This window comes from Lytechinus pictus, chromosome 3 (assembly GCF_037042905.1).
Source record: "Lytechinus pictus isolate F3 Inbred chromosome 3, Lp3.0, whole genome shotgun sequence".
NCBI lineage: Eukaryota > Metazoa > Echinodermata > Echinoidea > Temnopleuroida > Toxopneustidae > Lytechinus > Lytechinus pictus.
The window spans coordinates 46,237,999-46,305,426 of record NC_087247.1 but is presented as its reverse complement, the minus strand read 5'-3'; the positions used below and the strand labels follow the sequence as shown (position 1 = coordinate 46,305,426).

Below are 67,428 nucleotides of genomic sequence, written 5' to 3'. Positions count from 1 at the left end.
AATGTCAATACCCCAAGATGCCAAATTTCAAAATAATACCTTCGTTATATATATTTTTTTTAATGATTTTTTTATGGCAGCCATCTTCGATTTCAAGATGGCTGCCATTTTGCAGCTGAGGTATCACGGGCCTAAAACATTTCCCATAGACTCGTGTGTTAAAGAGGCGCTCTAAAAAAAAAATAAGGATGAAATTCGAGAATTGAATGTTTACTACCTGTCCAGTGGATAGGATACATGTCTGACATTCCATATCTGACCAGAAAAGGGTACCTCGACCAGCTCATTTTAAAAATAAATCGGCATTTATTAAGACTACACATGACAGGATCAAATTCATCACTTGAGACAGTAAAATGGCAATACTTCTTCCGCCAGTATAAAAATAGTTCCAAAGTGGTGATATATCTTCCCAATTTGAAAAAAGGAAGTTCAGTAAAGTTACCCTCCCTAGAATCAGTGTTAGATTATCAATCATATTCATTCAATTTTGTCAATAAGCAATATCAAAATTAAAAATTGAGAATTAAATGGGTTAATATCTTTGGCCCGTATAACCCTGACTCAGGGGATCAGATCGCTGAGGGCCAGCAATATTTGAAATAAGCTCCCCACACTACTTCTATATGTAAAAGTGCAATACCGCAGATCATATAAAACTCAACGAAATAATTGCAATATTTTTATGGCAGCCAGCTTCGAATTCAAGATGACGGCCATTTTTCCGCCGACTAATTGTCAGATTTTGCTTGGAGCCAGCAATTTTTTTAATGAACTCACCCAGATACCGATATACTACAAATTTCAGTGGCACATATTATGTAAAATTCAAGGAAATCGAGTTCAATGATTTTTCATGCGGCCATCTTGGATTTCAAATGGCGGCTGACCCGATGGTCAAATCGCTCGAGGCCGGCAATATATGAAATCAGCGCCCAAAATTAAGCCTATATGCCAAATTTCAATACCGCAGTTCATATAAAACTCAAGAAAATGATTGCAATATTGTATCATGGCAGCCATCTTGAATTTCAAGATGGCGGCCATTTTGCCGCCGACCAAATGGTCAAATTGCTGGGGGCTGGCAATATTTGAAATCAGTGCCTAGAAATACCCCATCATACCAAATTTCAGTGTCACATGTCATGTAAAACTCAAGAAAATGACATTAATGATTTCTCATGGCGGCCATCTTGGATTTCAAAATGGCGGCCGACCCGATGGTCATATCACTTGGGATCGGCAATATTTGAAATCAGCACGCCGAATTAAGCCTATATGCCAAATTTCAGTGTCACATATCATGTAAAACTCAAAAAAATGACATTTAATGATTTTTCATGGCGGCCATCTTGGATTTTTAAATGGCGGCCATTTAGCCGCCGACCAAGTGGTCAAATTGCTGGGGGCAGGCAATATTTGAAATCAGTGCCTAAAAATAGCCCAACATACCAAATTTCAGTGTCACACGTCATGTAAAACTCAAGAAAATGACATTAATGATTTTTCATGGCGGCCATCTTGGATTTCAAAATGGCGGCCGACCCAATGGTCAAATCACTTGGGGCCGGCAATATTTGAAATCAGCACCCCAAATTAAGCCTTTATGCCAAATTTCAATACCGCAGTTCATATAAAACTCGAGAAAATGATTGCAATAATATATCATGGCGGCCATCTTGGATTTCAAGATGGCGGCCATTTTGCCGCCGACCAAATGGTCAAATTGCTGGAGGCCGGCAATATTTGAAATCAGTGCCTCATAATACCCCTATATGCCAAATTTCAGTGTCACATGCCATGTAAAACTAAAAAAAATGACATTTTATGATTTTGCATGGCGGCCATCTTGGATTTCAAAATGGCGGCCGACCCGATGGTCAAATCGCTTGGGGCCGGCAATTTTTTAAATCAGCGCCCAAAAATACCCCTGTATACCAAATTTCACACTTTCTGCCAGATCCGAGCATCTTGGCCATTTTTTGTCACATAACCGCTCCACTAATTGTCGTCTTCTCCGCTTGATACAATCGCATTCTGCATTGAGGGTGGAATGACCTATACAAGATCATAGAGGGCGACAGTCAAACCGAATCTTTCGACCATATCGAGTTTGCAAAATGACCTATACACCTTCGATTTAGATCCAAAGGCCCGTATTCTGAAGTCATGCAGGTTTAACTTAAACTCAGGTTTAAAGTTGTGGTTTAAGTATGGAGAGCCAATTGTTACATAAATCAATAATGGTGGAGATATCACATTTCAGCTCATTTGGCTCTCAAATCACTCATAATTGTCTAGGAAATATAAATAGATGATTGTCTTCACCATCGATGAATCAGGAAAGAGCACAGTCAACATAAGAAACATACAACTTAATAAAAATTTTGACACTCTTGGCTTCCCATAATTTTAGCACAGAGTTGGACCATGGTCTAAGTTAAACCCGACTTCAAAATACGGGCCAGAGTTTTTGTTATTTTCTATTTCGTACTTTCTTAAGAGCAGAGGAAAAATTGGATTTAATTTTCTTAACAATGAACTAGTAAAAATGGGAAGAGGAAAACGGGGATGAAAAGAGGTAAAAAAAAGATAAATGAAAACCATTTCAAGAATTAAGGGGGAAGCATGTTTTTTTTTATAGAATATCAGGATTTTTTAAAATACTAATTATATTGACTTACCGCAAATGTTCCAGCCTTTCTTTTCCATGTGTTCTTAAAACGCTTTCTCCAGGATTTCCAAACGGGGGCCGCCAATCGGTGTAGCTCTTCTTTCGGTAGATAGTTGATGTCGGAATCTTTCGAACCAAAATGGCGATAGCATGAAAGGGAATGAGTGTGAATGCTCAATTGCTTCATTTTTAGGAGTGGAGTCTTAAATGGTATCGAAACAAGCGAAATGCAAATTCTCTCTTAGAATTGACAGTCAGACACAAACATGTTCATCAATAATCGTTTGAGATCAAGGCCTACATTTTTTGATAAGTTGACACATGTGCAATTACGTTTAAATGAAAATATTGAATCACCTGTAACAAAGCGTTATATTATTTTATCCAACCCACGCCCCCACCGCACAAAAAGAGAGCACATCATTTTGCTATAAAATGCAAAGGACAGATCAATTCGATATTTTTTTAGATCACCGTATCGGTGCTAGTGCCTTTAACATAGGCCTATCCTAATTAAAAGTTTAGGCCTGTAATATATTCCTGTATAGATCTAGGCCTCCTTGAGGGAGTAAGCTTTCGAAGTACATGGACGATTTTCCTTATACCACGCTAAAATTATTATTTTAAAGGAGAACAGATCCGGACTTGGATTGACTAGTAAGTAGTAGCACTAGCGTACCTAAGGGGAGTCACAACTCATGCAGGGGACATATCCCTGCCCCCCTGACGAGAACGTGAAGACTTTTTTTTTTTTTTTTTGCTTGTCAAATTTTTTTTGGGTAAGAAATCCTTTATTTGTGGTTGAAGACCTTTTTTTTTTTTTGCTTGTCAAAAAATTTGCCCCCCTTCTGGACAATCCTAGGTACGCCAATGACTAGTAGTGAGGACTGACAAACAACTCAAAGTACGGTACGTTGCACTCTTTTTCTATATATATATTGTGTCCAAAATTGTCGCATTTCCTACGAGATGGGGCGCCCCCGATCAGTCACTATTTGTGTGACAGACTAAATTCTTACAGATCTATAGAACTGGATATATGTATAAGCCCAATTAATGTCAATTTTTAATTTGGATTAGGCCTAGATGAGTCTTGGGCCTATACCGTAAAAAGTATGCATATAACAATTTTAATTATAGACTACCGTAGGACAAAACAGATGAGATCTGACGAATACAAAAATTGCGGCGATGGAGCGAAGTGACCAAGCTTATTTTAGGAAATTTTCAAATTAAAGCCTTTAAAGGGTTGGACTCACTGCCATAATTAATTGAACGTTAGACTTAGACTGTCTAGACTACATGTATGGAAATTTAGAACTTGCCATACCGTAGTTTAGGCATGCCATAGATCTTACTTTGCATTTGTTATCAAATATGCATAGCCTAGGGCGAGGCCTAACAAGTCTTTATAAAACACGTTGGGCCTAACCTTAGCTTTAGATTCTACATCTTATTCTTAGCTTGAACTAGATACTTACCAATTTTCCGGATCCCTCCTTTTCGCTGAGTTCCATGCTTGTGGAACGACTGATGACAGCCTTTGGTTTCATCATCGACACCAAAGTGATCATCATCTCTGCTTCCAATAGCTTCCCCATATTGTTCTTCTTTGACACAGACACCATCCATGATCGTTGTGTGCTGAATTAATGCGATGGATCTGTTGACTGCATGAGCAGATAGATATGATGTGATGTAGCCGGGGCTCGGGGGGCTACCTATAATTTCCACAAATAATATTCCAAGTGATAAAGATCTAGATCTAGATCTAATTCATCTAAATTTAAGCTTGATTAAAAAAATGACAGGATGATAAATCAGCTACGCTACCGATTTTGTTTGTTGTTTTTCATGCGCGTCATCACTCCACTAGGGCGTGGCGCGTTCGGGAGGATATCTGCGCGCTAGCTGAACTTGGGTACGGGTTGAGAGCAGACCATTCATCAATATTTTTCGTCTGACAAGTTGTCAAATTTTACAATTTACCATGACTTTGATTGGCTGAGAAGTAATGTTACTATTGAAATTGTCGGATAAAATGGGACTTGTCGGATAAAACGTCCGACAAATCATTTGATGAAACACTCCCCTGGGGAGCGTTTCATCAACAATTTCGTCCGACAAGTTGTCGGATCTGACAACTTTCCTTGATTTTGATTGACTGAGAAGCACTGTTACTATGGTAACTGTCGGATAAAACAAAACTCGTCGGATAAAACACCCGACAAGTCCTTGAAATCATGAAACGATCACATGGGGAGCGTTTCATCAACATCATTCTATCAGACAAGTTGTCAGATCTGACAACTTTCCTTCATTATGAATGGCTGAGAAGCACTTAAATTACTCTGGTAACTGTCGGATAAAACAGGACTTGTCGGATTTATGTCCGACAAGCCGACAAATTCGCTCCTATGTCTGGGGCATCGTGGCCTTATGCTGCTCTAACCGGATTTACGCCACTGACGAGCTCGTTATCATTTTAGTAGTAGTAATATATTTTTTACCTTATGCGCTGACGGCATAATATGCATGCCGCATGTCGATTATTTTGTTCAATAATATTAGCAATTTCATTTGAATTCACCGACATAATAAATTATGCCAATGGAGTGGCTGGCAAGGGGCGTCCCTCGGCCGCCCCTATATACTTCAAGAAGTGAAAAAAGAAGAGAGTGCGTAGGGAAAAAGAGAGAAAATGACTCAAGTAATTGCTCCCTATATATCAAATAACTAGGCGCCCCTGATTTTTTTTTGTGTGTGAAACCATGTCATGTATTATTTTGAATTCATGATGTTCATTTCGTCCACCATTTTGTTAAAAAAAATTATGTTTACTTTATTAGGTATATCCATTTTACTCTCAATATTATAAGAATTTTATAAAAATAAGTGAGGTAATAATGTATTTTTTAATGAGGGCACCGTTAAAATGGAAATAAAAACCAAACTTGACTACTATTCTGATGTTGACTGACTACCCCCCCCCCCCTCCCTCGCGGTCCCCTTCCTGTCGAGTGATTTGCGATTGCCACGCATCCCCTTCCTCCTCCCACGTGGTCTCCACCAAGAGAACAGCTACCGGAGTACTGATAGTGTATACAGGGGGAGGCGAGGTAAGTTGTGACACTTATTGCATTTTGCATGTTAGAATTGATATGACAAAATGATCTTGTAGAAATAAGTACCTTGCCTTTAAATCTAATTCTTAGGAAATATTTTTCACCTATAAATAACTTTCTACCCCCACACTGAAAGTCAATGTCACGTTTGAAAAAAAGATGTCAAATGGCTCAACTTGCCCCATCTGTAGGGTAAGTTGTGCCACCTTCTGGGGTAAGTTGAGTCACAAAAACTCATGTACAAAATGTATGCGGGAAGAACCAGCATGTCAAATTTTTATTTAAAGTCTTTTCACTTGTTAATTCTCTATAAATACTAACATCCTCTAAAAGTAAAAGAACTGTCATGTGAATTTACTCCTTTCTGCCTGCATATCAATGGCTTTTTAAAGTTTGTTTGTTTTTTAATTATACGTACATTACCATAAGAATTACCATGGCTCAACTTGCCCCATGGCATGTTGGCTGGCTCAAATTACCCCAGTCCGAAATTAATGCGATATTTTCACATCCACACATTTCTTATGCATCCATCATGTAAAAGACTATGACAAGACTGAAAATCCATACCTGGGCTAACAATTTTGTTCGTATTTCTTTATTATATTTAAATGTGTGAGGGTAAAAAGCACTAATCTATTTCACACCCTTTTTTACTTGTTTGGCTGAAATTTGTATTTTTCCCTCTAAAAAGTACTTTTTTTCAAAGTTGAAAACAATGTGGTGGGGATAAAGGTTATGTAATGGGCCATCAATACAGGACACCACCACAATATCTGACTCATTCATTATTGGCCTGGGGGGTAGTGGCTCAACTTGCCCCTATGCGGGCCCTATGCTCAACAGACCACGCCTTCCCATTTTTATGGTGTTACTGGCCTTCCATAACAATAAAACCCTCTCGCCATCGACACCGCGCGCACACTGAACTCGACACGCCGCATATCGATCGATCGATCGCGCGTGTCAAACTTTGACCTTTTGCTGTGTGCACGTGCGTATACGTACACGTGTACGTATGTGCCTTGCGGTAGCTTATGCACACGCTGGCTTGTTGGGGAGAACCGTTGTTGCCTGGCTTGATCTTTCGCTCTTTTCCACACATTTTTGGAAAGTTTTGACTTAAATATATATATCTATAACCTTAGCTCTCCGTGAAAAAAAGAGGAAATGATGTCCAGGCTGTTATATCGTGTTGCTGCGCGTCAGGTGAGTTGATTTTTTTAAAATCTGATTTCCTCAGCTCAGCCCCAGGCCAGGGCTCAGTCAGAGTTTTGACAAACCAAAATCATCCCGGCACGGCCGCGCAGCTCAGGGCCAGGCGATCCCCCATGCATTAGTCAGCCATCAAGACTTCCATACATATGTCTAGGCCTAATATGTCCCCTCCACTAAAATAAAAAAAAAGAATATGGAGAAGGTTTATCAAGAATTATCTAACATATGGCAGTTATCCTATTGCTGGACACCTTTATTTCAGTGCTTTAAAGATGACAACTAGAGCTGAAAATGAAATACAATCAAGAAAAACTCTCAAAATTATGAAAATTATTAATATGATAAAAATAAAATTATTTTATGTTTTCCAACCGTTTTCTTTGCATTGCACTTGCCATGCTTGCGTGCGTGACAAATCACATCACAACTCCAGATGGGTAAAAATATTCTTGATTACCGCTATACCGGTGCCGGTATGTAAGAAAGAATTCAAATTGGTGTGATTTTTCTTCATAGTACACTCGGCAAAAAAAGTTCTTGGACACTTATAAAAGTTAAAATATTCCATATCGATATTTGATTAAAGGCAAATTATTGTATGTCAACATGACCAGACAACATTCCTCTTCCAGTATGACATGACATTTTCATGTGAACAGTCATGCATGGGTGGTTAAATGCTTTAAACAATAGCAATGTCAGTAAAAGAAAACTGCAAGAAATGGACTATTCAAATGCTAATGATCTTCATGGCCATCCTGTTAGTACTGTAGGCATACATTCAACAATTTCAACAGACTGTGGTTATCATTTGAATTGAATGCTTAGTTAGGGATGCATCATGAGATGCATAATGAGATGGATCATTTGGACACTCACTTTCAAGAAGACGCTTTCCAACCAAGAGCGTGCAAGAGCAATAGGAATGTTGCAGTCTGGGCAGTCATTTAGACAAGTGGCTCGATATTTCCAAGTTTCACCAACAACAATTTCAAATTTGAACCAGCGGTATTTGGCTACTGATGAAATTAGAGACCGCCCTAGGAGTGGTCGACCTAGGGCCACCACCCCTGCAGAAGATAGGAGGATAATGATAATTTTCTTTTGCTTATGCCAAGATACTGAAATTTGAAATTTTTTTCATTGACTAACTTTGACTTAATATTCCAGTGGAATATTGATGCATCCAAGGTGGATAACTTTCTCTTCACTTTTAGATTGGTATTTGACTTTAAGTTTGCTTTTATCGTTTAATGGATATTTATGCCGTGACACAAACTTTCACAACTGAAAGAATGACTGATCGTTTTCCTGCCATTTTCTTTTACTGACATTGCTATTGTTTAATGCCTGTAACCAGCCATGCATGACTGTTCACATGAAAATGTCATGTCATACTGGAAGAGGAATATTGTCTGGTCATGATGACATACAATAAATTGCCTTTAATCAAATATCTATATATGGAATATTTTAACTTTTATAAGTGTCCAAGAACTTTTTTTGCCGAGTGTATATCAATCATATCATGATCAGTAAATTCTAAGTTTTTGTTTGCTTTTTTATATCGAATCTGAGCAGATGTAATAAATTTGTGTTTGCTAACTATTTTTTTTTTCTTTTTAACTGCATGTTCCATGGCACTTTCCAATACTAGTATTATGCTTGTTATTTCTATCGATGCGCTGTCTATCGTCGACGGCTCTCTTATCACGGTAAACCTCATGCACGGGGTACCTTGAGAATTAGCTGTCGACGATCTGATCGAAGGAGCGGACGAGATTGAAATTCGGCAAATCAGGCCCATATTTCCATCAGAAAATACATCAAATGCAGGATCAATTGTTAATGCAAAACTATGTTACATGATATCTTAAGCATTTTCTGTCATTTTAGAAATAAATAAGGTAAAAGTTGGATTTTTTTGCCTTGTTTTTGTAATCTTGTTCTACATGTATGTATTAATCTGAAATTGAACTGCGGAATTCTTACGCTTACGTTCTGCAGCGAGAGGTTCAAATCCAAGTTCCAACCGGAAGAAAGAAGAAAAAGACAGCTTGCGAGGGTGCAGCCGTCATTAACGTTAGGGGGTTTGCAATACATAACAAAAAACCCGGTGGGGATCTTTGATTTTGTAGCTACTATAAACCTAAGATTGTTATTCCGTTTTGGCCTGAAATTCACCAAAACGGAAAAAAACAACAACTTACAGTGACTTACTTCGGCTGTTCCGCAACTCCCACTTCCCTGGTTTATCCGAACGTAATACATAAACATATGGCCATTGAGTCCCTGTACAGATCACTTGCTCACTGCAACCATCCTGCCTGTGGGGAATCTACAGGTAGGACTATGGTATGTCAATGCAGTACACAACACACACTTTAGAAAATCATTAAAATATCACTTTTGTGACCAAAAATACTAATTTCCATACAGTTACAATTTATTTTTCATTAGTAACTTGGGAATAATGTTTGTATTCACCAGAGCGCTCAAAAACTTGAATTGTGGGCATATTTTTGTGTACGCGCTACATTGGTAGAAAGAAATATGGCAATAAAATTCTAATTTTTCAGTTTCTATTTTCAATTTAGAAAAAATAATTAAAGGAATAAAATTTACTTAAGAGCCAAGTTATATGATGATTAGCTGTAATGGAATCTGACCGTGTCAAACAATCAAGCATTTGCTCCAAAGAAAAAGAGAAAATAAGCCAAACATTGCCAACCTTATTTTGCCACACATGGAGTACTAACTGAGACCTTGTTCATTGAATGAGTGGTGCAGATCAAGTTAGAATTTTGTCTCTGTAATTGGTGAGTGGAGCCAACGGAGTTCAGCGGAACAACCAACAGAGACCAAAGCATTCGGTCTACCGGTAGTAATGGTGGAGCAAACAACCACCACTTACATGTAACTACATGTATAGCGTCCATGCCAAAAGGGTGCGATTTTGCACCCTCCTTGATTACTCCTCAATTTTGCATTTTGAGGGGGTAAACAGGAAGAAATAAGAAAGATAAATTTATATTAGATATATTTAGCTTACCACCTTTCTGCAAAATAGCAAATTTTGATGACAAACAGATCAGGATCAGCCAGATTCTTTGATCGCTGTCAGCGCAGCTACAGCTGAGCGTACGAATGTGCCAGCCAATCCGCTGGTGCGTTTTTTCGCTCAGCTGTGGCTAACGGTGATCGAAGAAGAACCTGGCTGATCCTGATCTGTTTGTCATCAAAATTCGCTATTTTCCAGCTTACTTTTCAGAAAGGTGGTAGAGTCTAAGCTAATTAAATTTGATATGAATTTATCTTTATCATTTATTCCTTTCCCCCCCCCATCAAAAAGCTTAGTTTAGGCGTAATCGAGGAGGGTGCAAAAGCGTATCCTTTCTCCATACATGTAGATGCTGTAGTTATAGTAAGTGGCGGTTGTTTGCTCCACCATTACGAGCCCAATGGCCGTCATCCGTCTGTGTAGGAGGAGGACAAAAAAAAATCAGAAAATGTTGAAAAACTCCTCCGAAACAGCGAATATCAGTCTAGTTAATGGGCATATCGATGGTGGTGAGTACGAGTATAAAGCTACATGTAGGGCCCATCAGATGTCTGTGCACCTAGAACTTTAACTTAAGATTAAACATAATTTTCTCTTTATTCCACAAAAATGTTCCTTAGTTACATCTGCTTAATATGAGTACCGTAGGTGTTAGTCATAAGTGTGCCCAATATGACACTAATCTGGTGGATGTCATAACTTAAATTGTCATAAATTTTGTCTCTTCTCTAACATTAAATATAGATCTATAGTGTACAAAATGAACATGATTTCGTAAAAGCGCAAAATCCCTAAACAATCAAAAGAAAGAAATTTATGGCAAGGTTTCTATAAATTTTATCATGTCTTTTTGTGCAGACACAAAATTTGCTCTTGCGACATGTGCTCCTGATCTGAATATCTCAGACTCTGTGCATGTGGTTAGAGCACTCATTCATTTAACAAGGTTATGATATTACCTTGTTCTCTGTTAGGACTTTATTGTGTAGGGAAATAAGGTTGGCAACGTTTAGTTTATTTTCTCTTGTTTTGGGGGAAAAATGCTTGATTTTTTTATACTGTCAGTGTCAGTACAACTATTCATCATATAACTTGGTTTTGAAGTAAATTTAATTCTTGTAATTTTTTTCTAAATTAAAAATAGAGATTTTTTAATAACAATTTTCTTGCCATTTTACTTTCCGCCATTAGAGGGCCTACAGAAAAAATGCTTGAAATGACAGTTTTGAGCGCTCTTGTACCAAGTTACTAATGAAAAATAAATCACAACTAATATGGGAATGAGTATTTTTGGTTACAAAAGGGATATATTAAAGAATTTTTTAAATGTATATTGTGTACTGCATTGTAATAGAGTTTTTGGTTCAGAATAATGTAAAGATGGATGTATTAGGATTATGGTTTATATAGTTTTGGATTTTAGATTTTATGTTTGGTTTAATGTGCAGATTTTCCAATTAGAGCAATTGTCGCCGAAGCAATGTCATTGAACCCCTTTTGAACCATTACATGTATGTCTCGATACCATGCCGAGTTGCCGACTGTATGTCAAGCAAACAATTATATTGTTTAGAAAATAGATTGTTGCATTTAAGTTTCACTTATTATCCACGACTATTTTCAAAAACATCTTTCATGCTACAAGTAGTTAGGCCATATATACCAATTCCTCTTTTTTTTTCGCTCTGTGTTTTTTCTCCACTACTACAAAAAAAATCCTCAGCTTTTTGTGCATTAATATACACACAGTCGTGCAGTGTCAGCCTCACCCCCCAATTTTCCCGGTCTTCCTATTGGTTAGATGGCCCCCACTCAGAACTAACAGTGATTTTGACTAGTTTGTTGGTGAAAAGATGGATAGGAACTTACAGAGATCTGACAGAAAAAAGACAATCTTTAGAATACCAAATTATGACAGTCATAGCAGTGTCACATCGTGGGGAGAAATGACAGAAGTTATGACAGTGTTCCAGAAGGTTTATTTCCAATTGTCTAATGCGAATTCGTCCAATTGCCAACTCGTTAACTATCATTTGGTCTACCATCAGTTCGCCCACTCACCACATGGTCTACTTTCATTTAGTCTAATGCCATTCCGTCTAATAATCAGTTGGTCCAATAGCCATTTAGTCCATATACCATTTGGTCTAATTAAACTTAAGACTTAATTATTAATTGTGCAAAAATGAATGAAAAGAAAACGGGTATTAGACCAACTGGTTATAAGACGAAACGGTAATAGACGAACTGGTGATAAGACTGCTGATTGGACCAAATGAAATGGTTGTTAGACGAAATGTTGATGGGCGGAATGGCATTAGACTAAATGAAGGTAGACCATGTGGTGAGTGGACGAATTGGCAATTTACCATTCCAGATACCACCCCAGTTTAGCACACAACTGAAAACTTGTGAGTAAAATGTACACAATTTTAGTACGAGTAAAATAAAACAAAGGAATGTAAAGCACTCCTCAATAAGCCAGTTCGTAGTTCCTTTCTGCTATGATCAAAAGATTCTACGCATGATCAGAGGAAGGTCATTTGTACTAAAGTGACATGGTGGTTTAAAATCTAATGAGATAAGCACCAACTTTGATGTCTTGATTATTCATATATTCTTTTGAATTGTGGTTTGCATTTACATCCACAAAAAACAACAATGGGTCCACGAACGACTGGTATTTCACAATTTGCCAAGTACATTATGCAACATGCGACAGTTATGATATGCATTCAAAGTAGGAATGCAACAAATACCTTAATAAAGTGTTCATTGGTGTGCCATTCTAGTCACCTGGTCTATTCAATTTCTTCATCCTGCTATGTAAGGCAAGCTTACGTAATATCTTGCTTTGAAATCTGCCTATCATGATGAAAGAAATGAAAGGTCATTTGACGAAAATTGTCTATGGAGTAACTACGAACTGGTCTATTCTGTGGATGTTCATTTTCATGTTCAGACAGGAGATCTGAAAAGGCTGACCCTAATGCTTATACTTACTCTAACCTTCCACTCACAGCATTTTCTCTTTGAATAGACCAGTTCGTAGTTACTCATGGACAATTTTCGGTCAAATGACCTTTCATTTCTTTCATTATGATAGGCAGATTTCAAAGCAAAATATTACGTAAGCTTGCCTTACATAGCAGGATGAAGAAATTGAATAGACCAGGTGACTAGAATAGCACACCAAAAGTCACCAATGGACACTTAATGAAGTTGCATTCCTACTTTGAATGTGCATATCATAGCATGTTGCACAATGTACTTGGCAAACACTGTGAAAACCAGTCGTTCGTGGACGCGTTGTTGTTTTTTGTGTATGTAAATGAAAACCACAATTCAAAAGAATATATGAATAATCAAGACATCAAAGTTGGTGCTTATCTCATTAGATTTTAAACCACCATGTCACTTTAGTACAAATGACCTTCCTCTGATCATGTGTAGAATCTTTTGATCATGCGCAGAAAGGAACTACGAACTGGCTTATTTTATGCCATTTTTTTTCATGTGTTTTATTCAGTTGAGTACTGCCACCAAACCCTTTCCAGCAGGAGTAGCTGAGAGTAGTCCTGCCTCAGCATGGGGAGGCAACCTGAAGCTCAAGGATACAGATCCAGAAGTACTAGACATCATTGCAGAGGAGAAGGATAGGCAACTCAGAGGACTTGAACTCGTAGCCTCAGAGGTAGGAACTTAATCAGGTCTTGAATTTTAAATTTGAACAAATCTGTAAGGTCTCCCCAGCATAAGTTGATGTGAATAAAAAGAGAAAACCTAATGTCAACATAACATGAGCATATGTAACTAGAAATTCATTATGAAAATAGAATATGACCCCATTCTCATCTATATGTACTTTCTTAGACCAGTTTTAGTGGAAAACAGTTTAACTTGTAATGGGAACCTTCAAAGCGATTTGGGAATTTACTTTAAGTGGTCTTCCAAACCAGTTTGGAAAACCAACTCACAATGTGGTTTTCAAGACTGCTTTGCCTTGTTAAACTGGTTTAAGCATACATGTAGGTGAAGACACAACTTCTCTTTTGGAAGTGATCATTATGAGCACAGAAGTACAAGAGTGTGTGCATGTTGGGCATGCTACTCAGTACACACTGTGTGTAGAATGCCTATGCTGCGGTTTCAAACAAGTTGTGCATTTGTTTACCGGTATTTGTTTTTTGTCTCGCCTGCATAGCAGCCGCTTTTCCGATGGCGGATGGTTAAGTTTTTGAAATGACATAACATTTAAGTATAATGGATCTAGTTCATGAAACTTGGACATACATGAAAGGATAATCAAGTATTACTGAACATCCTGCCTTGGTTTCAAGTCACATTGACCAAGGTCAAAAGTCATTTAGGATCAATGAACTTAAACCATGTTGGGGGAATCAATATCGAAATCTTAACCTAAGGTTAAGTTTTTGAAATGTCATCATATATGGACCCAGTTCATGAAATTTACACATAAGGGTAATGAAGTATTACTGAACATCCTCTGCGAAATTCCGGTCACACGACCAAGGTCAAAGGTCATTTAGGGTCAATGAACTTTGGTCATGTTGGGGGTATTTGTTGAATTGGCATCATAACTTAGAAAGTTTATGGATCTAGTTCATGAAAATTTGACATAAGGGTAATCAAGTATAAGTGATTGTTTGACACACATCTTAGATCACATGATCATGGTCATTTGGGTCAGTGTTCATAGTATTTTACTTTTATTGAATGCTTTCTTTTGTTTAGATCACATGATCATGATCAAAGGTCATTTTGGGTCAATGGACAATTGGACATAGTATTTTACTATCATATGAATGCTTTCTTTTGTAAATAATTATTCAATAGCTGTTTTCAAAGTCAGCTCTGCTGCTATATCGAATCGTGTAATGCAGTCGAGACTGCCAGAGGCGTTCCACTTGTTTAATGATTGGTATGCAAACGAGAGAACCATTAATTTACAGACACGCTCACTACATGTAAATCTTTCTACAGTATCGTATAGATTGCTCGTCTACGTTCGCTCCCATCATTTCATATATTGTCAATTTAAGTATTGATCAGGCTGAAGTTCCCACTTGTTTGAAGGTTGCTTATATTACTCCACTTCTGAAAAAAAAGTTCTCTTGATCCAGAGGTATTGCAAAATTACCGTCTGTTTCTAATTTGCCACTCTTATTCAAAATTCTTGAAAGGGTTGTTTTTTCAAGACTTACTGATTATTTTTCAGATAACAATTTATTTGATCCCTTTCAATCTGCATATCATCGTAACCACAGTGTGGAAACTCTCCTGGGCAATGTACCCAACTCCATCCTTCAAGGAATGGACAAAGGAAATATCACTGCCATGTTCTTACTCGACTTGTCTTCCGCTTTTGATACGGTCAATCATACTGTTCTGCTTAATACACTCAGTTCCTTTGGTGTTAGGGGTTAGGCATATGAATGGTTTCAGTCAGATTGTTTGTATTAATGACTGCAAATCTACCAGTATGTCACTTACGGTGTACCGCAGGGTTCCGTGGTAGGGCCCACTTTATTTTGGATTTACTTGATTAGTTTGGGACATATCTTACAGCGCCATAATATCAACTATCACATCTATGTCGATGACATCCAACTCTATCTCTCCTTCAAACCAAACCAGGCTGATGCAATAAATGCAATCACCCTACTGGAGAATTGTCTATCTGTGATTCATTCCTGGTTGGATCATCATTCATTAAAATTGAATCCCTCCAAGCTGAGTTCCTTCTACATGTATTCGGTTCACGGGCTCAACTTAGAAAGGTCAAGTTGTCATCCGTCTCTTTTTCGGTATGTACCGTAAATGTGTCCCAGACGTGTCGTAACCTACACATGTAGGGGTCATGTTAGATTGTGAAATGTTTATGTCAAACCAAATAACCAACATTCATCAGGAAATACTTATCTAAATCTGCAACTGAAAAATTAGTTCATGCACTGATCTCTTCACGACTTGATTTCGGGAATGCCTTGCTTTACAATTTACCCAACACCCAGTTGTCCAAACTCCAGAAGCCCCAAAACGCTGCAGCACGCATAGTCACCCTTTCCAAAAAACATGTTCATATCACACCCATTCTGAAATCTCTACATTGGTTAAAGGTCAGCGATCGCATCATCTTCAAAATCCTACTCCTTGTATTCCATGTAATTAATGGTTCTGCTCCACAATACAATACTAATTCAATTAACAAATACACTCCTGTCAGGTCCCTTCGTTCATCCAACTCTGGTTTCTTAGTTGTTCCCAAATCTGCTAAGACATGGGGGGCACGGGCTTTTTCTCATGCTGGCCCTGTTCAGTGGAATGACCTTCCCCTGGTTATCCGTGACTGCACTTCCATTGACACATTTAAACGCTACCTTAAGACGCGTCTGTTCAATGCTTCCTATTCTTAATTGTTCTTTAATTTATCTCTGTATTTGTACTATTCTCTCCCTCTCTCTTTCTTTTACTGTGCCTTGGGCACTCTGCTGAGTGGATTTGGCACATTACAAATCACATTTATTATAGTATTGGATATACTGTACTTTTTTGTCTTGCTTGAACTTGTCTTACCTAGAAAAAGTTTGGCAGTGACCTCTCACCTCTACTAGTCCATGCATGTAGTAATCACTTTTCCTTTTGGTCTGTTACTGTCTGTTAGTCTGTTAGTTCAACTTGCTCTCATTTCTGTATTTGTGCATCAATTATGTTCATACTTAGTGCATATGATCCTTTGGTACATGAACTACCACATACTGTAGTAGCCCATGATAATGATGGGGTCAAAGGTCATCTATGGGTCAAAAGGTCAAATGTTACGAGGTCATGCTCATTCTTTTTTGTTCAACTTCCTCTCATTTCTTTATTTCTGCATCAATTTTGATCACACTTGGCCCAAAGGATCCTTGGGTAATACCACATACATGTGTATTGTTGAGGATGATGGGTCAAATGTCATCTAGGGGTCAAAAGGTTTAGTTTTTGTCGAACTTGCTATTATTTCTTCATCAGTTATGTTCATACATGTACTTCGTAGTTTGTACAAATGATCCTTGCATGATACCACATTTTGAGCCCATGTGATTGATGGGGTCAAAGGTCATCTAGGGGTTGAAAGGTCAAGTTTTTGTTCAACTTGCTCTCATTTCTTTATATCTGCATCAATTGTTATACTTGTACATGGTACAAATAAATATTGGGTAATAACACATGTTCTTGAGGATGAGTTGGTCAAAGGTCATCTAGAGGTCAAAAGATCATATTGCATATTTCATTAATTGTGAAATTAGGTGAGATTCATTCGTGAACCACCTTGTGTTTTTTGGCGTTGCTCTTATTAAGCAATGCATAGTTAATTCAATGTGTCTAATAATGTAAGATCATACATGTCTGTGTAACTAACAGCCTATCCATTTTATCCAATGGATGGCCAATGGCCTGTTTAGTGCTTTATGGGGCCTCCAATACATGTACCCGGGGGGGGGGGGGGGGCACTTCCATTGACAAGTGGATGCCATGCGCGACCATTGGGTCTCGAAAAGCACCCTAAACAGTACACACGTTCATGTATTTTCCATATTCTGAAAATGCACGGGTCCTTAACAAGTATTGGCATGTGAAACCCTACCCGTAACAAGTATTGGAAACAAAACGATACTCTTGCCAAGTATTCCCTCAATTGACCCCCTAAACAAGTACAGCGATATTTTTATTGTTATGTCATGGACGTCAGTCGTCGGTTTGCTTTACCTACAGTACATTGTACATCATTGGGTTTAGCACAGCCCCACCTCCTACATCTCGCGCAAATCGTACCCCAAACACGAGATGTGGACTATTGGGGCAAAAAGTACATCCTTTATAAAACATTTTTGTCTTAAATTTTTACACCCTTGCAAATTTGACCTTATATGTAGCTTTCCTTGGGAAAATAGATACCCTTTTTTCATTATTTTAGTGTTTTTGACACCCTTATTACGTACATAACGTGCCCTATCTTGAAAAAGACATCCTTTTTACATGTTTTTTGGTCGCGCATGATATCCGCTCGCCAATGTAAGTGGCCCCCCCCCCTGGGACATGTACATGTATGAACATAATCTAATTTGCAAATGGAGGTCCGTGACTATTTAATTGTAAATTTAATATTACTATTAAATTGTTATTTTAATTCTTATTCTTATTATTAGTATTATTAGTACATGTAGTAGTAGTTGTAGACTTGTAGTACATGTAGTATCATTGTTATTTAAAATTTTTGTACTTGTTGTTTATTAAAATAAGCATTTACATGAAGTCTATGTATTGAAAACTAATTTTGACATAAGTGTTTTAGGCCTATAAATGTGTTCATGCACGTGTATACATTGTGATGTACACCTCTAGCCACTGTGACCTGAGATTCTTTCTTTACAATTCATATTTTTGTGACCATAATCATGACACTCATTGTTTGGCAAAGATTGAACGTCCATTGACAGCTCACCAAAATAATGAAAACCTTGAACCAGGCCCCCCCCCCCCTGACATCAACGAGTATAGTTTGCATCATGCTGCATGCTTGATGCAATATCAGCTGATCAAACATACATGTAGCCATGTAGGGCCTCCATGGCTTGCTTATACATTTACACTGTAGTCCTGCTGCTGACATGTATGTAGATTTTGGGCTTATCTGGTTTAAAGGTCCATGCTTACGGGCAGGCTTGCAGTTTCATAAGCATGCAGGCATTCCTACTCAGACCCAACCTGGATAAAGACAAAAAAGTATATATTATAGGTAGGTCCAGGAGTTGGGAGCAGTAGATACAAACCCAATATACCAACATGTACATTGTAGGCCTCCCTATTCCATGCATGTAAGTGGAGACCTAAATTCCATGTGTTTGTGCACTTTGAATAACAAAATAGGCTGACTAGTCATGCGTGACTGCCAAGAGGTTGGTTTCGTAACATCAACAATAGAATCAGATGGTTTATACCTTATTATGCAGGGTTTGTATGTATGCTGGCACGTGGAAATTTCCATCATCCCATCCTGCATGGTCATGGGTTGGACTCGAATTGAGTGACCTGGATGCAATTATGGGTTTCCTTCTCCTTCTCTCTCTCTCTCTCTCTTTCTCTCTCCCCACATCGTTGTTATGTCTGCTTGCCCACTATCTCTCATGGATTTTTTTTCCATTCTCCTGAATATACAATTTCTTATAGTTTGGATTTAAAGGGCAAGTTTAGCCAAACAAAAAGTATTAGTTTGGGGAGGTCTAAGTAAAGCAGAAAATTTAATCACAATTGCATGTGTAATAAGAAAGTTATTGTGGTATTTTGTAAGTTTTGCTTAGTTTGATATAAAAGTATAGGCCTACTTTATGTGCCACCTGTTTAATACATATGTATGCAACTTAGGGAACTGATGATTTCACCCACTCACTATAGTCTATCTTCAATTTCTTTACAGTATATATGAAATATGAACTACCTGTACACTGTACCTTGTTTCCTCATAATGTGAAATAATGGTTTTTGATTTCTCATGTGATTTTTGGAATTGCCATTGTTTCACACTGACAATGAAAATGTTTCCGTACTGTCAAATCTGCAAAAAAAAGTGAAATACATGTATTTTTCTTTCATATCTAGACTTTCTTGTGCATATCACAAAATAAACTGAACACTAATGTTCTACATGTGTATCTTATTTTACATCCAATTTTGACATTACACCATATTGTTAGATTTTCTGTTGGGGTGTATGTATGTGAATTATCATGGTATGAAATTATGAAGGATCATCTAATATTCCAGTTTATCTAGTGATTCTTTTGTAAAAGTTTGAATTTCACTTTTAGGAATTTGGGACTTGGGTAAACTTTCTTTGGTACCGGTATTTCTTTTGACACTCTTCTTTCTTACAAAATTGGTGATTGCACTTATCAGCTACAAATAAAGTTTATCTTGAAATTTTCATTGCATTTACATATTTTCATAATTGAAAAAGCTGATTTTTTTCTTTTACTTAAGTCCTTATTGAAAAAAAAAGTGTAAATTCTTGGATTTATTTGTTGATTAAAACTTTTTTACTGGTTTGAATAATCATAAATTCATTTACAGTACATCAATTTTGTCCCTATATGAAGACACCAGTTTCCTGATTTTTAGACATTGGTGTTATTGCCAAGGATGAAAGCTAATGAAAAAGAAAATAGAGAGGGAATAGATTATACATACATGTAGTGCTTAGAATTAACAGGAGTGTGGCTGGCTCGCCTGGCTGTATTCACATTTTATTTTATATTTTTTTATATAAGAAAGTCGATGTACTATTGATGTGATAAAACTGGATTGATATATCTTCTTCTTCTTCAAGCTACACTGCCTCCTTCAATCCTGAAGATTCTTGCAGTATTGTAGTACCGGGGACCGGCAGGTGCAATACACCGGGTGAACACCCTACTCTTTGACGAATAGTGTATTGGTTTTAATGTGCATAGGTTGTGACTCTCCTATACACGGGACCAACATTTGCGTCCTTTCCGATGGACGGAGTGTTTTGCAACTGCATTCACACCCGCACTGAACACAGCGGTGAGGCACGTTAACACAGAACGCTAGCATCAGTTTTTTTGTTAGACGTCTTCCGGCATGCTGCGGGACTCGAACCCACGCACGTTGAGATCTACGATCTTTTCCGGAACAGGCGCTCTAACCGACTGAGCTACACTGCCTCCCTGACCTGGTTCAAAAAAGGGGGATGGGGCTTTGCTCCTCTCAGGCCCCGCCGTAGATGCCCACATGCCTGTGTTTAGTTGAAGTATTTACTGAACATGAAAAAAAAAGAGAGGGAGGGGCTAACCTCCCCAAAGCTTCCCTGGATCTGCTTACATTTACTATGTATGTCCATGTTGAATTGAAATACAGGAAATTAAACAAAAGAAAGAAAATTACAATTCAATACATGGCCCTGCAATTTCTTACCCTGATTTGGTGTCAGACGACAGCCCTCAACCCCTCAATGAGCTCCAACTAACCCTGAAAAGCAGTGCCAGAGAGTCCTACCATATTATACTCTGTTACATGTATATAATTCTAATGACCACCCCCCCTCCACTTACATGTATGTCTCGAGTTGAAGGAAAATAACTAGTCTCAGTACAAATGTGAAATTTTCATGATTTATCTATGTCAATATTTCATTATTCAGCTATGACTGCTCAAGCTGTCGGTGTCATTACTCCCAATTTTTCTGTTTTTATTCAAAATATCATAATTGTGCTTTATGAATTTAGTCATTACCGGTACTTACAATTATTTTTTTTGTTTTAAATAGAATTTTACGAGTTCATCAGTTATGGATTGTCTTGGAACATGCCTTACAAACAAATACTCTGAGGGATACCCATTTAGGAGGTGAGCTTTTAAGGTTGAATTCAATAGTGTATACATGTACATTATGCTAAAACTATCCATAGTTTTATATCAATTATGATGAAATTCAGATAAGCCAACAGTTTTCAAGGTTAGGTTTATCCCTTTCAAAGCAAGTACTCCACACTTTGTAGTTTGCACTGAAAATATCTGATTTAAGACCCTGATGTAAAATGTACCATTCATGTACATGAAGAGCAGGTTGCTAATTATTCTGCAGAGATTGGATCTTAAAGGGATGCTCCAGGCTGAAAATATTTATCTTAATAAATAGAGTAAAATTCACAGAGCAAAATGCTGAGAATTTTGTCAAAATCTGATCACAAATAGCAAAGTTATTGTATTTTAAACTTTAGTAATATATTTTGAAAACAGTTATATGCACATTGTCATGAATATTCATTAGATGGGCTGATGAGGTCACATCCCCACTTTCCTTTTTCTTATTACAGGAAATCATAATTGTTTCATGTGTGAATGATTTGTCTCCCTAGTAATAGTTGCAGCAATGAATATCTAATGCACTTAATCAGTATTTTTTTGTTATTTCAATATTTTTGGTTCTTGAAGGAAATAACTTGAATAAACCTAATTTCATAAAATTCAAAAGAACAAGTGGGGATATGACATCATCAGTTTGCTCATTGAATATTTATGAAGACATGGCTAGAACTGTTTCACCGGAATAATGCAAATGCCATTACTTCGCTCTTTGTCATCAGATTTTGATGAAATTTTCAGCATTTTGCTCTGTGAATTTTATAGTAAATTGCCAATTTGTCTTCTGCCATTCCGTCCACTCACCACATGGTCTACCTTCATTTTGTCTATAGCCATTTCTTCCAACATTTCGTCTACCACCCATTTCGTCCAACATTTCGTCTAGTCACCATTTCATCCAATAGCCATTTCGTCTAATCATCGGTTCATCTATAACCATTTTGTCCACAACCATTTCGTCTACATGTACCACCCATTTAGTCTAATTCCATTTTGGCTCATGCCATCTCGTCCATTAAACAGTTCGTCCAATGTTCATTTAGTCCAATTGCTATTTCGGCTAATATCAGTTGGTCCAATATCCAAATCGTCTACTTATCAACTCGTCCAATTGCCATTTCGTCTGATTATCATTTCGTCCACCACCCAATACATGTAGGTCCAATATTCAGTTGTCTAAAAACCAAATAGTCTAATCACCATTTCGTCCAATTCCCAAATCGTCCAATAGTCATTTAGTCTAACACAACAACCAGGAATGGAATTATTTAGTACATCGATACAGCCCCCTCTCCCCGCTCTTTCTCTCTATCACATCACGCACATAAAAGGGGGGAAATGGAGTGGTTGAAAATGATAAAATTGTAATAGGGTCCTTTGATATGGAATTTACCCTCCTTTCTTTTTTTTTTCTTTTTTAAACAAGTGCACACCTAAAAATGATAATCTTCTTTCATCATTATCATATAACAATGATAATAGTAATAAATAATAATAATACATGATGATAGTAATATTAGTAATTGATAAGAATGGTAATATAATAAAAAATGAAGAAAAAAAAAGAGGAGAGAAAAGTGGGAAAGGAGGGGGAGAAAAGGAAATGGGTAAAATAAGAGGAGGAAGACAAGTGAATAAAACGTGAGGGGAAGACCTGGTGGAATATATAAATTCTTCCATACTATAAATATTTTGCAAGATCGTGCTTTGCGCTGGCATTTCCTGTTCGATGAGATACATTATCTTGCGTAAGAACATTATTATAATGGAGCTTAAAATAGTTCACAATTATATAAAAGATTAACCAAACAACAGGTGTAAATTGGAATGAATATTGGACGAAATGATGATTGGCCGAGATGGCAATTGGACCTATTGGTGATAAGACCAAATGGCAATGAGACCAAATGATTGTTAGACGAAATGGGTTTAGACTAAGTGAGTGTGGACCAACCGCAATTAGACCAAATGGAACATAGACGAAATGAAAGTAGACTAAGTGGTCATTTGACCATTTGCCTTTAGACCAGTTGGCTATTGGACGTAATGAAAATTGACAAAGTGGCTATTTGACCAATTGGCAAAAACATGCAATTAGACCAAATGGCTATAAGACCAAATGATAATAGACAAAATGGTTATTAGACCAACTGGCTATTGGTATTGGACAAAATAGTGTTTGATCAATGTGTATAGTGGACCAACTGATGGTAGACGAAATGACATTAGACCATGTGGTGAGTGGACAAAGTGGCAGTAGACGAAATGGCAATAAACCGTGAATTTTACTCTATTTATTTAGATATAAATATTTTTAGCCTGGAGCCTCCCTTTAAGCATGTATGGCATTTGATGTTGGTGTCAAATTCCTGCTGCTGTGCTAAATTTCAAAATGGATTCAGGTTTAGAAATTATGTCCTCAGATGTACATGTAATATGATATTTCTTCAACTCTTTCATAGTACAGTGATGATGATATACATTACTTGATTGTCATGGTGATACATGTGCATGCGCCCAGGCTCGCAATGCAGATCCGCAAGCCGGTGCAGACTAGGCTCGCTGATTATCCTGCGTCGCGTTTACACGCTGCCCAAGGGCAAAAACAAAGATCAGTGGATAATATTTACATCATTAAACGCGCACTAATTGCCGGGGCAGACTTGACTTCATGTTTACACAGGGAAAAATTGTCGTTTCTGCACCGCCTCGCGGGTCTGATCCTAATTTTGGCGGAGCAAAATTGCTGTGTCTGACCCATGAGCTGGGGCAAGTTAATCACGTTTACACGCATAAAAAAGATGAGTCTGCACCGTGAGCCGGTGCAGCGTGTAAACACGGTACTTGCTACTTATGTAATGTAAAATGACAGGTGTACATTTCATTTACTTCATGTTTTGATACATTATGTGATTATTTCTGCCAGATCATGAGATAGGGCATCTTCTACTTGAAGTTCCAAGAAAGTACTCTACTCTCTCTCTCAATTTTATCTTTGTTCAAGTCTTACATTTGTTTCAAGCTCAATCAGATTTTGTTTATGTTTGACTTCATGATTTTCTAGGTACTATGGAGGTACACAGGTTATTGACAAGCTGGAAACTCTTTGTCAAGAGAGGGCGCTGGATCTGTTTGACCTTGACCCAGAGAAGTGGGGTGTGAATGTCCAGCCATACTCTGGTTCACCAGCTAACTTTGCAGTGTATACTGGTCTTCTCAAGCCTCATGACAGGGTTATGGGATTGGATCTCCCCCATGGTGGACAGTGAGTATCACTGCTTAGGCATGTTGTAACATAACTAAAAATTTGGCAAGTACTTGTCCCATATATGTGGTTCAAATTAAAAATGATTTTGAAAAATGTTAAAAATCTTAATGCCGACAGCAAACTTTATAAACACCCCAAAAAGTGACTTCCAAGTTCCATTATTCCAAATGTTTACTGCTTTATGTGTTTTAAAATAGTAATGATGTTGGCATGTGGTGAATGAAACATACAGTATTAGGGACATTGTATGTAGTTCATTTGACAAAGTTTGTGATTTTATATAGAAAACATTTCTCAAGCATGGAATGGGTTGAAAGTTTCAAGATTCAGGCCTGCTCTTTGCAGCTTTCTGATCATATAAAACTGTTGCTGTAATGGTCAATAAAAGAAAAATGCAACCCCCAAAAAAGTATTACCGGTACACAGAATTTAAAGTATGCTAAATATGAAAATATAAAAATTCAAATTTTTACAAGGAATCAAAGGCAGAAAAAAATAAAATGAATAGCCATAATACTTTCATAACTAAGATTGAAATGGTAGATGATACTCAAGCATTACCAAGGCTTTGGACAGGCTTTATAAAGCCAATTCGTAATTGACCTATTACTGCCAGTCGTATACCATTATGTAATGAGGAACAGGTGTCTGCATGTTCTTCCTGTCAGGTAAAGCCAAACTCGATAAATACATGCACAAAGATAATAACATAGCGCTCTTTATCTAGTTGCCTATTCAGAGGTTTTATAATGCAAATTAATCCTGCTTTTTAACTTTAGTTGCTTCAGTTTCCTTGATGCACTCGGTGAATTGATCCATCCATCTCTTCTCAACTTACCTAGGAGCACATAAATCAGATAAAGTGCATTGATTATTTGAAATAAAATATTGAACTAAATCCTTGGTCTTAAAAATTCTGAGATAATGAAAATGGAGCATTCAAATTTGCAAAGTTGTGAGATAATTATTCTAAAGTAAATAAACTACATGTCCATTTATTTAGGTTGCCTGATTGTTTGAGTGCATTATTTTTTTTTTAATCTACCTACTCGCATCACCTAAACCAATTATTGATATGTTGTAGAATGTAAAAACTCAAGAAGACCTATCTTCTGCTCTAAGAATGTTAAGATATTAGATAGTTTGCATAATGCATACCATGTTAATTGAGAGTATGAAGTATTTATGTAACTTGCATATAAAAAAGGAAGGTGGTGTGTTACACCATCATGTGTGTACATGAATGCTCTTTGCATTTTATGATATCCAGACATATGTTTTAAAATTTTATGGAGATAATGCAAAACTTTAAATTTCATAACTTTTTGTATTTTCAGGCCGGATTTACCCGTATGGACTGTAATATTATGGTCATTTATTTTAGATAGTAACCCTACATGTATATCCACAGAGTCGATACCCAATAGATTTCAGTTAACCGACAGTCTATACCCCATTGTCAGACGTAGACTTGCTGTATGTACATAAAGCAGTTTACATGAACTATAGGAGCTAAATTGTGCATTTTCTTAACTCTTACCAGGATTTAAAAATATCCTTTTTTTGTGTCTTCCTGCTTACCTTTCTTTTCTTATTTCTTTTCTTTACTTTTTTTTATTGGAGGGAGGGGGGGGGGGGGTGAGCTTTACATGTACATTTTTTTTAATGAAACCAAACCGGGTCCCGTAACACAAAGGTTAGTGATTAATCATACACTCAATTTTCACGATTGATTGTACATTGTAGTCAATGGAATCATTTGTAAAAAAATGTTCTATGATCATTGCTAAGGTTTGTGTTCCAGGTCCCTGGTTGGTGTTTTTTTTACATGTAAAGCTCTTCATAGAGTAATGCATGTCTTTACTAACAATTGGAACATGTTGTAAGGTGCCAGGTCAGCCTATGTAGCTGACCTGGCACCTTTAGGGCTTATCATGTACCATAAAAAAGGGTCACCTAGTTTGTGTGAAAAGTCATTTGTAACTTACGACTAGCTTTATGAAACACCCTCCAGGAGAGAGATTAGCTATGTCAGGGCTCCACACTAACCCATTTTTTCTACTGGTCTGACCTGTTTATGTCGGACCAGTTTCTCCATTTTTTTGTCCGAACCTAAAATTTACTGGCCCCCCAATAAAAAATAAAGAAAAGCATAAAAAAGTCTTGATTTTATTTTGCCGTCTTTTATTGCTTATATTGCCCCCCCCCCCCAAAAAAAAATTGTACACACAACATAATTCATGAGAGCCATTTCTCAATTTTGGATAGCCATTTGTAAGATGCCAGAGCCATTTTCATAATTTACAAATTAGGAGAAAATAATATCAGTTAGATATATTTTTTCTGGTCATGTCGGACCAGTAAATCTGGCCATTTCTGAAAATTTACTGGCCCGACAGCAATTTTTACTGGTCTGGGACCGTCGGACCAGTGCCTGTGTCATTGTCAAACTTTCCTCTGTTGTACATGCTTCATCTATCTCATTTATAATGTTTTGCATTTGTTTCTTTGCAGTTTAACCCATGGATTCATGACTCCCAACAAGCGCGTGTCTGCAACTTCCATCTACTTTGAGTCAATGCCATACAGGCTCAATGTAAGTGTTTCTAATCTAGTGTTTCTAATCTGGAGAACTTATCACCGATTGTCTCTTGAGTAGCTTTTTCAACAACTATTACTGAAATCCAGGCGCAGATCCAGGGGGGTGGCATGTGCCCCCCCCCCCCCCCTTTGAGAAGTAAAATTTGTAATGAAAAAATGCCATTAAAACAGCTACATCTTTTGAAATTGAAGACATTTTTTTTCTTTTTGCTTGTCAATTTTTTTCGGGTACGAAATATCCTTTATTTGTGGTTGAAAACCATAAATAAGTCACTTGGTATAATGCCTCCCTATTGACTACTAAATTTCATATTCACATTTTAATTTGTTATGAGATACTACTGTTGCAATCAGGATGAAGTAGAAAAACAAGAAAATAAAAAAGGTGTTTCAGGGAATAATTTTCCTGGTATTGCGTTGCACTTTGCTCCACATTTTTTAGAGACTGCTATACATAAATTCTTTTGTATAACATATTTTTACATAGGACTGTACATTACTTAGTTGAGAGCTTTTCTCTATTTAAATTTGTGAAGCAAAATTATTCCCTGTGTTTTCACTATTGAGTTGTTACATAGAAATGTAGCTTCATACAGCATCTTAGTTAAAGCTTGAGGTATTACTGTTGATATCAATCTGGGCAAGCATTTGAAGTATCTTTGTGCTGGCAAAACCTCAAGATTTCATTTGATCTATACTGAACTTGTCACCATATGAAGACACATCCCCTTCCACTGCCCCTCCCTCCTTGTACTGTTCATAACGTGTGCAGTAAACCTTATGACCTTCTTCAGTTTATGATATCAACATAAGTGTTTGTCAAAAAGCATGTGTACCAGCACATTACATAGTTTTTAGAAACTATGATTTTTTTTCCAGTTTGTGACAAATTGACAAGTTTTAGTTAAGAATTATTGGTATAAAACTAATTAAAATTGGTCCCATATTTTCTTACTTCTATGAAAATATATATTCTAAATATCATTTTATTCAACTCATTATTTTTGTCAAATAAATCAATGAACACATCAACCATCACAGTCTATGTAATGCTCTTTCCATTATTTATATGGGCAGCTTCTTGCATAGAATTTGCACAGGTACATGTATCCCACACATATTTGCAAATGGTTATCCAATTTGTTCTATGCAAGAGTGGCTAATTTTACAATACCCATGCACAAGACTCAATTAATTTTCATGTTTCACATGAAATATTTTAGCTACATGTATATCTAAAACAAATGCCACTTGTGATTTGAAATTTAGGATCTGACACTAATTTGTAATTTTCAGTACCGGTAGTTCAATATCCAAAGTGCCAACTTTCCCACTACTGGACACTCTTTTTAAGAGTACAGACTGTTGTGTGAAACAAGCTAATGACTGCAAAGATGCAAAACATGTGTTCCAAAGTAGTAACATTCAGTATGTACATTTCATGTTGTATGATATGTTACCTGCAGGAGGAGACTGGTCTGATTGACTATGAAAAGCTTGGTGAGTCAGCAAGGATGTTCAGACCAAAGCTCATTATCGCTGGCTACTCAGCTTACCCAAGGAAGCTGGACTATTCTCGTTTCAGAAATGTGAGTACATATACCAGACAATGTACATGTAGATGCTATTTAAATGGCAAGTCCATCCTACTATCATTTTCTATTTTTGTAAGTAGAATAATCACAATTATTTTCAGCAGAACAATTCTGTAGATTCATGCTTGATGTTTTGTAATGTCTACTGCCACAGGTAACCAAGATGCATTGGCTTTCTTATCTTACATTTTATATTTACAGTACAAGCCAGATTCTGCATAAAAGCAAATGTGTGGATCCTGAATTGGCTATGACAGATCCATTACATCACAGAAGCATTTTTCTAACTGGTTTTGACTGCACTTCTGTGAATCCCAGTTGGTTTTCATAATATATTTAAATTTATGCATACCTTTAAACTTTAAAGATATGCATAAAATTTGAATTTTTATTTAAAGCAAGGGTTGTTTTTGACAACATGGATAGAGGTTGAAGAGAATGGAGAGGCAAGAAAGTAGAGTTGAGAAAGCAGAGTATCTTTCGGAAATGAGAGTAGTCTTAAAGAGGGCTTTAAACTAGAAAGAGTGGAAAGCCTGAGCAGCCTGTAGGGAGGATGAGAGGCTTGAGTAGAAGGCTGGTTGAGTTGAGGGGTGAGATAAGATTTAGTAGATGAGAGAAGGCTGGCTTGAGTTGACGAGTGGAGTTGTAGAGCAGGAGCGGGTGAAAAGACTTGGCATTTCAGGCAGGTTAACTGTCCACAGGTTAATATATTATTTGTTATTATGTCAAACAAGCCTCTAACAAGCTTTCAGGTTGTCAAAAAACATTTGCTTAAATTCTATGTATACAGTTAAAGTTTAAAGGTATGCATAAACTTTGAATATATTATGAAAAGCGTCTGGGGTTTGACAGAGCTGAAATCAAAACCGGTTGGAAACATGCTTGTGTGATGGAACTGCCATAGCCCATTAAGTATCAATATGTTTGAATGAATGCAGAATGCATTGTTTTGTATGATTTTCTTTTAAATCTGAGGGTGGCCCCAAACTTTAGCCTGTACTGTACCTTTTCCTCTTAATATAAGGTAATGCTACTGAATTTTGTAACAAAAATTTGAAAGTTTTAGAAATTGTTGTTTTCATAGTATGAAATTTGTAATTTTATTGAATTTATTTGATCAGTAATTGGCACTTTATTTGCTAGTTAAAGGAGAATGAAACCCTTGAAACCAGCTGAATCCATATCAAAGAGAAAAATCAAAGAAACATATTGTTGAAAGTTTGAGGAAGATTGAATGAATAATAAGAAAGTTATGAGCATTCGAATATTGAGATCACTAGTGCCATGTAGATCCTCCCAACGGCAATGCGACCAAGATCTGTGATATCACACACGTACAACTCCCTCATTACTTTAGTACTTATTTCACTTATATTCTCACTTTTATAGAGTCTATCACAAGGTGAGGTGTTCTCTTTATGAGATGACAAGTACAGAGGTTTCACAACATTATATCATTGATGAATCGTTTGTCATATGATTAGAATGAGCAAAAACAGATGTTTTGGGGTATATTTTCAGTGTCCAAATGGGAGAGTTGTACGTGTGTGACATCACAGATCTTGGTCGCATTGCCAATGGGAGGATCTCCATAGCATTAGTGATCTCGACATTCAAATGCTCATAACTCTTTTATTGCTAGTCCTATTTTTCTCAAAGTTTTGTTGATCTTATTCTTTGATTTTTCTGCTTTCACAAAAGCTAACTTGCTCCAAGAGTTTCATTCTCCTTTAATATGGCCTGCACTTTAGTCTGTGTTCACCTTGCTCTTTGTTTATCAGACAGCAGACCCTGAAAATTCTTGATTTTCATGTATATTACACTTTCCTTGTTTGTATAGATCTGTGATGAGGTCAATTCATACTTACTGTCTGACATGGCCCATATTGCTGGTCTGGTTGCAGCTAAGAAGTTCCCCTCACCATTTGAACATTCAGATGTTGTAACCACCACTACTCACAAGACTCTACGAGGACCAAGGTATAGATGCATAAGAAATATTTCTCTGTGATAAGAATAAGAACTTAAGGGCGAACATTGAAAAACAAAAATGTGTACATTAAAACTACATTCTCTGAATTAGAGGTAGTTCATGCACTAATTGCAATCCAATTTTTAGAATCATATGATATTTTGCATGAAATCCTTAAAGGACAAGTCCACCCCAACAAAAAGTTGATTTGAAAAAAAGGAGAAAAATCCAACAAGCAAAACACTGAAAATTTCATCAAAATCGGATGTAAGATAAGAAAGTTATGACATTTCAAAGTTTCGCCTAATTTCAAAAAACAGTTATATGCACATCCTGATCGGTATGCAAATTGGCAGACTGATGACGTCACCCACTCACTATTTCTTTTGTATTTTATTATATGAAATATGAAATATTCTAATTTTCTCCTCCTTGTCAAGTGAAACAAAGTTTTATTTCTCCCTGAAAATGTGGAATTACCATTATTTTAACAGTTTATGGTTAAGTTAAGTTGGTCCTTATTGTCAAATCTGTAAAAATTGAAATATTGCATTATTCAAACAATAAAAAACAAAAGTAATAGTGAGTGATGGACATCATCGACTCTCTCATTTCCATATCGCTGAGTTGTGCATTTAACTGTTTTGTGAAAAATAAGCGAAACTTGAAAATGTTATAACTTTCTTATTTTACATCCGATTTCGATGAAATTTGCAGCGTTATGTTTGTTAGATTTTTCTCTATCGATTCAGATCAACAATTTTCTGGGATGGACTTGACCTTTAACAAAAAATCACAAAATCACAATCATAAGGGAATTCATATTTCCATGTATTGATAGGTCTGTCTGTTTGTGCAAATGAACCATTATCATATGGTATTCCTAAAGAAAGGACATATATATATGAAAATTTGTGTTAAGTATTTTAAGGCAATGTCTTTTGATCAATAATATTGTCAAAAAAGTTATACAATTCTTTAGTAAGGAACAATTTCCTTTCCAATTTGCCAAATTTCTTTTGATTAAATTCCTTTTTAAAATTGCATCATTTTAATTATATGTTGTGGAATTTGATTTGTAGAAGAATTGAGAGATAGGCTGTTTCACTAGCCCTTGTCTGTCTCAAATGCACCAGTCCCTGTCTGTCTCAAAGGATTTACACAGGAGAGCACAATGAGTTAAGACCCCTTTACCATTTGAACTTTTTTGTGATTTCTATCATCTCTGTTAAATCACAGTTTGAACCTGATTCTGTGAAACCCTGAATTCATTGTCTTCATCCAGCCTTTTTTCTTTCAATTAGTTCAGTCAAATATCTAAGTTAGTTCTGCATTTTCGTTCAGTCTCTGTTAAGTTATTACCATTTTCTGCATCATTAAGTTATCTTATCCCTCTGACTTTCTCTCAAGGTCTGGAATAATCTTCTACCGTGTTGGTAAGAAGGGTGTTCATCCAAAGACTGGTAAAGACATCATGTATGACTTCAAATCCAGGATTGATGAAGCCCTGTTTCCTGGATTACAGGGTGGTCCACACAACCCCCAGATTGCAGGAGTAGCCACTGCCTTGAAACAGGTAGGCACAATGAACCAGATTTGTTCTATTCTTATACATTCTAGTTGCATGAAAGGAGTGGAGCATCATGGAGCATGGGGCAAGATCTAATGCTTCACTGCTGCTTAGCTTGATATTATGGTTCATATCTATTGACGAGAAACATTTGAAGCCTTTAAAATTCTGTTAACTCGGTTGGCACCTCTGTGTTTAACTTTTTTTTGATACTCTGAATCAGGCCTCTACAAAAATTTTTTTCGTCACTTGCCCTGTCGGGCAAGTGATGAAAAAATTTGCTTGCCCGATAGAAAAAACTGCATGCCCAATATGTAATATAATTTTATTATGATGGCACTACTATTATTTTTAAAGGTCATACAAAATAACAACAATTGAGAATCATCTATAGTATAAAAGAACACACATTTAAAAGTTTACTCAGCAACGTAGGCCTGAGTCATTACGTTTATTTTGAAACTACTTTACGCTTTTATAAATGGGCGTTTAAGGTTTAAAAAAAGACCTTAACCAAAAGTTGCTAAAATTTCATATTTTGCATCTTTAATCTATGGAATGTTTATCTGTTTGCCATATTTCCTTAGGAGTGTTTTGATTTAGTTGGAAACTATAAAGAAAGCCAGTGAAAAATATTCAGCTCTTTATTGAAAAAAAAAAAAAATCATCAAAAAAAAAAAGTGGATTGGCTAAAATTTCACATTTTGCATCTTTAAATCTATGGAATGTTTATCTGTTTGCCATATTTCCTTTGGAGTGTTTTGATTTAGTTGGAAACTATAAAGAAAGCCAGTGAAAAATATTCAGCTCTTTATTGAAAAAAAAAAAAAAAAAATCATCAAAAAAAAAAAGTGGATTGGCTAAAATTTCACATTTTGCATCTTTAAATCCATGAAATGGTCATTTATTTTCCATATTTCCTTGACTTTTTTAAAAATTAGTTTGAAACTATCAAGAAAATTACTTACCTCTCTCTTGTCTTTTCTTCATAATTTTATGATGTTACACTCGGTCAATATTTTTTTATTGTAGTCCCACATGTAGACTTTCATGTTTTTTTTTTTCATGCAACATGATAGTCTACATGTGGGACCACAATAACAAAAACATTTACCGAGTGTAAGCATCATCATAAATGAGTCAAGAAAGAGCTGAATAATCTTAATTTTTTCGGTAGTTTCCAACTAAATCAAAACAATTTCAAGGTAATATGGAAAATAGATGGCCATTTCATGGATTTTTGCAAAAGGTGAAATTTTAGCCACTTTTGGTGTGGTTTTTTTTTTGGTTTGCATCAGCAAATTGTGCAAGATAGTAGCACATGCGCAGTCATTGCACACATAGAACGTAAGATGCGATGGCACGGTTTTCCGAACGAGGTACCTGGCGATAAATTATTGGTAATTGGCGCTGATTTTACATCAGTTTCCACTGTTTTTTTACTGGTTTGAAATAATATGAGAGATAGTTGTGATTATCCAAAAGATATTGAAATTTAGATGGTCTACTGATATTTTATTAATTTATTTCCAAAACAACCACTTGCCCGATCGGGCAATTCACTTTGAGAAATGCTTGCCCGCACGTCATTTTCACTTGCCCCGGGCAAGCGGGTTTGTCGCGCCCTGCTGAATATTTATCTGTTTTATAGTATTAACATTCTAGAATTTCTTAACCAGAATATATTTTGTATTCATTGTTCTGTTGTGAATGTGGTGGACCTCAGTGATTTTCTTTTCCACTTGTCAGGCAAATAGTCCCATGTTTAGAGAGTATCAAGAGCAAGTCCTGAAGAACTGCAATGCCCTTGCAAATAGGCTCATGGACAAAGGATATACTCTTATTACAGGTAAAAAAATGCAGGACTGATTTCTTTTCACTATTCCTTTATTTATATTAATAGGACAATGAATGGTTAAACAACTATCAAAGTGTAACAAAGGCCAAAGCGAATTTCTTTTCTTCATGATACATGTATTATCATAATAGCGATAAAACTTCAGTAAACATGTGGGGTTTATGTACTTTTCCTATCTTATGATGTTGTTGAATTTGTTAGGTTATTGTATTCCAACTTAATCTTGTTATCTTTTGTGAAGGTAAATCTTTGATAAGGAAAGGTTAAATAAGTGGGTCTCTTTGGTAATCTGTGTAGAATTTGGCATCTGGGAAAAATTTTAATCTCGTCCTACAAGGTTCTATCCCTTTCTAAGAAGACCATTTTAAGCTGAGGAACTGTAATGAACCTTTTTCTGATTAAATTGATTTTTTTACCAAGTAGGAACTAGGTCACCTGAAGATATAGATGATGATATGGGCATTATTTCATCAAATTTGCCCACTTTGACAAGTAATCATTCTCTGATAGTTACTATATTTAATAGAAACCAGTAGCTTTTTAGCCAAACAGAAACAAGGATTTCAATGAAATGTCGTCTGCGAGAATTTTCAGGAATTAAATAAGATTTGATGCAGTGAAATTAGTATAGTATTGAAATAAACTGAGTAAGAATTAAAAGATGTTGTGTTGGTGTACATGTAAATTTCTTTTTCAGGTGAAACTGAATGCGCATGAGTTTTTATAATCTTTGGGTGGTTGAGATAAAATTCAAATGAAATTCCTAAGGTATTTATAATTACCAGAATTCATTAAAGGGATGGTCCAGGCTGGAGATATTTATATCTCAATAAATAGAGTAAAATTCACAAAGCAAAATGCTGAAAATTTCATCAAAATCGGATAACAAATAACAAAGTTATTGAATTTTAAAGATTTGCATTATTCCGGTGAAACAGTTCTAGGCATGTCTTTATGAATATTCATTAGGTAGGCTGATGATGTCATATCCCCACTTGTTCTTTTGTATTTTATTATATGAAATTAGGTTTATTCAAAATTTTTCTAGCAAGAAATAAAACAATTTGATTGAAAACTGATTAGTGCATTAGTTATTTATTGCCGCAACTTATTTCATCATAATGGAGACACATCATTTACACATGTATGAAATAATGAAACATTTATGATTTCATGTAATAACATAAGAAAAATATTGATTTTACTCTATTTATTTAGATATAAATATTTTCAGCCTGGACCATCCCTTTAAGACATATATAAAGGGTAGAATGAGCTACGCGACTGTTAAAGAATGAAAAGCCATTACATAATGTGATAATTTTCTCTTCCATCTTATGTGTATTTTCAGGTGGCACTGAAAATCACTTGGTATTGGTTGACCTTCGACCAATGGGTGGTGATGGCACAAGAACCACTCTGGTTTTGGATGAGGTTTCCATTACCCTCAACAAGAACACCTGTCCAGGAGACACCAATGCCTTCAACCCTGGTGGTGTTAGGATAGGTATGTTGTTCTTTGAGAAAAACAAGTTTAAAGAGAGGTCTTGTTAAGAAACAAAGTTGTGTGTACATGTATGTGTGTTGGAAGTTAAGTATCATCCATATAGGTATAAATCCAGGAAGAAGAAAAAATATAATTTCTGCACGCACCTCGAGGATAATTGTGAGTGAAACATCATTTTTAGTTTCTCTGCGGTGGATGGTACTTGTAGCACATGTAGCATATGGAATAAAATTGGGATGCTGTTTGTGGTAACTTGTTTGTTTTCACTTCTCGAGCGCTAAAGATGATTTTTAGGTGCATATTTGTATTTCACAACATATCATGGACACGGGTAACAAATAGTCCTTGCAGCTCAAAGTTTTTTGTTCAATCAATTTACATGTATACCAGTGCTAGGTGATATTTACAGGTATATGATGTTGCTTGCTGACTTTAAAATTCCCAGGATTCATAATCTTTTAAAATGTTTTTCAGGAAAACGGGGCATACTGTTATTCTGCTGCATGACCTTGTGTACATGCCTTTCAGACCAAAAACAGGTCAAAATTGTGATTTCATGTACAGAGGCGATGCAAATTAAGTTTTTATCCCCCTTATTCAGAAAGATTCTTCTTTTTTTTGTAGAATGATATTAATCAAAGTTCAACAATAAATTTGATATTTTGCCATTTCTACTCATCACCTTTTTAAATACTAATATTCTTGGTCTTTGAATAGGTTAGCAACACTTCCATTTCTTAATATGGAAGAGATAAATCACTCTACCTTGTATACCTGGAATCAGTATGTGAGAAATATTTGATAATTGTTTTTTATGTCATTCAAACTTAACATGTTTAATGTTTTCATCTCTGTTGTAAAGGAGCCCCAGCTATGACGTCTAGGGGATTCACTGAAGCTGACTTTGTTAAGTGTGCTGACCTAGTCGATGAAGGTGTGCAACTCGCTCTTGAAATTTCAGGAAAAGTTGGTAAGAATACTCTGTAATATATATATATATTTCTCTACATCTGTGTTTAAGGCGATTTTTTTTGTCTTCTTTCGTTGTTTGTGATGCGCCTTAACGCCCTCTACCTTCGTCTTTACGTCTATATGTGTATTATGACGGAATAAACCCATTCATAGACTTCGCCCTTTCGTAGGATGTAGGCATGTATATGTATATATATATATATATATATATATATGAGACCTTTCTAAGTTTATGAGTGAGATGATCCCTTACATTTTCTTATAGTTGTGAGCCCTGATGATCCAATACATCCCATAAATAAACTGTTCAAATTAAAACCAGTTTGCAATTTATCAAGTTGATCATGTCTCTGTTTTGTTTTCTTTTAGGCAAGAAGCTGAAAGACTTCAAGGAATGTCTCGCCAATGACCCAGAAATTGTAGGCAAAATCAAGGACCTGAGGAATAGGGTAGAAAGCTTCGCCCGCCAGTTCCCCATGCCAGGTTATTAAACACACTTGAAGCAGAACCACTTCTGGATGATCGGATTGCCTTGGATTTTTTAAAACAAATTGCAATACCTACTTCATGTTTTAAGTTTCATTTCTATAAACACATTACATATCAACACTTCTAGAAACGATATTGAAATATTGTCATTACTCATTATTACTCACTACATTATGCATTTGAAATATTCCAAATTATGTGGAAATGAGATTTCATATGAAAGTTAAAGATATCAGTTTGTCAAGATAACTCCCTGACGATATCCTTATCATATATTTAATGTGATAAAGGATAGTAAGATTTTTATTTTTGAAGAGAGAGAATATGAATCTATTGGACTTGGGTTTGCAATAGTCAGATATGTAATGAAATCATATCTTAATCTCATTTCCATACTAAGCACTTTATGAGTAAAAGAGAACCACTCCTTGATATTCTACTCTAGGGAGGTTTTATTTGATCTGGAGATTGGTCTTGCAATAATCAACATCAGATGTGGATGGTATCATAACAAACATAGAACTATGTGACCTTTTCGGTGCAAAGTACAAGGGTCACTAGCAGAGATCTAATTTCATATGTATCTCTACGAGCAGGTATAATGGTAGGTGAACCATTACATTGTGTGTGTGTTTGTACAGAAATTCAGCATTAATGTATGTTATGTAAATAGGGATAGCCCACAAACACATTTTTTCATCAGGATTGGTATGTATTTAGCTATTCAACACTTACATATGTGCCAGTCCTATATAAATGAAATGTAAAGAGTCTCAAGTCCATGGTGTTGTTTCCTCCAAAAGCGATCTCTCATGGGATTTTTTCTTAAAATGAATAAACAAAGTAAATCATAGTTAAATAGTTCAAATAATTTTCAGTGGTTATAAACAAACAAAAAATTCTCCCCCATCCCCATCAATTGAAAATTTCAATTACACAGTTAATTCATAAAAAGGTACCTTAAATTATCCTTTGGTAATTTATACTTTTTATCAAACTTTTCCATGTGAAACTTCAACATTTTAGATTTTTTTAAAACCTAATACTTGGATAATTTTTACCTTTTAAACTCCATATTGAACAAGCCCATCAGCTTTTGTTACTTCTATAGTATATTCGTCATATTTTATATTTCAATCATGTATACTGAATTCATTATTCATTTTTGAAGTGTCCATTCATGCATCATTGTTCCATTGTATTGAGGTTCTAATTCATTTGCCTTATGAATGTAATGTTGTTATTTATTAGCTGGTAGATCGGTAGCAGTAGAGAAGTGTTTGATGTAGAAATATATATTGCTATTTTCAAAGAAAACAAATAACAAAATCAATGTGTAAAAAACCACACATATTTTTCAATTGCCCAAAATTTATTTTGATAGCCATTTAAACCAAATAATTGCTTGCTCTTTGTATTTACAAGTATTTTCTGCTTTCCTGTATCATGTTTTTTTTTTCTAGCCACATTTATCTTTGTAAATTGTATTCATTCTTCTTTGTGACATACCTTTTAGTTATTTCTGGCATTGCTAAAGCGTAAGACATGGTTCTAGCTGTATTTTTACCAGCTACTGGTCCAAGTTATATTTATTTCCCTTTAAAAGTATGTTTCCATTCAGAACTGATTATGCAGCTCCTTTATAATTTAAATATAATGGTCTATTGATATCAAATTTGATTTTAATTGATACATTATTTTATAATGTATTGTATTCTTCAAAGAACACACTTATTGCTGTTTGAGAATATGACTTCACTAGACACAATGTCCATGTTAGAGGCTGAAGGTGAGATATTAGAGAACTATGGTCCATTGTAATGACTCAAGTAAATGATGATATATTAACGCAAGTGTAAAAGTATAATATATTTTTACCTATTTGGGTTTTGTAGTCACCATTCAAAGAAGAGGAATCAAATATTGTATCTTCTTTTATTTCATATGAAAATTATGGTATTTTAATTATATACATGTATCAATATACTGCAAATGATCCTTTTTAGTATTTTGCCAACCATTTTGATCCTATCATGTGCAATCAATTTGATTTTAAAAAGACCTCAAGAGATAAAAGCAAGTCTGTTAATGTAACAATTTCTATCTCTGTTACTATGCAGAAGCATTTTCTCTCAATTTCTTGATTATTGTCAATTTTTTAGCCATCTATAGTTTCTGAAACATGAAGGATAGTTTATATATTACTTTTTTTTTAATTCTGAATATTCTGCACTCTTCTTTGAAGACTTAATTTCAGTAGTGTTGAAAAATTATACAAAAGTACATAAATGCCATTTGTACTTAACCGTATTAAGAGCTTATGGTCTCAAAATGTGATATATATTGCTTATCAAAGATATTTTCACTGACCCCAACTGTATCACACACTGACCAAAGTTGGATGGTATATATTTCTGCATTCCAATGTCATGATAAACACTATTTTAGGTCAGCCTTTGAAATGTTGTTCATAGATTCTTATTTAGACTTGAGTTTTATAATGAAATTAGTCACTTTTTCTCTTTTATTTTATTTTATTTTATTTTATTTTTTTTGGTGGGGTTGATTACCAGTTACTTGTTTTTGTTCGTATTTTCACTTTTGACTCTATGGACGTTAAGTTATATTTTTACACTGTCTTATCAATTAGTCCTCATGTTAAAGCTTTTGCACTTGCCAGTATTTCCATCATTTTCAGCTTTAGGTATATTGATTTAATGACCTTGTCTGGCAGTCAAGTGTTACTAAAATCACTGGCTCTTGCATGATTTAAGTATTAAATTAGTAATCCTCATTTTTGTCTCACCTGCATAGCAGAGTGAGACTATAGGCGCCGCTTTTCCGACGGCGGCGGCGGCGGCGTCAACACCAAATCTTAACCTGAGGTTAAGTTTTTGAAATGACAGCATAACTTAGAAAGTATATGGACCTAGTTCATGAAACTTGGCCATAAGGTTAATCAAGTATTACTGAACATCCTGCCTGAGTTTCATGTCACATGACCAAGGTCAAAGGTCATTTAGGGTCAATGAACTTAGACCATGTTGGGGGAATCAACATCAAAATCTTAACCTAAGGTTAAGTTTTTGAAATGTCATCATAACTTAGAAAATATATGGACCTAGTTCATGAAACTTATACATAAGGTTAATCAAGTATCACTGAACATCCTGCATGAGTTTCACGTCACATGGCCAAGGTCAAAGGTCATTTAGGGTCAATGAACTTTGGCCGAATTGGGGGTATCTGTTGAATTACCATCATAACTTTGAAAGTTTATGGATCTGATTCATGAAACTTGGACATAATAGTAATCAAGTATTACTGAACATCCTGTGCAAGTTTCAGGTCACATGATCAAGGTCAAAGGTCATTTAGGGTCAATGAACTTTGGCCAAATTGGGGTATTTGTTGAATTACAGCCATAAATTTGAAAGTGTGTTGGTCTAGTTCATAAAACTTGGACATAATAGTAATCAAGTATCACTGAACATCCTGTGCGAGTTTCAGGTCACATGATCAAGGTCAAAGGTCATGTAAGGTCAAAGAACTTTGGCCACGTTGGGGGTATTTGTTGAATTGCCATCATATCTCTATAAGTGTATTGGTCTAGTTCATAAAATTTGGAAATAAGAGTAACCCAAGTATCACTGAACATCTTGTGCGAGTTATAGTAGTTTTCAAAATCTGCACTGCTGCTATATTGAATCGCGTGATGCAGGTGAGACGGCCAGAGGCATTCCACTTGTTTATAATTTCAACTGGCAGTACTTGATCAATTATTCTCCAGATTATATGTTCAAGATATTTTTGTAGATGATTGGTGGATTTTAGATCTGTATTGTACCATAGATGATATTACTTGTATTTATTGTCAAGTGGAGAGCAAGTTATGTTTGGTCATTTGAGAATAGTTAATGCCTCAAAAGAATGCATCATTTTAATCCTACTGTATGTCTTAAAAGAGTATTATGGTGAAGGTTATCCCAAGTAACATTATTTGTAAATATCTTACTGTAGTGTGTGTAATGACACTCCTGGGACCCATTTCATACTAAGTTGCTATGATAGCAACTCTTGCTGAAATGTCAACTTTCATTGAAGGAGCCAATCAGGAAACAGATTTTTCACTGTTGTCATGGTAGTTGACATTCCAGCAAGAGTTACCATCATATGAACTTGTCATGATATGGGGCCCTGTACATTTTTCATGGATAGCATATATTGTAATAGTAATGCCAACATTGGTTAACCCCTTTTAATATTTGTTTTTGAATTATGCGTTCCACAGAGAACTTCAAATAAATGACACAATACAAATTATTTTGTTTGTAATTGTGAGTCTGTTCACCTGAAGAGTTGTGTACAAAGTGACTGGAGAAAGTTTACTTTGGTTTCCTACCATCATGCTCATGGCACTGAATCTTACCGATAATTATTCTCTTTCACTCTCATCTGTCCTGTCATCTCTCTTTTCATTCCTCTCCTTTTATTCTCTTGCTTTTTTTTATCTGATCTTAGTTGCCCCCCCCCCTCCATTTCTCTCTTATCTCTTCTCTCATCTTCTATCCCTTTCTAACAAAGTCTCTCTTCATCAATCCATTACCCTCTTAATCTCTCCTACATGAGCTTAAATCTAATATCCATCATAAAGAATATTATTGGTATGCTAGTCGAACATATTAGGGAGTTTACACTCTATGACGTATTGAGGTTCAGCAATGTATTGTCAAAAGACTCCATGTCCTTCATGACAAAAATAACAACCAATAAGTCTTTGTCTATTATTGTGAATCAAAATGGCAGGTTCATCCTGGACTCTTTACAAACACATTTTGCAATTGTGAAACTTGGGGCAAAACTGTTGTACCGGTTCTCCAATTTTTTACAAACACCTCCCAGCTGTGCTTTGTCATTTGACAGGGCATTTTCAATACATTCACTATGTTCTTAAACCCTCCATACGCCATGGAGCCACAACTTCCTCATTACATGAATGAAAATAAACTTGTAAAATAACAAGACTGGAATACAGATAATTTCTAATAATGTATTGGGAAAATGAAAAACAGTATTAACAAGTAAAAAGTGATAATTCATTCACTAGTAAATTGAAAAATGGAAAAGACTTAAATATCTTATTTCTTATGTGATTCTATCACTTTGCAAGTTGAAAGAGTTTAGTTAATTATTTCTTTTGAATATTTCTTAAGCATCAAGTAAAGGATACCAAATAAATACTGGATTTCTCTACATTTCGACATTTATTATGATAAAGAATGATTGAAGAAGTCACATGAATAGTGCTTATTTCTAATTCTAGTATTGTCCTAAAAATAAATTACATATATATAATAAAAATGTATCACAAGGCATAAGCAATGTTGTGTCTCGCCCACTTGTGGAAATATCACGATTTGTGACGGCATGCAACAGAATTGTATCAAAAGTTCATTGTGGAATAACTGGGATGGAATAACATTTGTCATATGAGTCTTGAACGTAAACTTTAACATTAACCTGAAAATGACCTTTGACCCTACCATGTGACCTTGGAATGTAGCATAACATGTAGGTCTCCTAAGTATTTCTACCACCCAAGTTTGTTTTAAAAGTGACTTACGGTAAGTTGTGGAGTTGTGTATCATTAGAAAGTCTTGCACATAAACTTTAACGATGACCTCACAATGACCTTTGACCTTACCATGTGACCTGCAACTGCACCATAATATGCAGGTCCCCTAAGTACATCTATAATCCAAGTTTGGTTGAAAAGTGACTTGTTGCAAAGATATGTGCTATGATGTTTGTAACGGACAGATGACATTTGGATCCCGTAAGCTCGCCTTCACCTCTGGTGGGCGAGACAAAAGTGAAAGACAAGTGGAATGCATATTGAAAATAGGACAAATCTATATTAATGTAAAAAAATGTAGCTGTCTTGCATATACAATTATGGAGATATCCCATTCAGATATATGCTTTTCAGCATTGGTAAAAAAGTCTGCTGAATTAAATCATATTCCATTATTACAATGGGATATTCTACAGGTATTTTCACTGCATTGATTTGCACAAGTCTTTGATGTAGGGTTCCCAGCATTTTAACCCTAAACAGGCCGGGGGGTTGAATCAACCCCCCCCTCAACAATTTCTGCGATCATTCCACCGCGCGAAATTTTTTGACCCCGCCACTCAGAGTTTATACTTTTAAGTCTCGCGCATCTTTTGAGACCAAATTTACGACGCCCGGGGACGCGTGAACGAAATTACGCAACATTTCGTAAGTGCATGTCAGACCAAAAATTGTTCCAAAACGTGATTTTGTGTACAAAGTCAATGCAAATTGATTTTTTTCATCTTATTCATAAAGATATGATTATTTTTACTTTATCAGCTGAAATCAATTGATTTTAGCATAATTATGCTTCAAAAAAGGTTGTGCAATAAATCTGGTGAAAAAAACAAAGAAAAACAAAAGGTTGAAAAACACAGAAATACATAAGAAATTCTTAAAACAATAAAATACATAAGAAATTGATTTCCAAACCGAAGTTTTTTCCATTGCGATTGTTAAGAATGCTACAAAGAATATTTTTAACAAAAATTAGCATTCTAGGAGCTTTATTTAGTAAATTAGAGCAAAAAGTATGATTTATGCATAAATTAGCATAATTAATTCATATTAAATAAAATCTCATTATTTTGGAAAATTTTACCATACAACCTTGTAGATTACATCGCACACTACCAGCGTGCAAATTTTTGCGGCGCTCGCGCGATCGAGATCTCAGGGGGGGTTGAATCAACCCCCCCCCCCCCCCCCCGGCCACAGAACAGCCAAAGTTAGTTAGGGTTAAGAAACCAAAACTCCCTGATTTTTCTCTGATCAAGTCTCAAAATTCCATGATAACTGCAGGCAAGGAGGGCTATTCCCTTTGCGCTGTAAGTGTACACAATCATGTTTTTAAAGTCTAGATGCTTTATTCAGGTGACTGACTGCTTTGATTTTTAAACCAATAAAAATAACCTGACTTTATTTTGTGATTTCATGCATTTCTATTAAATTCCCTGACTAGCAAAAGGAAAATGGGGATTTCAATGATGAACAAGTAACCCTGAGCTCTCTTCTTCGGCTGATTTTCACAATAGAATATTTGAGACACTATATCTCAGTCTATGTTTCAACTACAACACCATGTTTTGCAAAAAGTTCATCCAGGCTTGCTTCCATCTCTTTATTAGTGCCCCTGAGACCCTGGACCACCTGTGATGCCCATTGGAAGTACTCCTGGGCCCGCTCCTTGGTCCAGCCCTGTGGTATCTCCTGGTCCAAGTCCCTGAGGTTATACAGTTTATCAGCCAGCTTCACCAGCTTGGCCTTCGGGCAGCAGTGGGGGGCGTGCTCTATCTGCCTCCGCTTCCGTTCCATCTTTGGGAGGGACTTGTCATCTGTGACATCATCAACGATGTCTCGTACTTCCTTTCCAAAATGTTTTTCAATCTCTTCAAAAGTCGTATCAGTGTCTTCAACAGTGTCGTGGAGAATGGCAGCCTGCAATGACATGTAAGATCAAACACAGTGGTCTAAATTCACAAAGGTGATTTGCAGTCTATGGCCTGACGCCGTGGTTTTCATGCATTAATTACACAAATTCAGTACGTATTAATCAAAAGGATGTGCACTTTTGTCAAAGTTCTTTAAATTCACACCTGCTACTATGCCTAAGGTTACAGATCCCACTGTTTACGTAAAATCATCAGTATTTTGCAGTAATTTGAATTACTATCCTTTCAAGAATTCAAGGGGGGCTGGGCTCTCCCTCTACCTCCATTCTTATTACAGTTAGCTTTGAATTACCTGAAGAGTAGCTAGATCAGAAACCCCTGCTTCCTTGGCTAGGATTCGAGCAACACCTGGAATAAAGTAGATAGCAAAATACATTCAATGAATCCTCATGAGTTTTAGAGATTCCAGGATAGTGCTCCAAATAAAGGAGTATGATTCTTCCCTTTAATAATGGTGTGTGCATGTACATTAGTTTCTAGCACGTAGGTCCAGTCTGAGTAAAAATCATTCATTGTTGCCATTATCTGATGTGACTTAAATTCAAACCTTTAAAGTGATACATAGAGTGACAGCATTATTGTTAATTTCTCAGATCAAATTTAATGAAAATTTGCAAATTGCTGAATTTTTTGGATGATTTGACACATGATACCTGAGCAATTAAAAATTGAGAAACAAGGGATACATTTCAGATTACCTGTCTCCTGGTATGGAAACCTAAACTTACTTGAAGCTTACTAGAGTAGTGAATTTACATGTTAAAAAAAAAAAAACTTTGAGGAAATATGAGAAAAGGATTAGGAAATGAATATAGCCAATTTAAAAAGAAAAAGTCTTCAGGGGTTGTTTTGTAATCATGTGGTAAAGCATGTGCATTGCTCACAGTAAAGCTCTTTTCTTACTTCTTTTTTTTTTTTTGGGGGGGGGGGGGAGATGCCGGTACAGCTAGAAGGCATTACACTTGACTGGTTTGCTACCACCACATGGGCCCACACAATATAGGTCTTTATTTTTTTAAATGAATGAACAAATACATAATAATGATAATATATGAATTATGAAGTTTTAGTATATAATGTTGAATAGAATTTATTACCAAATATATATCACCGTCAGGCACAATTACATGGAACAGTACATCACATATAAACAAAACAATTGGTAATTGGAGCTAACATAACAGCAAGATGCTAATCGAGGTTAGCCCCAAGTAATGTCATTATCATAGTTTAAACAATAATTTTAACTAAATCTCAATATTGTACATCAAATTCAGTACTAATTCTACTTATAACTGTTGCAGAAAATTGCGATCATTTTTAGTGAGCATATTTACACTATTTACAAGAAAAATATCTTAATTATTCACAAAATCTTTATATAGAATTATTTGTTTTTAGGCAGTATTTACCATACAAATTCATAAAGACGTACATAATTATGTACACGCACACATGCCAGCACAACATACATATAAGTATAGGTTGATGATGGTCGATGATGTCCCTCACTCACTATTTCTTTTGTTTTCTATTGTTTGAAATATACAATACCGGTATTTCATTTTTTACAGATTTGACAATAAGGACCAACTTGACTGAACCATATGGTATTAAACAATGCTAATTTCACATGTTCGTGGAGGAATCAATCGATGTTTCACTTGACAAAGAGGAGAAAATTAGAATATTTCATATAATAAAATACAAAAGAAATAGTGAGTGGATGATGTCATCAGTCTCCTCATTTGCATACAGACCAGGATGTGCATATCACTGTTTTGTGAAATTAAGGGGAACTTTAAAATGTCATAACTTTCTTATTTTACATCCGATTTTGATGACATTTTCAGTGTTATTCTTGTTGGATTTTTCTCTTTTTACTCAAATGAACATTTTGTTGGGGTGGACTTGTCCTTTAATTGCTTGTACAAGTTCCAAAGTCCTGGATAGTTTGAGTTTCTAGCCCTTTTGTAGAGCTTGTGTTTCTTCTTGATATTGCGTTTCATGGTTGAGTTTATCCAAGGAACATTCGGTTTGGAAGAAGTATTCTTGGATGGAATGTTTACATTCATAGATTTTAAGGTGTTTGAAAATCTTTCCCAAAGATCATTGACAGTTGAATTCTGAACAATTTCATCAGTGAGGTGATTATATAACTTATTCAAATCTTCATTTATCTTAGTGAATTCGGCTCTCTTAGGGTGTGTTTATGCTTCCATTGCGAGGACAGAATCAGCGTTTTCAAACGTTGATCCAAAACGCCGATCGTAAACGGGATTCTGGGAGTGCTGTTTATGCTAACTTTTCAGAGGCGAAATCACGATTTCCAGCTGGTTTTGCATCGTAATTTTCATTGAGCAGGAAAGCGAGGTCAAATTGGGCGCGCCCTTTTTCGAAAGTTTTTTTTCCGAGTGTTGTTATGGGGAAGGTACGTCGGACTGTTATATGAACATATGGGGAAGGTACGTCGGACTGTTATATGAACATCGAACAATTTCCGATATTTTAGTCATTGCATGGAGCTTCTTGATATAGCCATACAATTTCCACCATGGTGAGGATAATAGTAAGAAAAAATAAAGAATATCAAGTACACAAAATAATAAAATATCTATTTGTTTATGCTTCACTGGGGCATCTGGCGATGTCTCCTCATTATAACTCATGTTCCAGGGGGTTTTTGGTGTAAATCCCTCAACGTTCATCGTGATGACAAAGTGGAAGAGTAATACCAGTAATAGTACTACACATGCAAAACAAGGGAGATTAGAGGTAATTCCGTGGAGGTAACATGGAGCAATGCAACTGTATTTGCCCGCGGATTTTCATCTCACCGGAAGCATGTACCAAATGACGTCATTTAAACACGTTTACGATCGTGGTTCTGTTTATACTTCCCCAGAAAGCCTGATTCTGGTCAAACGACGTTTACAAACGCACCTTTTTGTGAGTTTACGATCGGCGTTTTGAAACAGCGTTTAAATGAAAGTAAGCATGGACGCAACCGTGTTTTGGACTAATCACGTTTGGAAACGCTGATTCTGGCATGAAAAGTGGAAGCATAAACACGGCCTTAGATACACTTTACGTTTTGGAAGTTTGATCATCTTTGGTTTAATAGCAGCGTAAATAACGACCACAACATGGTCACTTATACCCGGTTTAATTTCAACCTTTTCAAGAAAAGATGGGATGTTAGTAAAACAGAGATTCAATATAGCTGTTTCTAGTAGGTGACTTCACCATTTGCTGTAAGTTGTGATCTTGAGCAGTGTCAATCATGGCATTACTTGGACCTGGGTATTGACCACTGGGCTTTAAAGGGGAAGTTCACCATGAAGAAAACTTTGTTGTAAAAATAGCAGAAAAAATAGTAAAAAATATTGGTGAAGATTTTAGGAAAATCCGTTAAAGAGTAAGAAAGTTATTAGAGTTCAAAGTTTTGGATTTGTGACGTCATAGACGAGCAGCTGCCCCATGTGTTATGTAATATAAAATGCATGAATTTCAAATTTTGCATGGTTCCTGATGACTTATTTTTGTTTTTTATTCAAGATCGGGTGTGAAATGATTTGTCTATTGATATACAAAAAGTAAAGTGAAAACCATTTTCAATTTTCTGAGAAAATGACATTTCATTGATTTTTTACCATTCGCTATGTAGGAATGCTGCTCGCATATGACGTCACAAATCAAATAATTGGAATTTTAATAACTTTTTAACTATTTGATGAATTTTTCTCAAACCTTCGGCAATATTTTTTATAATTTTTTCTGCTATTTTTACAATAAACTTTTTGTCAGGGTGGACTTCCCCTTTAAGGTGTTTAATTCCCAGTCCACATCAGGCAGATTAAAATCCCCCAACAACCATACAGATGATTGTCTTGGGATTTTTACCAAGGCATTTTCAAGCAACTTAATGTATTCAGAATCTATGGTTTGTGATCTATAAAAGGCACCAACAAACACTGGGGGTGAACCACTCACATGTATGCTGATCCCGAGGGGGCCACTTCCATTGACGAGTGGATACCATGCGCGACCATGGGGTCTCGAAAAGCACCCTAAACACGTAATTTCCATATCCTGAAAATGTACCCCTTAACAAGTATTGGCGCGTGAAACCCTACCCTTAACAAGTATTGGGAACAAAACGATACTCTTGGCAAATATTTCCTGAAATGAGCCCCTAAACAAGTACAGGAATATTTTATTGTTATGTCACGGGTCCTTTGGTCGTCAGTTTTCATTTGGTTTAGTACGACCCCACCTTCCACACCTCGCACAAATCGGACTCTAAACACGTAGTGTTGGGGCAAAAAGGCCATCCTTTATACAACATTTTAATTTTGTTTTATCATCCCCGCAAATTTGACCCTAAACACGTAACTTTCCTAGCGAAATAGATACCCTTTTTTCATTATTTTTGTGTTTTTGACACCCTTATCACGTTACGTACGTAACGTGCCCTATCTTGAAAAAGACATCCTTTTTACGTGTTTTTTTGGTCGCGCATGGTATCCACTCGTCAATGTAAGTGGCCCCCCCGGGATGCTGATCCAAGTTTGGCTGATCAAGGTTAGGTTCTTCCTGTGCAATAAGTTCAGATTTGGTAGCAATAAAGACACCACCACCATGGTTATCATTATCTCTATCGTAGTATCGTTACGAAAAACATTGTAATTTGAAGGGAAAATTTCACCAGAGCCAATACCAAATGGAGCCACGACTCTGTTCCCACAATGCTATCAGCATCCTCATTAATGAGGCACTGGAACCCTGCCAACTTGGCTCGTACACTTTGGCAATTCACATTTAGGATCTTCAGGTTACGAGTCTTTGGTTTTGGTTTGGATTAGCTTTAACCTGTTCATTTGATTCAAATTGTACTTTTTTACAGTTAGGAATAGATGTTTGGATAGGTAGTCCAATATGAATATGTAAATCGTTTGACAATCCAGGATTGTCAAACAAGGTATGAAATTAAGATAAATTCCCCATTTCTAAATATTTGGGGGAATTTGTCAAAATCTTTGATTTATACCGGGTTGAATACTAGTGCCCATAATAAGGTATATGTCGGCTGGTGCGAAACAGCATTTAATAATAGCTGCGGGGCCAAGCCTACCGTATGTAGCCTTGAGGACTCCATGTCTGATATTTTTACATATACTTCTACAGACATGGAGCCTTGACACTCTTTCCATAGACGCTGCAGCGAGACCTACACACCAGATAGTTAGAGGGTGAAATCGGTCTGTAGAGGTGAATTTTATTTATCTATGAACCTTCATGCGTATAAAGGGATAACAATTATTTGACTTAAATGGTAAAAATGAGACGTTTCTTACCAGACCGATCTCCTTTAGTAGTATAATTATTTATAATCACGTATTAAATTTTTAGTATTTGTGAAATAATAATTTTTATTTATAAATTGTTCTTCAAAAACGGCATCGCTAACCGGATGTACGGTTCAAGGATCAGGCCTATTGTCTTTGCTTTGTTGACAAACGGATCAAGGGATCTACAGATCGGTCTGGTAAGAAACGTCTAATTTTTACCATTTATAGTGATTTTTTTTATCCCTTTATACGCATTAGGCGCATGCACTCCTAGTACCAATGAGGTCCAAACATTAACATGTATGGACCTCATAGGCGACATTACCCAAATTATGGGTTGGACAATGCTGTTCTGATTTCCAACCCAAGACTTTGGTAAATGTACACCTTAATACAAGTTAGAGTTATCCGATATACCTTTCATTCGGTCGGTAAACATTTATTTAGTTGTAAAAATAGTTGAAATTAAAAAGCAATTATTGTTAAACTTACATTTCAGGCCCTTTTTGTTGATTTTCGGTGAGCATTCCACACAGCTGCGACGAGTGATCAACTCCGAAGTGATACGCGTACTGGTCAGCTGATCGGTCAGGTGATCGGTTGGTTATCTTTTTGTCAGACGTTCATAATTTATGTTAAGCGTATCAATCTTCAGTATCTTGATTTCAAAGCATCAGTATTGCAGAGAAAAGTCATTATTGATTGGAATCAGTGGCGGATCGGGGGGGGGGGGGGGGGGGGAGGGGTTGGGGGTGAGCATTTCTGCCCATTCCCCTTTTGAGATTTATAGTAAACATTTTGGAATTAAATATTTTGTTAATACTAGTTATGTGCCCCCCCCTCCCTTATGAGAATCACAGCATTATTTGTAATGGGGATATTTCGTTCATATTCTTTTCTCTTTTTTGCCTTTTTTTTTGCTTGTCAAATTTTACTGGGAACAAATTAACAATATGACTTTCTATACATCACTTTTAGGGACAAAATTTTTATGGGGGTGGGCGCTTGCCAAATATAACGGTGGAAAAAGTGACCTTCTTTTTTAGTGACAACTTTTAAAAAAATTGTCAAATTTTACGCGAGACAAAATGACCTTCGATCACTATTAGTTAAAAACTATTTTCCTTTTTTTTTTTTTTTTTTTTTTTTGGGGGGGGGGGCTTGCCAAATTTTACGTGGGACAAAATGACCTTCATTTTTAGCCCAGCTAAAGCTCGGGTAATAATAGCAGGGCCCGCTGGGAGAACAGTTTTCGGAACTGAAGTGGTTACTCTGGGTAATAAATATACCTCTATTTGTTATTATTATTATTATTTTTCAGTGACAACCTTTTTTTATTTGCCAAATTTTATGCTAGACAAAATGACCTGCGAGCCTTATAATAGTTAGAAGCTTTTTTAAAAAAATTTTGGGGGGCTTGCCAAATTTTACGCGGGACAAAATGAAATTCATTTTTTTAGTGACAACCTTTTTTTCATTTGTCAAATTCTACACGAGACAAAATTACCTTCGATCATTACTTTAGCCCGGTACTATAGTTAAAACCTTTTTTTTGGGGGGGGGGGGCGGGGGGTGCCAAATATCACGTGGACAAAATGACTTTCCCTTTTCTTATTTTATTTTTTTGTGGGGGGCCGAATATTACGCGGACAAAATGACTTTCATTTTGAGTGACCATTTTTTTTTAACTTGTCAAACTTTACGCGAGACAAAATGACCGGGGGCCGTATTCTGAAAATTGTCTTAAGAGAAATATTCTTGTATCTTAAGAGTTACAATAAAATCCGTATTCCGAAAATTGTCTTAACTTTTCTTGTAACTTTCACTGAGCGCGTATGATGTCAGAGATATAATGATGCGTAAATATATAATCGGCGCACATTATGTCTGTGCGCAAGATAAAATCTCGAGTTACAAGGTATTCTGAAAATTCTCTTATCTTTGCGTTCTCTTAACTTCCTTGGAAAATACAATGAAATTTACAAGAGGTGGGGGGCTATTGTAACTTATTGTTGCATGCAATATTTGACCGTCCGCAAAAATTATTTCTTGCTGCATCCCGCAAGAACATCATATTTTACAAAAGGAGACATTCCAAAGACATTATAACGACGGATTGGTAGACTTTTCAGAAATTAAAAAGTCAGCAAGATAACAGAAAAAGGGAAAGGGAAGAGAAATAAAAGGTCATAAAAAAGCAAAAGGAAAGAAAAATGCATGCAAGAATTTTATGTTAAAATCTATGATCGCAAAATTGATATTTGTAATAAAAGTGACAAAAGCTTTGCTCGCTCGCTTCTTTATCTGGTAGGCGCGTAGCTAGGGGCCCCCGAAAAGGTCCATCCCCAAAAAAAAGAAGAAGGAGGGAAAAGATAAAAGAAAAAGTGAAATGAGAAAAGGGGGGTGTATAACTATGATGTGCTTTTCCTTTTTTTTTTTTTTGGGGGGGGGTCAAAAAAATTAACCTTAACAAAATGTTTTTCTATAATTAGGTCTAATTGCTAAATATCCAGAGGTATCGAGACCCACCTGCTGATATTGCACTGGGGGTACACGATGGAAGGGTTAGGCCCAGTGATGGCCCCCGAATGTTCTCCAACCAAGATAAAAGAGAAATGAAGGGAATTAATGAAAAGAAAAGGAAAAGTGTAAGGTAAGATATCTATCTCAAATTTAGATTTGCACGAAAAGGTTTTTTCTCGCTTGCTTCACTCGCTTGGAACATATAAAGCAACTTTATTCCCGCCATGTAGGCCTACATTGGCCCTCTTTCTTTCTTTTACTCATCACGCTATACTGCCACACAGGGGTTTGCCCTAATGATCGTGGACAATCATAAAAGATATCATTTTCATACCATGTGTTTTGGTAAGAAGCTGAATATATGAAAATTTAATCCTTCAGAAAGGCTAAATTGGAGAGAAGATTAAACTTTGGAAAAAACTTTTTATGGATAGTACAGAACAAGCCGAGATGTGAACCATGGAATTGAGATATTTCTACAGTAGATTTGTAGATTTTGTATAGATCTATATACATTTATGCACTTTCACCTCACAATGAGCAACTTGTCTTAAGCATAGATATGCTTTAAAATACATCAATCCAAACTTTGTAATATGAAATTAAACCCACATATTTTGTCTCTTCATTCTCACTAAAAGAAGTCTTATATTTTCATGCTCTTGCTAAGATTATAAATCCAAACCGAACTAAACTTCCTGGAAATGTTCATATTCACATTTTCCAACATCACTAATTGCTCCCAAAAAACTAAACAAAGCTTTCAACTGAAGCCTTTCATTAATTAAATATTCAGAATTTAGACATCTTGTAATTTGTATCTTTTACCTTATAACACAAATTTCAGTTATGTGCATTTAAGACAATTGTGATCAGATTCAACTTGAGCCTTTCCAGCCAAAAATTGTCTACTAACTTCAACCCCTTTTCACGTGTACATTTATAATGAAATTTTACTTGTTTTTCATCAATAACTCTCTTTGACTTTCTTGACATAATTATACAATCAACACATTATCTGATTAATCTACGAAACTTACTTCTATGACGGGACACAAATGAACATAGCTGAATTTTGGACATAAAAGGTGACGAACTGCAACACCTCCGTTAATTCATGAACGTGAAAAATCTGATGCTGAAGATAGCGCACTGCTGTAAATTGATGTGTTGACAAATTTGCTATGGTATCTTTGAGATAGATAATTAAAACAAACGTTATAATAATCATATGGCGTTTAATCCAAAACAAATCACTTTTTTCCAAAGTTTAATCTTCTCTCCAATTTAGCCTTTCTGAAGGATTAAATTTTCATATATTCAGCTTCTCTTACCAAAACATCCTCCCCGCCCAATGAGGGGATTGTCCTCATTACAAATTGAAACCGAAAAAACAGCAAAATTCGCGCTACAGATAAATTGTTTCAAAATTTACAGTCCTTATGTACTAATCTTCGTATCCCTCAACAGGGTAGATTACTGCTAACTTGGTTACTGGGCGACGATATTCAGAGTTCATAGTCTTTACTTTCACATTCCGCACTTAACCGTCGTCACCTGGGTATACTTCAAGCACGCGAGCGATTGTCCACTTGCTGCGTACAGAGTTCATGTCAGCGAGCATTAGTACATCCCCAACGCAGACATTGCGTCGATGAACATTCCACTTCATTCTAACAGTGGCAAAACATCCCTTGTCCACCGTTGCCAGAAAGAATCTACAATGCGCTGAACCAGTTCCACTCTGTGTCTTGGATATCGTGTCTTCAAGAATGGGCCTTGCACTACGCTCCCAGAAGCTCGTCCTAGAAGCATGTCGTTCGATAAGATATAGCTGCCATCGTCTGGATCAGTTGGAAGTCGGCCGATAGGTCTTTGGTTGACAAGATTCGATACCTCCACTAAGCATGTATACAGTTCAAAAGGCGACAACACTTGATCACCTAACGCCCTTTTTCAATGCATGCTTGCAACTCTTGACCAAAGATTCAGCGCACCCGTTTTGATGTGGTGCCCCTGGAGTTACAAACTTCCATGTAGTGCCTCTCTCTGCACAAAAGTCCTTCAGCTCGTTGTCAGACAGTCCTTCCATCATCTTCCTTAGTTCTCGTTCTGCACCTATGAACTGGGTACCATTGTCGCTCATGATCATCGTCGATTGTCCTCTGATAGAGAAGAAACGTCTTAGCACCTGCATGAATTCCATCGTACTACAATCCACTGCCAGTTCCAGATGAACAGCGCGAGTGTTCAAGCAGGTGAATATCACACCATAATATTTTGCTGTCTTGTTGCGTCCCACTTTCACCGTTAGCGGCCCTAAATAATCACATGAAGTGAAGTGGAATGGTGGTGTACTTGGGGCCAATCTCTCTTTTGGTAGGTCTGACATCTGTTGGGTCTCTGTCTTGTGCTGAAACACTCTGCACCTGGTACATCTATACTTAACTGTCTTGGCAAGTTTGTGACCATGAAGAATCCAGTATTTCAGTCTTATCTTTGCCATGGTTGCAGCTACTCCACTGTGACTCGTCTCATGTACATGACGAGTAATCAGTCTTGAAACATGATGTCCATATGGAAGCAGGGCAGGATGCTTCTGCTTGAATGACGTAATTGCTTTATCTATCCTGCCTCCAACCCGTATGATACCGTAGTCATCAATGAACGGACTCAAAGACTTCAGCTCTCCTTTCTTGATCCGAGACTCCATGCCATTTTGTACATCTCTAATGATGTACTTTTCTCCGTCATCTAGTTCTGTGGGCGTAATCTCTATACTGGTCTCTTTTTCCTGATTCTGCCGTCTGGCCTTGAGTTTCTTTACAAACTTTATCCCCAATGCTGCTACTCTGACCAGTTTCCTCCAGTTAGAGAACCTCTCGTAATCAATCAGATGATAACTCTGAGACACATTTAGAACTGTCTTCTCGTTACGCCTCTCCTTCTCAACATCAGGAAGGTCCTCACGAACCTTGACTTCGTCAGGCCAATCAAATGCTGACTTTTGAAGAAAGTCTGGACCCCGTTGCCATGACCCCACCAGCTCACTTGCCTTCAGTCCTCTTGATAACACATCTGCTATGTTGCTTTCTCCAGAGATGTGTCTCCATTTGCTGGGGTCTGTACTGGTCTGGATTTCTCCCACTCTTGTTGCAACAAACGTCTTGAAGGTTTTCGCCCTACCTCTAATCCACGAGAGGGCGATCGTACTGTCTGTCATTAAAATGACATCCTCAATTTCAATCCTCAGCTCCTCCAATATCGTCTTATATAACCTACTCGCAAGAACTGCAGCCTGAAGCTCAAGGCGTGGAACTGTTAGTGGCTTGAGTGGTGCCACTCGTGATTTTGCTGCCACAAATCTAGTCATGTAGCCTCCACCATCCATTTCCCACCTCAGGTATGCACACGCTCCAAAGGCATGCATCGAAGCATCACTGAAGATACAGAGCAGCGGCTTACCCACTGCCTCCTTCGGAGTCAGACATCTTTCAAATGTTACCTCCTTGAGCTCTTCCATTTCTTGAAAGAATCTTTTCCATTCCAATTGACATTCATCTGGAAGAACTGCATCCCAGTCATAGCCATTTTCCCATAGTTGCTGTAGTCCAATTTTAGCCCGGATGACAAACGGTGCTGTATAGCCAATCGGATCAAAGATTCTGGCAACCTGACTGAGGATGATTCTCTTGGTTAGTCTCTTATCCATGAACTTGTCAACTTTCACTCTGTAAGAGAACTCATCCTTCTCTCTATCCCAGAAGACTCCTAGCACCTTTTCCTCTGCTAGACTTTCCATCATAGTTTTCTCCGTTTCGTTTGCCTCTGGACCTTTTAGCTGTATGTTGGAAGTCCAGCCTTTCACCTTAAACCCACCATCAGCAAGAATCATGTCAATGTCCTTGGTTAAGGCTTTAGCTTGCTCTATCGTATCTGTAGATGTGCAGATGTCATCCATGTATGTATCTCTTTTTCAATACTTCTGCAGCCTCTGGAGACTGAGCACGCCCCTCTTCTGCGGTGAGTCTCAGTGCTGTCTGCGCCATTGCTGGAGCCGGCTTATCTCCAAACGTCACGACTTGCATCACATACGTATCAGGCTTTCTGTTCACTTGCAAATCTCTCCATAAAAACCTGTGTACGTGCTGATCAGACTCGGGTATCAGCACCCTGTGGTACATTTTTGAGATATCTGCACAAACTGCTACTGACCTCTCCCGGAAACGTAGGATGACTCCAAACAAGTTATTTAAGAGGTCAGGGCCTTTCATCCAGAAGTCGTTGAGACACTTGCCAGCATACACTGAAGAGGAATTGAAGACAATTCTTATCGGTGTGCTCTTCTTTTCCGGTCGCAACACTGCATGATGAGGAATATAATGCACAGGGCCCTCATACGACTCCATTTCCTCATTTGTCATTTTCCTTGCGAAACCCATCCGTACCATTTCTTTGATTTGATCATCATAGGCTTTGGCATGCTCGGCATCCTTCAGCAACCTTTTTTCTGTAGCACAGAGCATTTTTTCCACCAGTACCTTGTTGTCTGGCAGTTCCTTTGGGTTTCTCTGCCATGGATATGGAACCAGCCACTGTCGTCCTTTCTTCTGACAAGCCTTGATGATAAACTTCTGTTCATCTACCTCTTTATCTGGACAGGCCACTCCCATAGACTTTTATGTCCAAAATTCAGCAAAGTTCATTTGTGTCCCGTCATAGAAATTGAATTTTATGGATAGTACAGAACAAGCCGAGATGTGAACCATGGAATTGAGATATTTCTACAGTAGATTTGTAGATTTTGTATAGATCTATATACATTTATGCACTTTCACCTCACAATGAGCAACTTGTCTTAAGCATAGATATGCTTTAAAATACATCAATCCAAACTTTGTAATATGAAATTAAACCCACATATTTTGTCTCTTCATTCTCACTAAAAGAAGTCTTATATTTTCATGCTCTTGCTAAGATTATAAATCCAAACCGAACTAAACTTCCTGGAAATGTTCATATTCACATTTTCCAACATCACTAATTGCTCCCAAAAAACTAAACAAAGCTTTCAACTGAAGCCTTTCATTAATTAAATATTCAGAATTTAGACATCTTGTAATTTGTATCTTTTACCTTATAACACAAATTTCAGTTATGTGCATTTAAGACAATTGTGATCAGATTCAACACGAGCCTTTCCAGCCAAAAATTGTCTACTAACTTCAACCCCTTTTCACGTGTACATTTATAATGAATTTTTACTTCTGTTTTTCATCAATAACTCTCTTTGACTTTCTTGACATAATTATACAATCAACACATTATCTGATTAATCTACGAAACTTACTTCTATGACGGGACACAAATGAACATAGCTGAATTTTGGACATAAAAGGTGACGAACTACAACACCTCTGTTAATTCATGAACGTGAAAAATCTGATGCTGAAGATAGCGCACTGCTGTAAATTGACGCGTTGACAAATTTGCTATGGTATCTTTGAGATAGATAATTAAAACAAACGTTATAATAATCATATGGCGTTTAATCCAAAACAAATCACTTTTTTCCAAAGTTTAATCTTCTCTCCAATTTAGCCTTTCTGAAGGATTAAATTTTCATATATTCAGCTTCTTACCAAAACACCATGTGACTGGGAAATTTTTGGCTCCACCCCCCCCCCCCCCTCTCGATCCCTGCTTTCGATTTTGACTTGATAGGGGCCTATACCTGATGTACTTTGCTTCAATATAAAATCATAACGGAAAGAACGCCTTGAATACAGGCCAAAAAACAGCCTAACGACATTGCTGTGTCACGTGACAACTAGTATTAAACGAGAATGTCATGAATGTACACAACCCTATGGCGACAAGGTTAGCCGCAAAAGTTGAGCAAGTTCTGGACAAAAAGGCTTCAGTACCCCAAGAAAAGACCAGGCGAGTACTATTTATACATTATTTTCCATAAGTAGTATCTAGGGTCTAATTTAAAAATAGATTTCGTCATGGAGCTCCATGGTAATATCTAGTAATGTAAGTCCAACTTCTGATTCGCGTGCACTCACCTTGAACCTTGAACCTTGAAGAATAATCCCTTTCAGCAGCTTCAAAGCTATCCCGGGATATTGATAGGCATGGTGCCTAGACTAGAGGTTGCGCATGAAGGTTCATAAATAGGTTCAAACCGATTTCACCCTCATCCGGGTGTGTAGGTCTCGCTGCAGCGTCGATGGAAAGAGTGTCAAGGCTCCATGCATGTCTGTAGAAGTATACGGTATGTCAAAATATTAAAGAATATCAGAAATGGAGTCCTCAAGGCTAACCGTATGCCCAGTTTGAGTTTTCTCTAACACAAATCTCGATATATGGGGTAATCTAACAGTAACACTACAGTGAGTTACACACTTGCAAGGCGGAGCTAGGCAGGATGGGCTCACTCATTCAATGAACAAGGTTGGATGGGCTTTGAGTTTGATGTCTTTAATTTCTTACCGACTGGGTGGTTGATATATGGAGTTTCTGCTGCATTTTTCCGTCGTTGATTTCGGTGCTTCTTAGCTGAAAAGTCAACACAGTCTACGAGTTCTACAATATCCATTATTGTTATTATTTTGACAGAGACATCACGTCAGTCATGCCCCATGGAGTACCGTATTCAATTTGGGCGATTGACGTAAGCAGTAATAACGCAGATCATAGTGATCAAAAGTAGAGACCAGCAGCTAGCAGCGCCACCCCGGCGCCCCGGAGCGCGAGCGCCACCCATGATTGCGAATGTTGGTGGTACAATACCTGGGAAATGGGCGTGGTCCCATTTGTACCTTTCTATCATGTCTTTGGTGACATCGGTAACAGACCCTCCCAGCTAACACATAACGTTATAACATTATTGAAAGATCTTAGAAATGCTTTTGAAAAACATCTCTTAAAAACATTTGCATAACATGAATGAAACATTATTCCCATTATGTTAAACATTAAATAAACGTTATTATGAAACGTTATTATGATCAAGCATGGTTGCTTGCTCACAGGCATAAAGGCGTGCTTTCTTAGCAGTCAGGTAAAAAACCTCGGTATATAATGTTTTATTCAGTATTTATCATTTCTTTTTTTTTCCCGAAATTCACAATAAAAACATAAGTGTACAAATAAACAAATAAAAGCAAGATATAAAAAAAATAACAAATTAGAACAGATATATACAATTGAAACAACAATATCAAATAGACATGAGAAATAGTGAAAACGCGGAAGGACACCCAGTTCAGTTCTGCCCATAGACAGTACTGTTCTTCCACGGGGTCCAAGGATTAAAACACAAGTAATTAAGAAAATTCTTACAAAAATCTCTTAGAAAAAAAGGGGAAATAGGGGACATGGGGGGGGGGGGGGTTCCAGTATCAAATTCAAAATACTTCATAGATCAGGGAGGAAGACATTGAGCCTATGTTTTAGATTTGCAGGGAGGTTATTGAATTGATTATTGTTTTGATTGCGTGACAATTAAGAAAACATTTAAAAGACATTTTTTTGAAATGTCATTAAAACATCTTATCAAAATGTCTAATCTTGATGTTAAAATAACATGAAATAAACATTCTTAAGAAAACAAAATAAATTTTTCTAACGTTTTTGTAATGTTACATAATGAATATAAAAATACATCTTAAGAACGTTCTTAAGAATAAAATCTAATTTTATAAAAAGTCATGAAAATGTGTTTTCAAAATATATCAACAAACCATTTTTGAAAAATGTTTTTCTGATGTTCTCTAAGAATGTTTCAAAAATGTATCAGAAGCATATTAACTTTGACGTTTTTGTGATATCGTTATGACATTTGAAGAGAAACACTGTAACATCATACTGAAATCTGTATAATGTTATATCTTGGATGTAAAAATAGCATTTTAAAAACGTTGTTAGAATATGACAGTAATGAAAAAACGTTCTTGATATGAATTGAAACTATGGTTTTACAATGTTTTAACTAAACATTTTTGAAAAATGTTTTTCAAATGCTTTCCAATTTTTTAAAAAGATTATTTAAAAACATCCTTATTTTTACGTTTTTGTGATGTAATATTAACATTTTACTAACATCTTTTTAATATTATAAAGTGGACGTGAACTTATCATTCTAAAACGCTGTTAGAATACAACATCAAACGTTCTTGAAATGTTATGAAACTATATATGTTTTTAAAATATTTTGACAAACATTTTTGAAAAATGTTTTTCTGATGTTCTCTAAGAATGTTTCAAAAATGTATCAGAAGCATATTAATTTTGACGTTTTGGTGATGTCATTATAATGTTATTTCAAGAGAAACACTGTAACATTTTACTGACATCTCTATAATGTTATATCGTGGATGTAAAAATTGCATTTTAAAACGTTGTTAGAATATTATGACAGTAATAATTAAACGTTTTTAAATGAATTGAAACTATGGTTTTACAATGTTTTAACAAAACATTTTTGAAAAATGTTTTTCAAATGTTTTCTAAAAATTTTCTAAAGTATATTAGAAAACCCTTATTTTTACGTTTTTGTGATGTAATATTAACATTTTTTGAGAAACAAAATAACGTTTTACTAACTTCTTTTTAATATTAAAAATTTGATGTGAACTTATCATTCTAAAACGCTGTTAAGATATTCTGACAATAACATCAAACGTTCTTGGAATTAATGTTACGAAACTATGTTTGAATAATATTTTAACTGAACGTTTTTGAAAAATGTTTTCCTAATATTTTTAAAAAACGTTACATGTATTTCAAACATATTTTCCAATATTTTTATGATATGATTGTTACATTTTTTTTCAGAAACTTATTATATTTCACTAACATTTTTATAAGGGTAAATATTTGATGAAAAACTAACACTTAAAAATTGTTTTTAGAATATTATAACAATAACATCAACCGATATAGAAACGTAATGAAAATACGTTTTTATAATAGTAGAAAAAAGCATACAAAAAACTTTTTCTAATATTTGCCAATAATTGTCTTTAAAATACAATTCTAACATTTTTAAAACTTTATATACCATGTTTATAAAGTTATAAAAGGGATCTAAAGATATTTATAAAGGTTGTCATAACATTATAGCAATGACATCATTTGTTCTTGATATTTCACTAAAAAGGAGATGAATATTTTTCATGATAATTTCTTTTCAGAAATCAAAGAAACATCTTAATAACATATTTTCAATGTAAAAATTTGCTTTCTATGTTATTAAAATGTAATGACGGCACAATCAAACGTTCTAGAAAAGTTTATTTTGAAAATATTGATCACATGATGAAAACAAAAAGTTTTGAAAAATATTATTACAATATGATTAAAATGACATCAAACGTTCTAGAAAGGTCATAATGAAATATTTTGATAATATTATAGGGATATTTTCATAATTAATAGTTGGAAATTATCATGTCGAGGAAAACCATCTTTTATGTTTTATGACATCATAATAACGTTATAACGTTCTAATATAATTGGTGGGAAAACATTTTGGGAAAACATTATGCCAATGTTTGGAAAACGTTTGACCATCTCATTAACAGGCGCGTAGCCAGGGGGGGCGGTGGGGGCGGTCGCCCCCCCCAAAACGTCCCCAAAAAAGAAAAAAAAAGAAGGGAAAAAAGAGAGGAGAAAAGGAAAAGGGAAGGGAGGAAAGGGAAGAAAGGTAGCTTTGTGTTTTTTTTTCTTTTTATTCTTTTTTTTTGTTTTCTCAAAGAGAAACTCCTTCACTCTTGCTCTAAATTTATATATGAATTTTGCTTCCGCGCTGCGCGCGGTTAAATGACAATACTGAAGTTCTCCATTGTTTCCCAACACTGTTTTTCCACCTCAGCTATATGTGTTTCTTGCCAGTTAAAGTTCAAATGTATACATTAGGGCATGGAATTAGAGTAAGGTTAGGCCGAAGTATATGAAGTTATCTTTTTTTTAATTGATCGCGCAACTTCTGTTCGGGTCGGCTCCGGGTGTGTAAAATCTTTATATCAATTTCTGCCGTCACCTCCATAAAGTCAACTTCTCCCGCTTTTCAGCTCATTACTAAACAACCATAATTTCGGGGCAAACAGGTTCCTAATTCTAAAAGAGGAAGGTATAAAATTCGTGTCGTATTGAATAAAAAAGTACAATATTTTTTATCAAATTCTATTAAACTTCATGTCATTTCCCTGCACATTCATCTCCTGTCCTGTTTTGCGCCCTCAGTTTGAAATTTTGAATGACACTTAAGTTTCTTTATAATTCAAAATGAAGCGCTTCAGGATAAGTCAAAGAAATTAGGCATCCTTTTTTATGTAATTTCAATATAAATCACAGAAGTTTCAACTTTTGGCGCACTATTTTCCTTGTAATGAAGTCCAATCATCTTAGAAAATCAATTGGATTAGAGGCGATGGGGTATTAGAGATATCTGCATTTGATGAAACGTCCGCTCTTTGAAATTCCCGAGTTTCATTGCTCTGCGCGGAGAGGAATATCTTCCTCCCGGCATATACACAAGTTTCTTCTCCTCTGTTTTGCGAGTTAAATATGTGCACTGTCGCTAAATTGTTTGTAATCAAATCTGATCTTTCCAAGGGAAGTATTCAATATATCATTGAAAATACCCTTTTCTCTGGACCCTTTTTATGGCAAAAAAATTGATAAAACGCTTCAGCTTCCGCGCTTCGCGCGGGATTATTATTATATTAATTTCCTCCATTGTATTCCTTTTTTGTGCGTTCACAATCACTTTTAAAAACAAGGTTCATGAAAACAAGGTTCAAAATCACAATATAGTCAACTGAATTGGAGCTAATATAGCTACTAGAGACAAGGCTCCTTTTCATTTTAATTTATGAAACACCAAAAGCTTCGCGCTTCGCGCGGGAGGGGGAAACTCCCCCTCCCTGCACCCACCCCCAAGGGAGCGCGCTTCGCGCGCTCTGTAAGTGTTGGCACCAAGCCCCCGAAGCTACCGCCATTTTGTTTAATCCATTAGAAGCTAAAATAAGCCCTCATTAATATTAATTTCGTACGATGCTCCCTCGTCGACTGTGGTTTTGTACGTGTATTAGACAATACGCACATCAGCGCAATGACAAAGGTCAACTTGGCAAATTCATTAATGTATTCATTTTGTTACGCGCTCGTGACGCGAAGGATTCAGCGAATCAAGCAAGTGCAAATCTGAGACGATACATTGCGCTCAATAAAGTATCGATATCACAATCGATATCACTTAAAAACAAAGCATTGTTTGTATTCTTATAGGCCTATAAAGTCGTGATTAGTTAAAGAGGTCTCAAGTGCTTTTGCCATCCCCAAATTGTCACATGTTAAGATATACAGCATCTTAGTTTTTAACAAATGTAAAGAATCAATATTAATTAATCAATATTAGGGGGGCCTACATTATACACGCTCTGCTTTTCAGTTGGCCCTCCCTCCCTTTCAATCATTTATATTTCGATTTGATAATTGTCTATTGTAATTTTATAATGTTGTCAATTTTTGTATGTACTTCAATTGTGATTATATGTTACTTTGTCAATTGTATCATAATTGTACATATGAAATTGAAAGCGGAAAATAAAATAATTGAATTGAATCTAGACTCTAAATAGCCGGCAGAGGCCGCCGAACGGATCAAAGGGGGCTGTTGCACTGACCCAAAAGTCTTGTTTTCTTTTTTTTTCTAGGGGGGGGGGGGGGGCGGGTGGGGGCAGAACATGGTTATTACAATTTGATGGTAATTTTCACTGGTTGAGTATGGTTACTGAAAAAAATAACCGTCACCACTAATAGAGTACATTTCTTGTTACAAATTTCGAGAAGCAAAAAAAAAATATTTTGTTCAAGGTATAATACGTAAGGGGTCGGCCCCGGCCCTCATGGATCCCCGTGCCTGTTTTCTGGCGTCCGTTTCATAATGAATTACAGCTATTTAAACATCGCTGTTATTGTGATTACCGTGGTAACCTAGATTATGATTGGTTATAGCAGTTGCCATCGTAGTTAACTACGATGGTAACGGCTGTAACCAATCATAATTACCATACTTGTAACTCATGATGAAACGGGCCCCAGTTTATCATGTTTAATACGTTTCCTGTCCCCTCTATTCTCCAGCATTTCTTGCTCTGTTTTTCCATTTAATAATTTATTTTCCCACTCACGTTATTTTGGTGCCGCCTTAATTTCTCCTACATATATTTCCTTCTTCTTTTCCCACTTGTTATCTGTCTCCTGGTTTCCATAAATCTCGTCTTATTTCTCTTCCACCCCTTTGTTCCTACTTCCCACCATTCGTGCTCTCTTACCCCCCCCCCCTCTAAATTATCTCTTCATATGTGCCCCTCCATTTCTTTCTCATCTCTTTTCAACCCCCTTCTCATGATCTCATCACTCTTTCTCTCTCTCGATCTCCATCTCATTTGAATTTTGCCAATTCCAAATCCCTTTCATTTTAGCACTGTACAAATACTATATGAATACAAATGAAAGACACGAAGGCATTTTCTGGTTAGTTGTGAATTTTATTAATAGCCAGAAAAAATATCACATTATCAGAGGATTTAGCCTTACTTTTTTTCTTAAGCGTATGTTAATACTTTGAATCAAACAAAAATGTTTTTTGTATGCAGGGGCAGCGATCCTGGGGGGCACAGTTCCCCCTACTTTTTGAAGCACTGAAAAGTGCCTTTAATTTTATGTAAGAAAAATGACCCTCACGAACGTGTACTGTGTCCCTTTCACCTGACGCGAACCTGTTTTAGGTGTTACCAAGTGCTCTTCCTTGTATGCAAATTTTTACCAAAAAATGCCCCCCTGAACGTGTTCTGTGCCCTTTCATCTGGGGGCCCGTTTTAAGTGTTAAAAAGTGCCCCCTCGCCTTCTTGTAAGTGCCCTTTCTCGAATAACTGCCCCCTTTTACCCAAGAAAAGTGCTCCTAAAGAATTTGTTCTGTGCCCCTTTCACCTGAGAAGGACCCGTTTTATGGTCACCATGACGAGTGCCCTTTGAAACAAGAACAATAAGGAAATCCTTTGTGCATTAAGTTTAATAATTCATGTGAGTGGGGGTAGATAAGCAGTTTCGTACACTACAGATGGAGGGGGGGGGGGGGCTTGAAGGACTCTTGCCCCCCCCCCCCAAAAAAAAGGGTGAAATATATCATTCTGAATATTTTGTCGAAATCTATCACAAAATTGGATTTTCTTTTTAAAAATGTCAAAATTTTGCTCTCTCGCAACTTCTTTAAAATTTCACATAAAACAGCATTTTCCCTGTGCCCCCCCCCACTTTCAACTTCACTTCGCCGCTCCTATTTGTATGTTTATAGCTTTTCCTTTTGCAACCAGTTTTAATGAAAATCAACAGAAAATTTCATACTTCATGAATTTGGGGTTGTGATGATAATTAAAAAAAAAAAAATTGGACTTGAAAAAAAAAACCTTTTCCATCTTTATCAAGTGCTTCCTAAGCTAAGTCACTCTTCAATTTGTTGGATTTCTTGAATGAAAACATCTGTTACACCAGTCCTGCAGATTGAAAAAATAGAGAAAGAAAATCAATGAATTTAAATTAAAATTGTCATGATTTGTAAAACATAAATGTTTTAAGAAAAGTAAGACTATACATACCGGTATATAAATTTCTTCATCACATAACATAGGAAATCTTACTTCTACTAATTATAAACTTGTACTTCTACAAAGCATATCACTTAAACCTGTTCTATGCAGTTTGCATACCACTCTCCATTATAACTACATGTACTCTATAAAAAAAAATGTCAGAGATTTCCCATAAATATGAATATATGAATTAACATATATAAATTATATATAATAGTCAGAATTAAAGATATGTTTTGTTGCACAGAATAAAAACGACACCTATCTATAACCTAAAAACAAAGGCAGGTCTATTTGTTGCCTAAAAATATTGTGAAAACCCCCCATTATTAAAAATAATCACTTATTAACTCACTCATATAACTGCTGTAGGTTGTATTTCTCTTTGTGGTCCTATCACTGTTCTATTAGGCCTACTTCACCAATTGTTTATCATCATCAATCACCTCCATGGAAATTGTAGAGCTGCATCATCCTATTGGACAAAATGTAAAATAATAAGATTTAAAAAAAATTGTAAATCTACAAATATGAAATATGAATATCACACTAAAGAATGAATAAAATGAATTTTATAAAATATAAAACATGAAAAATAGATATTGCTTTGTTTATAAACAAATAGGAAATAAAAAGGCCATTTAAATAATAGTAGATCAAGGACATGACCTTATTTTATAAATTTGCCCAAGGTACATAACTTTTGGCATTGGTTCTATTTTAGACTCGAGAGAGTCGAGAGCCTGTATATATAAGAAGTGTATATTCAGTATAGATCCTACCTCTTAGCAGTGGCTCAGGTTATTTTTATTTAATGTAAACATGGTTAACATTCATTTCAATGCATGTAATGTATCTGTAATTTTTAATGGGTTAGTTTAACTTTTATACCTGGATGAGAATCTGCAAAATGATACATGCACTTATGATCATCATGTTTAACCATAGGTACCGGGTAGA

General features: G+C 36.1%; 4 protein-coding genes and 1 long non-coding RNA gene across 5 annotated transcripts in view; 1 reads left to right on the top strand and 4 right to left on the bottom strand.

Annotated features, from left to right (window-relative positions):
• The first annotated feature begins 6,731 nt into the window (after window positions 1-6,731).
• On the top strand, window positions 6,732-41,681 carry LOC129257140 (serine hydroxymethyltransferase, mitochondrial-like). The gene is made up of 12 exons (XM_064097188.1): window positions 6,732-7,008; window positions 13,608-13,772; window positions 21,429-21,508; window positions 24,591-24,791; window positions 27,309-27,390; window positions 28,862-28,984; window positions 30,831-30,970; window positions 32,373-32,538; window positions 34,282-34,381; window positions 35,742-35,897; window positions 36,760-36,867; window positions 37,239-41,681. Exons 1-12 carry the CDS (start codon window positions 6,970-6,972, stop codon window positions 37,358-37,360), a joined length of 1,482 nt encoding a protein of 493 aa, XP_063953258.1. The 5' UTR covers window positions 6,732-6,969; the 3' UTR covers window positions 37,361-41,681.
• A 707-nt stretch (window positions 41,682-42,388) lies between these two features.
• Window positions 42,389-50,882, bottom strand: LOC129283956 (guanosine-3',5'-bis(diphosphate) 3'-pyrophosphohydrolase MESH1-like; the record flags this gene model as incomplete). The annotated part of the gene is made up of 3 exons (XM_064095993.1): window positions 42,389-44,913; window positions 45,220-45,275; window positions 50,771-50,882. Coding segments are annotated over 3 exons (546 nt in total), but the record flags the coding sequence as incomplete, so codon positions are not given.
• Window positions 50,883-54,740: 3,858 nt separating this feature from the next.
• On the bottom strand, window positions 54,741-56,696 carry LOC135153434 (uncharacterized). Its single transcript, XM_064095992.1, has one exon. The coding sequence runs from the start codon at window positions 56,694-56,696 to the stop codon at window positions 54,741-54,743; it is 1,956 nt and encodes a 651-aa protein (XP_063952062.1).
• Window positions 56,697-56,754: 58 nt separating this feature from the next.
• Window positions 56,755-57,474, bottom strand: LOC135153433 (uncharacterized). Its single transcript, XM_064095991.1, has one exon. The coding sequence runs from the start codon at window positions 57,472-57,474 to the stop codon at window positions 56,755-56,757; it is 720 nt and encodes a 239-aa protein (XP_063952061.1).
• Window positions 57,475-65,350: 7,876 nt separating this feature from the next.
• The window catches only part of LOC129258377 (uncharacterized), a 2,113-nt gene continuing 35 nt past the window's right edge, over window positions 65,351-67,428 (bottom strand). Inside the window, exons 1-3 of the long non-coding RNA XR_008584268.2 lie at window positions 67,360-67,428; window positions 66,824-66,943; window positions 65,351-66,372 (exon numbers count right to left, since the gene is read on the bottom strand). The exon at window positions 67,360-67,428 is cut by the window's right edge and continues 35 nt beyond it. This is a non-coding gene — a long non-coding RNA (uncharacterized LOC129258377). The remainder of the gene's footprint in view (window positions 66,373-66,823; window positions 66,944-67,359) is intronic.

What these genes read in the sequence shown, in the direction of transcription:
- LOC129257140 (XM_064097188.1), top strand. Translation starts at nt 6,970, where the DNA reads ATGATGTCCAGGCTGTTATATCGTGTTGCTGCGCGTCAG. An exon ending in TTGAACTCGTAGCCTCAGAG is followed by an intron (nt 13,773 to 21,428) that starts GTAGGAACTTAA and finishes TGTTTTAAATAG; the next exon opens with AATTTTACGAGTTCATCAGT. An exon ending in GAGGGATACCCATTTAGGAG is followed by an intron (nt 21,509 to 24,590) that starts GTGAGCTTTTAA and finishes ATGATTTTCTAG; the next exon opens with GTACTATGGAGGTACACAGG.
- LOC135153434 (XM_064095992.1), bottom strand. Translation starts at nt 56,696, where the DNA reads ATGATTCTTGCTGATGGTGGGTTTAAGGTGAAAGGCTGGACTTCCAAC.
- LOC135153433 (XM_064095991.1), bottom strand. Translation starts at nt 57,474, where the DNA reads ATGGGAGTGGCCTGTCCAGATAAAGAGGTAGATGAACAGAAGTTTATC.